General features: G+C 42.5%; 1 non-coding gene and 1 pseudogene across 1 annotated transcript; one reads left to right on the top strand and one right to left on the bottom strand.

Annotated features, from left to right (window-relative positions):
- The first annotated feature begins 31,613 nt into the window (after window positions 1-31,613).
- trnav-uac lies at window positions 31,614-31,683 on the top strand. Its single transcript has one exon. It is a non-coding gene; the product is annotated as a tRNA-Val (tRNA).
- A 32,238-nt stretch (window positions 31,684-63,921) lies between these two features.
- LOC123482710 overlaps window positions 63,922-72,089 on the bottom strand; it is a 13,396-nt pseudogene continuing 5,228 nt past the window's right edge.

Here is a 72,089-nt window from a genome sequence, read left to right as displayed (position 1 = left end):
CTATCCCTTACTCTCTCACATCCACTCTTACCAAAAATCAACAAGTGAACTGCGCTTCCTCTCAATGACACACTATATGACGGCTAGTCGAGTCATTTCTGCCACCCTGCTGCGACCAGTGCGGCCTGTTCGTGGTGGCCACGTGTGTGTGATGTCCCATCCTAATGAGCACTGTGAGGAGGTCCGCACAGCAGGGAGCCGGCAGATGCAGTGTGTGAGGAGGAGAACCTGATCTGGCCCTGTTGGCAGAGGGACTGACACAGCTGTTCAGTGAGTTGACGGCAGAGAGACAGAACACTGATTCTGAGGACCCTAACTAGCTTTAACACAATATAGGTGTAGATTGTGGGGTTTACAATGATACATGAAGTTGGCAAGCTCAAGTATGCTGAAGTGGAAAAGGGAGATCTGTGTGCCAAGCATGTCATCAACATCAACTCCAATCATCACCTATATAAACAGACCCAAGTATACCTCAACTCCCACTAACATCACCAGAACACACATGGAAACTCTTCGAAACCTCCCTAAAGGAGCACAAACGCAAGAAGACCCTACACACACACACACCCCCTCCCTGGGAGATAAGAATCAAATCAACACATTGAAGAAGCCATGCTTTCACACTTGGACAGACAACCTGCTGGATGGCGAGGGTGAGCTGGAAGCTGGCGAGCTCTCTCCATCAGTTCCAGACAGTCAGTTTCCTGTCCAAGCTTTCAACAGTTGGGATCCCGACTCACATACCCAGGGGGGGGTGGAAGAGTTGAGAGAGAGGCAGGCAGTGGATGGCTACTACTGGGGACTTGACTGGATTGTACAGTGTGTACAGATGTAGCGAATGTTCTGGACCGCAGAGTGATTGTTGAACTGTATGTCCTGTTGGGTGGTGCCTGTTGAGGTGACTCACATTATAAAGCAGACCTGAAGAACTGAGCTCAATTTCCTGTAGGGCTGGGCGATATATCGTGTGGGGTGATACAATAAGGACAATTTGGAATAGGAATTTGGTTTACTTTCTGAATTGATTGCCCCCAACCCTGCTAATGATGGAAGTATAGGCTCCTACAGTATAGGCTCCTAATGAGATATAATGGATTTGAATGGGACACCTTTAACAACTAAACTTGTCCAATAGAATGCCGTCTATCGCACTCTATCACTATCATGATAAACATTCAAATGATTATAATATGCGTACTCTGCATATTCTGCCAAAAAACCCTAGTCCTACTCCAGACTCATGTTCTAAAAAGACTTGTATGTTAAAATGTCTTAACCTTCAATGGTCTCACACACGCTCACCTACGCACAATTTCCCAAGAATAAAAGAGAACATAGTAACCATCCCTGAAGACGCTAACCCACCTGCAGAGGTTCTGAATTTAGTTCAGACAGAGACACTTGGGTGCGGGTGGTTACGAGTCGAGAGGCAGCTTCCTTCAGTCATTAACGGAGAGGATAAAATAGCCCATGAATATATTCAGGCTAGGGGTGGTTATTCACATTATTAACAGCTTCTCATACCAGCCAAATGCTACCGCCATAGCATCCTAGGGATCTGCATCGCTGGCCTGCAATGCGGTGTGGCTGTGTGGAGGTATAAAAAGACAACGGGAGAGGAAGGGAGGAGGGAGCGGTGAAGGGGAGAAAGTTCATGCTGTGGTCACAGGGCATTGGGTACATGAAGGGGCATGGAAAGAGAGAGAGAGGCTGTTGGCAGTGGATGTCAGACACCGCGGCATGAGGCTTGTGACAATTGTTAAAAGCATTTGGAAGGACAAGCCTGAGAAAAGACGAAGGCCTAATCTCCTCACACAACAAACACCACTTTGATTTATAAACACATAAGAAGGCTGATCGGAGGTAGATTTTAAGATACCTCCAAACCAGGGTTTCCTTTAGCCGGTAATAGGCCGTTGTTGAAAAGCCAATAAATAAAAATGGTGCCGCCAATTGTCCGGGGAGAGGAATAAAAACTCCCATGGTGCGAAACAATGCTTTTTTAATTGATGGCAAAACAAGTCGATGGAAATACATTTGACTTGTCATTCTTATCTGCCTATAGGTTAATTTGTATAATTTTGTGGAATTAAATTGGTGCGTGTGAACAGTATATTCGTTATTTATCAAACGATACAGCAGACAGATACAGAGCCTGAGTAGAAAATCTGTCAGACAGTGCAAGAGCTGCTACTGCAGAATCTTGTGGTGCTTTCAAGACTGGAAAATACAAGGTCAACTCATGATGTCAGTGACCTACAGGTCAGAGCTCTAGAAAGAGGCCAGAGTTCCTGAGTTGGAATTCCCGAGTTGATGACCGTTCCAAAAATATTTTTGAACTCGGAAGCAGGCTTCATCAAAGCGTGTCACACAACACTTGCAATGAGCTGGAGGCAGTATGCACTTTGGAAAACAAATACTTAATTTTTTGAAACCTGAATGTATTAATACACAAGGCATGTCTTACCTTTGTTTCAAAGTAGCTAGTGGGATCTCCTCTCTTTCTAAATTTCTAACGGATATTTCCATCTTTGTCACATGAAACCGCCGCATGCGCAGTGCCCTTTTGACAATGGTGTTTTCCGCTAACTGCACTATGGAACAAACATTCACACATAGCCTACTGCCTTGTCTGCAACTTGCTGCGCCTATAAATGTGAAGAAATAAAAGTTTATCAACATTCTTAGCTAAACGCTCTGATTGTTGCATCAGAACTCATTGCTTTTTAACATTATTTTTATGAAGCCCAGTCCTATTAGTTGTATGAATTTGGGATCTACCGCCCCCACAACTGTCCTAGAGTCTGTTTGAAATAGGCTATTTTTTTAGGACTAATGGAATAGGTAGCCCAAACTTTTCTACTATAGTAGATTGACATAGGCTAGTGATTTTGCTGTTCGTTACTTTGTCTTGTTGGTTGAGGAAATGTAAATGTGGACAGTTATTCTAACATCTCCAAAGTGCACATCAGAATTCGGTAAAAAGGACTACACGTTGTTGCATCCTCGACTTGCTGGTATGTTCTGTTAATATAAAATGACCATATTCTAAATGTGATTTCTGTAATTCTGGAGCAACGTGGGTGGACGCCCTAATCAGATTACGCCCCCAATGCATACGTGGTCCGGTACATTTATATTAAAATGTTGCGGTCAAATGTCCGCGCCACATTTCCTAAAGGAAACCCTGCTCCAAACTGAGGCAAGCAATGTCTTGTGTGAGCTACATTCCTCAAAAACACACTGACTGATGGTACCCAGTGAGTCAGAAGGCTTGCCACAGCCAGTGTAAAAATATATGGCCCGGACGCCAAGGCCATTCACTTTCCATCCTGATCCAGAGAGAGATTAAATAAAAATGATGAAACCCAGCATTCTCCCAAAGTTAACCCCTCTCACAGCTAGCATGCGGCATCAACAGCCACATTGGACATCGAGCTACATGTGAGGCTATGGATGTACTACAACAAGGTACATGTCAATGCTAGAAAACAACACAATCAGGACTTGCAAGTTTTCGGTAACTCCATATGACAAAAATAGGCTACACTGTTAACCCTTCGAGGTGGTCTTTAACATTTGGCAGAATGTGATCTTATCAGGATCTAGCGTTGAAGCTTTCAATGAGAATTGAGAACATAATGTGCAATCGACATGACACAAAATGTACCAGGCACATGTATGAAAGACCAAACAGAGAGACAGCTTAGTGGCTTCCAGCCCTCGCGATCCAGGCTTTATAGATGGCTGCTATAGGGGAGTGTCTAGACGGGTACAGTCTTTAGCTGAGACATGTTTTACAAAGCAGGATAAATAGTTGGAGGATTTGCATGGCGTTGAAGGTTACAACAATTAAGTGTCATCCGGCGTGACAGGAAAGATCAGCAGTTCTATTTTCACATAATCTGCATTTTGACTAGAAGTTAGGGAATGAAGAGAGTTTTGGGGAGAAAACGTTAGCCTATCAAAGACACAGGTCTTAAATAAGCGACCAAACACCTGAAATGCACCGCGGACTAAATGTGTGAAAAGACAAGGCTGTCTTATGTAACCCAAACCACCCATTCCTTAGATACTGAGGTAAATGTAATTCGGTATTACACGCTCACATGGACAGTGTGAAACTGTTGCTCAATATATACTGAACAAAATAAAACTCGAACATGCAAACAATTCCATTGATTTTACTGAGTTAAAGTTCATAAGTGGGAGGAAATCAGTCAACGAAATGAATTAATAGGGCCTTATCTATGGATTGTCGCGACTGGGAATATAGATATGCATCTGTTGTCACAGATACTTTTTTTTTTTAATGGGCCTTACAATGGGCCTCAGGATTCGTCAGGGTATTTTTTTGCATTCAAATTGCCATCGATAAAATACAATTGTGTTCGTTGTCCGCTGTTTATGCCTGCCCATGCCATAATCCCACCGACACCATGGGGGCACTTTTGTTGCACAATGTCGACATCAGCAAAACCGCGCCCACGCCACACGCCATACATATGGTCTGCGGCTGGGAAGCCGGTTTGACTTACTGCCAAATTCTTAAACCAACGCTGGAGGAGGCTTATGGTAAACAAATGAACATTAAATTATCTGGGCAACAGCTCTGGTGGACATTCCTGCAGTCAGCATGGACACTTGCACGCCCCCCTCAAAACTTGAGACGCCCTGTGGCATTGTGTTGTCTGACAAAACTGCACTTTTTAGACTGGCCTTTCATTGTCCCCGAGCACAAGGTGCAACCTCTGTAATGACTATGTGTCTAATCAGCTTCTTGATATGTCCACACCGGTCGGTGGATGGATTATCTTGGCAAAGGAAAAATGCTCACTAACAAGAATGTAAACAAATTTGTGCATAACATTTGGAGAAAAATAAGCTTTGTGCATATGGAACATTTTTGGGATCTTTTAATTTCAGCTCGATGAAACATGGAACAACACTTTACATGTTGCGTTTATATTTTGTTTAGTGTAGTAACTTCAGTCAACTAAAAACTCCCTGTGTCACGAAAAACAGTAATGGCCTAAAAAGCATCTCCGTGAGAGAGTGTCCATTACCTGTATGGGTTTCAACAGGAAATTGGGGTTAATTTGAGTATTGCTGGGGCCCACTGTTTCGCTCTGCCCTCGTGGCCTAATCTGTCCCAAACAGATTTAATCATGGCTCAGACTGTTGACAGGGGAACAGAGTTTACATACAGGAAGGTCTCTTCTGACATGGGTTGTATTCATTAGGGCACGCAACGGAAAACATTTGCAACAGAAAACGAGCATTGACTGCTTGTTGCTGGACAAGCCCAGGAAGTCCCTCCCCGTTTCAGTCCGCTTCTTATGTTTGCCTAATGAACACAACCAACCAACTCTTCTCTGACACTGATAAACCCGGATAAACCGAACCCTGTTCAGTGTTTAATGTCCCGACCCGTGTGGTGCATTATAAGGATGCTGAAACGATTTGTCATTTGGTTTCCTCTATAGCCAGAGATGTACCCAGCCAAACACATTCAGTACAAATGCATCTGTCAGATGTCCAGATTGAGACAATTTAGTTGTATTTTGCGACCTTGGACTTGGCTGTGCAAGTTATACATTTTTTTTATAGGCCGCACTGGTGGGTGAGCTGCACATTCTATCTGGTCACCTAATAATAATAATAATAATAATAAAAATCATCCCCAATCATCCTATTGTTTGGGTGGATGAAACCATGATTTGTTAAACAGTAAATTGCATTATCCTTCCTATAATAAAAGTGTCTGCCCTGCTGCTGTAGCCTGCCTGTTTCGCTGGGGCTGGCTGCTGTAATAAGCAGCCTCTCACAATCTCGTGTGGCTCCTCGTGATTGTATAACATTTCAAAATGCATATTGCGGGTATTAAAGATATCAGCCTTCTGGAGATATACAGATTATTTCTTAACGATCATTGAGCTCAAAGACACACTGTTTTATAATGAAGATATCTGGATATGGTTTGAAAACGGAGCGCACAAAATTTCCATACACATTGGCCAATCGCAAGTGCACTAGCCACATTGCAAAGTTATTTTTAGGACATTACATTTACTGTTAGATTAATACCTAGGCCTAAATATAATATTAGTGCACATAAAGTGCAAATTCATCTACTGAACAAAAACAATTCTTAACATTCTGACAGTAAAATAACAAAAAGTAATTGTTAACCCAAAATTCATGACAATCACTGCATTAGGTTAGCGCTTCAAAATATTTGGAATCAGAAAAAGTCTGAGGCAAAAACAGTGGCCCCAACACCTGCTCAACTTAATATTGACCAAAATTACACTACGCAAGCACACATTCAGCAATGTATAGATGATAGTCCAAAGCAGAGAAAAAAAAATAGCAAAACTCCCCTACACCCCTTCAAACAAAACAGAGTTGACGATTTTTACGGTCATATAGCAGAACCAACTCGCATACAGAGTGAAGAGAGTGAAGCTCAGAGATAAGACTTGAGAGGTGGCAGTTGGCTAATCGTGGCGACGTCTTGTATCCAACTCCCCCATCTGGTGCGAGCGCAATGATTGGGTGTCTGCCTCACGGCTCAATGACCTGCCTGTGGAGGAGAGGAGAGCTCTGGCATTGGCGCTGTGTGCTAGCTAATTAAAGGAAGAGGGGAGAAAGAGAAGAGGAAGAAAGAGAGGAGAAAGAGCTTCTAAATATATCTATGGTGAAACAAAGCTATCTTAAGTGTGCATTACAATAGAAAGCCGAGAGCACTAGTTATTAGCTCCCCTCTTGTTTCAGCTAATCCAATGTGTTATTATGGTGAGAAAACTTTTTTTTCCACCGCCATAGATGATGAGAGAGGTTGTAGAATAAAAGGTGGGGGACGATGTCATTATATCTAGTAACCCTTCTTGTTCTAGTCTGTAAAACCTCCGCCACTGGGATCATTAAGATACATCACCGCCAACGGTGAAGTGGGAAGGGAGGAGGAAACCAATGGCTATTCAAAAGATAGAGGTTGAATAGCAACCGAATAGCCAGGAATTGGCCACTGACAACAAACGCAAATCCATTTATACTGACGATTTAATTTTTTTTTATAATGTTGATACTTCAGCATAACTTGGATCAGGTAATTCGCACTGAGTTTTTAATAACCTCTGGGCTAGTGGGCCTAAATATCTACTGAGGGTCTGCTGGTGGTGGGTCTATTTAGGCGTTAGTGGTGAGTAATAGGAGGCTTGGCTGGCTCCGGGGACGCTGGAGAGGAGCAGACAGGAGAGTGGGGCAGGAACGGCAGGAGGTGTGGAAGATTAGCACTCCCCACCCTCATCTGCCAACTTTGCACTGGGTCATCGCGATAGGGGAGCGAAAGAGCGAGGGGGGAGACGAGCGGGCAGAAAAGAGGGAAAGGGAGACTTTGTACGCAAAGCTGCACACACACACCACCCACACATATCCTAAAAAAGGTTTGGATACAGCTCTATATACATCTAGGCCTTATCGGTTCAGATAGTTTATACTTTAGCATAATGGACTCATAGCAAGAGTTGCTACGCAGAGAAAGCCATTGGATAACTTCTGGAGCCGTAATGACTATTTTATGCCAATACTAAATTCTACACTTTGTGCTTCAGCACAGTGAAAGCCACAGGTTTGACTGACGAGCCAATTCCTTTCATGAGAGAACATTACTCATCACTACTCGACTTAGATTTAAAGTAAGCATCATCTTTGTTTTCCTTATTTGGTTCCTTTTCTTTTCTGTTTCTGCTCGAATTGGACATGGATTGATTTAGCTAAGGAATGATCTCTTGGTCGGGCGAGAGGAAGGGGGCTTAGTTTATCTCCTTACGCGCTCAATCACACCGATACCGCGTATAGCGCAAAGAAATGGTACACAGCATAATCTGGATATGTGTGCAACAAAATTTCAACATTCACCATTCTGCTACCATTTCTGTCCCGCTATGATAATAGCTTGATGCATACGTCGATAAATCCAACGTATGCACCATACAGAAGAACGCACTGCAACTGCCTTGCAACGCAATGCTGCGAGGCAAACGCAGCGCTCCACGGAAATAGAATGTACTTCTGGTGTACCAAAATGCAATGACGCGAATGGTGTGATCGATGCGTTTCAGTGCTAAGTGCTGGTGCTCTGTGCGTATGCCTGACCCAGCATGCTAAAATGCAGAGACTTCACACAGAGCTTCAATACCCTCTTCGGCTGAAGCGCAGCAGGGCAAAAAAACACAACCAACTGCAAAAAGGGCCGATGTCTTCACCTGCCCAAAAGCTCCAAAGTAACACACATGCAAGGGGTGAGGCTAGCTGACATTGAGGTTAGTAGTCAGAAAAATACAGACAATGAAGTCCTAGGCGCTGGTCAAAAGCAGTGCACCACATAGGGAATAGGGGTGCCATTTGTGACACAACCCTTGTACCACCTATGCATCTAGAGGAAGTGGAATACAGAGTGGAGTGAATGAATACCAAGTTAATGTTCATATTTTAGATCATAGCTCACACTGGCTAGATAGATCGGAGGTTACAGTATTCACAGTTCGTTCAGGGTGTCATGGGCATTGCCAATGCCATGTGTGTAATTTAATGGCAACGTATACAACAGCGTCATACACCAGGCCTAGTCTAAACATTAGGTTTAGGCCTATACCGCAACGCCCAGAGTTGGATATGATGGTTTGACAGGGGTATGGGAAGGATAGGAAGTAGTGAGCTACTCATTTTTTTCTAGCTTTAAAATGAGCACAATCTTCTCCTCTCCCCTGCAACTCTTCCTGGTCCGCATTGTACAAAGATAACATAGTAAACTATGTTCTGTCAATATACTGGTAAAATAATGGTTAATAAACAACTCTAAGGGGGGCCCTATAAAATCTGTGATATATTTTCCAAAATTGTGTTCTCACTTTTGTTTTTCAATCTTAAAATTACAATTCTTCATAGACAAACAAAATGTGATGTTCTGAGGAGTCCATGTTAATGCTTAAATCACATCAGAATACATTTATGGGGGGGTTCTGGAAGAAAAAACAAATTCAGATTTTTTTATAATTCCCCTTTAATAGCGCATCTGCCCCTTAAAATGCGTACATAGCGAGTGAGGAAAGTGGCTGTCTAATGTGCCGGTCTAGTGATGGATCTGACTGCTTCTGCTCATTTCAAAGTTTGCAAACAACAAATAATAGATACAAATTATATACTTATTATGATATACTTCTGCCAGGTAGCCTACTTTGCAGACTAACATTTAATTGATAAGGTTTTGGGGGAAATATTTCTGTCAACCCGGCAAGATTAGCACATCAACTGGCTACACACAGAGTGATAAACGCACACACCGCACACAAGATGGACAGACGGGCAATATTGCTGGAAATTAATTGGCGGTACATTGTGTAAGGTTTGACTTTTTGAGCCAATAGTGGCTAACCAGACGAGGGATACTGTCAATGTTGCGTTGATTAGACAGTAGCTGGGAGCTTACGGTGTCTGATACTTGTGGAGATTTGGTTACGACAATTTGCGCTGGAACTTGTGAAAATTGCATGCACTTTCAGAATTGTTTGGCGAGCTACTGTTAGCTCGCGATCAACCTGTTGGAGACCCCTGTCATATAATATTTTGACAATATTGCAATAATATTTTTGCGCTTAGTTGACTGTACCCACACCAGTTGTTTTATTATTTTGACATTTTATCATTTAGCAGACACTCTTATCCAGAGCGACTTACAGTAGTGAGTGCATACATTTTTGTACTTTTTCATACTGGTCCCCCCGTGGGAATCGAACCACAACCCTGGTGTTGGCAAGTGCCATGCTCACCAACTGAGCCACACGGGAGGACTGTTCTCCATCTTTCAGCACTTATTTCCATGACTGATCAAAACTCGCTTTCTCAGGCGATGTCTCGGCCCGGGCTGCAGCAGACATATGGTGACCAATAGCATTTGGAACATCAAATCGCAATAAAATCTAAGTATCAATCACATTACATATAGAACCGTGAGAATTGGAATACAATCGTATCAGCACCTAGGTATCGCGGATAATATCGTATCGTGAGATCCCTGGCATCGTGGTAAGGCAAATGTATATTTTCAGAGAATAACAAGTACATAATATATATTTGAACAATCGCAATACTTGGCAACGTGTTTATGGTAAAACTGGCATTGCTTAATTGATTACGTGGCTCGAATTTAATCCACAGAAGTGAATAGTGCAATATCGCAAAGTGTTGCTGTACTCATGAGTGAGGCATGATTTTCCATGTCTGAAGCGGCCCTAAGGCCTTTTTGTTAGGCAAGACAGCTGTGCATAGCTGCATCTCACTGTAGTAGGCTGTAGGTCTATATTTTGGTTATTTGGATCTCCATTCGTAGATTTTGTTTGACTGCGCTTTGCTTACTTTTAATGTAACTAGCTTAAATGTAGATTGTGTCATGCTTTTAATCGATCTGATATTTTGTTTACTAGGCCAACTTGGTAACACTGTTTTGTTCTGTTTACATTCATTTGTTTGCATCCGCAAGTTGTGTCGGGATACTAATACAAACTGCTATTCAGTATTTTTGGTTTGCATGCATGAATAACTAGTCTACTACTTTCAGCATTAAGTTTGTATTATTTTAGAAAGACAGCTGTGTGTACGGCTGCATTTACATAGGGCTGTTTGTAGTCTTCTAGCCTATATTCATTACCAAAACGGCCTGTATAGGAAGTGGGGCACTGTCAATCCTGCCGGGGAAGCACAGTGGAGATAGGTTGGCTGAAATCTGTAGCGCCACTTTTGAAAGCACTCGGAGGGATTTGAACTTTGTTTATTGTGGTATAAGCGTGATATAAGCAGAATTCAATATAATTTCAATGCAAGAACCCCCAAAAAGTGTGCCCTCAACGATTTCAACTTCCCTTAGTCACTTTATCCTGGCGCCGGGTTGGAAAGAAGCAGATAAGTAGACCAATGGCTGGGAGTTAGGTTATGCGGCTAGCGCGCACAGCTGTCACGAGCGATATTATGACACCCGACATCACGCTCTGAACTCTGATATTATATGTGTAGGACGCATAGGATGCATTCTGAGTCAATCATAATTTTTATATAAGAAACATGCACCATTATTCATTGTAGGGTGGTGAATGTTAGCTAGCCAGCTAAGATGCTAATGTGGCTAGCTAGCTAAAGTTAATAGCTTTGTGTGTAATACATTTACGCTAATAAACATACATATAATTTGCTTTTATCAACTATAACTGCAACATTATTTCTGAATACGAGGTTGCTTAAATCGCAGCAGCATTCCAAATTTCGCCAGTCAGGAACAAAGTTTGTTATGGCGTGGAGTGCGTGATAACACAGCCCCCATGCAACATGCAACACTCACCACCCCCACGTGCCAAGTTGATGAGAACACGGCAGGTAGCTTAGTGCTGAAGAGCGACACTAGTAAACCGAAAGGTCGCTGGTTCTAACCCCTGAGCCGACTAGGTGAAAAAATATGTTGATGTGCCCTGAGCGAGACACAACCAACTGCTTGTGAAGTCGCCTGGATAAGAAGCGTCTACTAAATGACTAAAATGTAAATGTAATGTAACACAGACTTAAGCAGCCTACAGCAAAAATCCTAAGGAACATCACAGTTTTTGCAGAAGCACTTAAATGTACAGTAGGCAGCAACATCCAGTTGAGAAATGCACTCTTACGCTCACACTTCCTGGCTAAGGTGGTATCACTCTTTCCACAACATTTCCACTTTGGTGGTGAAACAACTTTTTTTTTTTTTTATTGTGATGAGGGCATTTAAACTATAAGGATATCCTCAACACTAACAGAAGTGGATACTATACTGAACAAAAATATAAAACGCAACATGCAACAATTTCAACGTATTTTACTGAGTTACAGTTCATATTAGGAAATCAGTCAATTGAAATAAATAGAATTAGTTCCAATCATGGATTTCACGACTGGGCAGGGGCGCCCGGCCAGGTCCTGCCAATCAGAATGTGGTTTTCCCCACAAAATAGCTTTATTAGACAGAAATACTCGCCAGCCTCTCAGCACTCAGGGTGGCTGGTCTCAGACGATCCCGCGGGTGGCAGAAGCCGGATGGGAGGTCCTGGGCTGGGCATGTTTGCGTCGTGGTTGTGAGGCCAGCTGGACGCACCGCCAAATTATCTAAAACGACGCTGGGAGGCAGCTTAGTGGTAGAGAAATGAACATCAATTATCTGGCAACAGCTCTGTGGATATTTCTGCAGTCAGCATGCCAATTGCACGCCCCCTCAAAACTTCAGAGCATTGTGGTATTGTGATATGTGGACAAAAACTGCACATTTTTAGTGGCCTTTTATTGTCCCCTCCACAAAGTGCACCTCTATAATGATCATGCTGTTTAATCAGCTTCTTAATATGCCACACCTGTCAGATGGATGGATTATTCTTGGCAAAGGAGAAATGCTCACGAACAGGGGATGTGAAACAAATGTGCACAAAATGAGAGAAATACGCTTTTTGTGCATAATGGAACATTTCTGGGGATTATTTATTTGAGCTCATGAAACATGGGGACCAGCACTTTACATGTTGCATTTATATTTTTGTTCAGTATAAATAATTGTCTGCATTGAGGCCCATCTAAATTAACCTTTTTCATATTTTCTTGTGCCCACTCAAATATAGGCTAAGCTCTACAAAAACAATATGCTGAGCCTCAAAGCAGTATTTAGCAACAAACCATATGAACTAGCAGAGTGACCAACTCACAATGAGTAAAACTGCTCTACAGATATTGATGAGTTCCTCCTGACCATGTGTAACAAGCAGTGAAAACAAAACATGGAGCCAAACGTCCCTGGTCTCATTAGAAGTGTATGCTGTACTCAAGCGAGCCCAGGACACCAATCAATGATGAGTCAGCCATTGTTGTTCTCCATTACATAAGGGCTGCTCTCTTTCTTCCGCCGCCACAGTCATAATCGCTAGCTAGCTCATACCCTGTCAGATAGCATTACCCCCAGCTCTGTTTGTCAATGCGGAAGAGGTGTGTGTGGAGGGAAGAGTGATCTTGGAGGGGGGTTAGGGAGTCAACGAGGTGCCGCCTGAGGAAACCGCCATGGCGGCGCCATCTGCGATTGGACCTGACTCGGCAATCGGTGGCTGACAGCTGATATGATGTGATTCTGAAAAGGAGTCTGGAGCAGATCAAACTTGGCATTGTTGGTCGCCGGCGCTTTTCTGTTGAAAGGAGGAGGGAGCCAATCTCCCCTCTTTCTTTGAACTAACAGCATTTGAACTACCAGTATGTATCTCAATCCACTCATCCATCTGTCAAGGAAAAACTTGTAATTGAGATGGTGTTAGCCAACAATGAAGCAAAAGGTTTTATTTATGTAATAGGCTACTAGATACATTATGCAAATAACTGGTGTTTATGGCTATGAATGCATGCTACTAAGTTATAAAGAATCTAACTTTCCTAAAGAACTCCCCAGATTTTACCCAAACTGGTTAACAATGGTCAAATATTAGAGACAAGCAAACCTTTTAGGATGACGACACACGCACGCGCTCTCAGTACACAGTCAGGTGGCTTTATATAGGTCTACTGTTTGTTGAAGGAGGAGAGCTCAGAGCTGCTCCTTGCACGAGGCTGTGTGTTTATTTTCAATAAAAAGCCCAGCCCCTGGCAAAATTCACCTTCTCAGCAAGCATGCTGTGTGCCCCAGACCATGTTTTTGTCCACAGACACAGTGCAGAAATAAGTTATGTTTGGTCGTCATTTGATCCCTGGATCTACCTTGGAAAAAGCTAACATTAGCTGTGACCTTATTTGTACCAGTTAACCTACAAACATAAAGGCGCCAAGGGAGAGAGGTGAGAACCAGCAGAGAAAATTGGTCAGCTGTTCATAACCACACGCCACCTAGTGTAGAGATACTGTAGAGGGTATATCAGATGAAATCTTGCGACTTCGCAGACGGCCGGCCCCCAACAACCTGCCCCCTACCCTATCCCCTCCTCTCTTCTCCAGACCATTTCCAGACTCTCTTACCTCACCTCGCTCATCAACTCATCCTTGACCACTGCTATGTCCCTTCCGTTTCAAGAGAGCGAGAGTTGCACCCTTTCTCAAAAAAACCTACCCGATCCCTCCGATTCAACAACTACAGACCAGTATCCCTTTTTTTTTTTCTCTCCAAAACTCGAGCGTGCCTGCCTATAGCCAACTCTCCTGCTATCTCTCTTAGAATTACCTTCTTGATCCAAACCAGTCAGGTTTCAAGACTGGTCATCAACTGAGACTGCTCTTCTGTGTCACGAGGTTCTCCGCATTGCTAAAGCTAACTCTCTCTCCTCTGCTCTGATCCTTCTAGACCCATCTGGCTGCATTTGATACTGTGAACCATCAGATCCTCCTCTCCACCCTCTCCGAGCTGGGCATCTCTGGACGCGGCTCACTCTTGGATTAGCGGCCCACCTGACAGGTCGCTCCTACCAGGTGGCGTGGCGAGAATCTGTCTCCCGCACCACATGCTCTCACCACTGGTGTCCCCCAGGGCTCAGTTCTAGGTTCTATTCTTTATACACCAAGTCACTTGGCTCGGTCAATCCTCACATGGTCTCTCCTATCATTGCTACCCAGACGACACACAATTAATCTTCCCTTTCCTTTGATAACCAGGTGGCGATGACCGCATCTCTGCATGTCTGGCAGACATATCAGTGTGGATGACGGATCACCACCTCAAGCTTAACTCGGCAAGACGGAGCTGCTCTTCCTCCCGGGGAAGGACTGCCCGCTCCATGATCTCGCCATCACGGTTGGACAACTCCGCTGGGTCCCCCTCCCAGAGTGCAAAGAACCTTGGCGTGATCCTGGACAACACCCTGTCGCTTCCGCTAACATCAAAGCGTGACCGATCTGTAGGTTCATGCTCTACAACATTCAAGTACGACTCTACCTTTACACAGGAAGCGCAAGGTCCTAATCCAGGCACTTGTCATCTCCGGGCTCTGGATTACTGCACTCGCTGTTGGCTGGGCTCCCTGCCTGTGCCATTAAAACCCCCACAACTTATCCAGAACGCTGCAGCCCGCCTGGTGTTTAACCTTCCTGAGTTCTCTCACGCCACCCCCCCTCCTCCCGCACACTCCACTGGCTTCCAGTTGAAGCCTGCATCTGCTACAAGACCAAGTGGTGATTGCTAAGGAGCTGTGAGGGGAACGGCACCTCCGTACTTCAGGCTCTGATCAGTCCCTACACCCAAACGAGGGCATTGCGTTCACCCACCTCTGGCTGCTGGCCGGCCCCTACTCTGCGAAGCACAGTTCCCGCTCAGCCCAGTCAAAACTGTTCGCTGCTCTGGCACCCCAATGGTGGAACAAGCTCCCTCACGACGCGCAGGACAGCCGGGGAGTCACTCACCACCTTCCGGAGACACTTGAAACCCCACCTCTTTAAGGAATACCTGGGATAGGATAAAAGTAATTATTCTACCCTCCCCCTACCCCACCAAAGAAAACAAAAATAAAACTTTTTTTTGGATATATTGTAAAGTCGATGTCCCACTGGCTATCATAAGGTGAATGCACTAATTGTAACGTCGCTCTGGATAAGAGCTTTGCTAAATGACGAAAAGTAAAATGTAATGTATAACATAGAGCCAGGAGGTTTCCCTGACCATGTAACCTGATTAGGAATAACCCAGGCACCAGTGATAGGACACCACAGGGATCTGGCCCCTCAGATGCAGACACAGCAACATGCAACAGGTTGGTATGTTGGTCTAAACCACCATTTAATAACAACAAAACTAGCTAAACAAACAAAAATCTTCCTGGCAATTGCAATATGCGCAATGCAGGAAGATAGCTGACTATGCATTATTTATTTTTAACCCAGAACCTAAAATGATGGATGTGGGTTAGGCTGACCCCATTTAGTTGACTGGTCGATTGTTTGGTTAACCGAGATTTTTAGCTCGCAGCAGTAGCAAACAAAACTAATATCATGGTGTACAAGGCGCTGTCTGAGTGGACTGATTCATTGTGGAGGCCGGGGGGGATGGCACTCCATCACTCAAACATGTGCTACTGAAATTGTATATGGTTATGTTATGAAAAACAATGGTGCAACAAATAAAAACAATATTATTTTATAACAAATGCGCTTTTCTTCCGCATTGGATAGTGGTCGCTATCAGTGGTTCTGAAAAAGCACCAGTGCGCTGTTGAATTAGCACCTTTTCCTAGACTATGTTTCTATGTGCATAAGAGCAAAGTTAACCAGCATATTGGTGTTGGAGAACAATGGCGGCGGAGGCAGCAGCGGCATTAGGAGAAGAGAAAACAGCCCTTGCCTTAATTGTCTAAGAAAGGTGAGGAGAGAAAATGACTAAAATGTAATGTGTGAATGTGAAAACCAACATAATTAGGTCTATAATCAACAGCCTACCTTAAAAGAAGTGCCGAGTTTATAAATCATCCATATTATCTACAGAAATAAGACAGATCCTGCTTCTGCTGTCTGTTTGAGTGTTTGTTTAATAGCATACTGATTCCGTGAGCACAAAGCCTCACGCAACCACATGTCGGATAAACAATTTCACAAATTCCGGCTTATTATCTTTGCTACGCTGTAATAAAGGCTTTACACTTTTACAGCCTCTCTGGTATTATTTATAAATGTATTTAGTGTTGCTTACACTGTTCCATATAGTCCTTTATCCTTGATCTTATTATGATTTGAGATGTAAAAAAATGTAGGGGGTAGATCAGCTTTTAATATTGCAGATATTTGTAACTTCAACAATGTAATTGTTGCATCACCAATCCCCCATGTTTTTTTTCTCTCGCAAAAAAAAAAAAAAAATATGAGTAAAAACAAACAGAATATACTTATTGTAAAATGTATATAGTATGTATAAGCTTGATGTAGAGGCCTAAGCATTGTTGTTCACTAGTTTACTCCAATTTGGGAAGGGGTGGTGGGTTTGGAAAGTAATAAAGGGAAATATATTTTTTTAAAGATACGTATTTGTTTGTGTATATATATATATATATATATATATAGCTAAAAAAATAAAGGGAACACTTAAACAACACATCCTAGATCTGAATGAATGAAATAATATTATTAAATACTTTTTTTCTTTATCATAGTTGAATGTGCTGACAACAAAATCACACAAAAATTATCAATGGAAATCAATGTATCAACCCATGGAGGTTAGATTTGGTCACCTCAAAATTCAAGTGGAAAACCACACCACAGGCTGATCCAACTTTGATGTAATGTCCTTAAAACAAGTCAAAGAGGCTATAGTGTGTGTGTGGCCTCCACGTGCCTGTATGACCTCCCTACAACGCTGGGCACGCTCCTGATGAGGTGGCGGATGGTCTCCTGAGGGATCTCCTCCCAGCCTGACAAAGCATCCGCCAACTCTGTGGTGCAACGTTGCGTTGGTGGATGGAGCGAGACATGATGTCCCAGATGTGCCCAATTGGATTCAGGTCTGGGGAACGAGCGGGCCGGGTCCACAGCATCAATGCCTTCCTCTTGCAGGGAACTGCTGACATCACTCCAGCCACATGAGGTCTAGCATTGTCTTGCATTAGAGGAACCCAGGCCCAACCGCACCAGCATATGGTTCCAAGGGGTCTGGAGGATCTAATCTCTACCTAATGGCAGTCAGGCTACCTTGGCGAGCACATGGAAGGCCTGTGCGCCCCCCCAAAGAAATGCCACCCCACACCATGACTGACCCACCGCCAAACCGGCCGTGCTGGGAGGATGTTGCAGGCAGAGAACGCTCTTCACGGGCGTCACCAGACTCTGTCACATGTGCTCAGTGTGAACTACTTCATGTAAGAGCACAGGGCGCCAGAGTGGCGAATTTGCCAATCTTGGTGTTCTCTGGCAAATGCCAAACGCCCCACACGGGTGTTGGGCTGTAAGGCCAACCCCCACCTGTGGACGTCGGGCCCTCATACCAACCCCATGGAGTCTGTTTCTGACCGCTTGGAGCAGACACATGCACATTTGTGGCCTGCTGGAGGTCATTTTGCAAGGCTCTGCAGTGCTCCTCCTGCTCCTCCTTGCACAAAAACGCAGGTAGCGGTCCTGTGCTGGGTTGTTGCCCTCCTATGGCCTCCTCCACGAGCCTCCTGATGTACTGGCCTGTCTCCTGGTAGCGCCTCCATGCTCTGGACACTACGCTGACAGACACAGCAAACCTTCTTGCCACAGCTCGCATTGATGTGGCCATCCTGGATGAGCTGCACTACCTGGAGCCACTTGTGTGGGTTGTAACTCTTCCCATGCTACCACTAGAGAGTGAAAGCACCGCCAGCATTCAAAAGTGACCAAAACATCAGCTAGGAAGCATAGGAACTGAGAAGTGGTCTGTGGTCACCACCTGCAAAACCAAGCCCTTTATTGGGGGTGTCTTGCTAACTGCCTATAATTTCCACCTGTTGTCTATTCCATTTGCGCAACAGCATGTGAAATGTATTGTCAATCAGTGTTGCTTCCTAAGGATGGACAGTTTGATTTCACAGAAGTGTGATTGACTGGAGTTACATTGTGTTGTTTAAGTGTTTTTATTTTTTTGGAGCAGTGTATATCACTTGATTTTCTTGAATAAGTTTCTCCATTTCGTTTTTTTTTTCTCCTTTAAATGTATTCTGGATTGTTATGATTATTATGATCATCACTTTAATAATAAGTAACGTCATTATCATTGAGTAGGCTTATATAGCAGCCTAGTATAACCACCATCGAGCTATAGGCCTAAGAGCACATCCTGTTTAGTCTTAATACCGTAATTTAGGCCTATATATTCAATACTTATATAGGCTACTGTATCAATCATTTATTGTGTTCATGTCATCACACAGCATACGCATCATTCATGATTTGAAATGCAATCAGCGTACCATTGAATAATGAGAAACAATAAATAGGCCCAAACCGTTCTATTTTGGAAATTGCATTCACAAATGAACGCGACTGATTTTTAGTCTAATAAAGGCTTTACAAAAAAACATTACAACAGACTCTGGTACGTTTATCATATATTTAGTGTTGTTTACATTGTTCCAAACGAAGGGCCAGAAAAAGTATATTGTAACCCAACAGCACCTTTTTGGACACACATAATATGTACGCAGCGCTTGCTCCTTTTTTTTTTTCTGGATTTCCAGTATTTTCCACAACTGGTCAAATTTATTCCACACATCTGACTACCCTTTACCTCCTGAGCAACCAGTAAACATTCCCCCGTTTCGAAAGTGGCATCCATTTTCCTGTCGGGTGTTACGGTGTTCAGAGTTGGTTATAACCAATTTATTAATGTAATTATGATATAGGTCAGGCTTCTATTGGTCACGTGCAGTATCGCAATGCATACATGTGTCACGTAAAGAGAGCAAGGGTTGAGAGAATAGGGAATGTTTTTCCTAAACAAATTAGGGATTTTGGTAAAAGCAACTTTTCAATCAGAAACGGCTGTAATTATGTTGCAGCTTCAACAACATGGACAGCGCAATACACATTGTTGATGTTCTGTGGTGGTCACAGCAGTAGGGAGGGAGAGAGAAACAACGGGTGCTACTCAGTCACTCGGGCTGACTTTTTAATTTTTTTAAAATTTATTTTAAACACAGCAAGTCTGGATGCCAGGAAGACAATCGAATCAATTCCGGCCGACTCCTTAGTCATTTGTGTGTCTTAATTATTTCAAACGGTTTTCTAAAGCATCAGACAAGCTTAGTGCATATACAGTGCCTTCGGAAAGTATTCAGACCCCTTTTTCCTCGTTATTTTGTTACGTTCCAGACCTATTCTAAAATGGATTAAATAGTTTTTTCCCCCTCAATCTACACACAATACCCCATAATGAAAAGCAAAAAGTTTTGGAATTTATTTGCAAATGTATAAAAAAAGAAAAACTGAAATATTACATTTACATAAGTATTCAGACCGTATACTCAGTACTTTTTGAAGCACTTTGGCTTTGATTACATCATCGAGCCTTCGTTATGACGCTACAAGCTTGGTACACCTGTATTTGGAAAGTTTCTCCCATTCTTCTCTGCAGATCCTAACAACCTCGCCAGGGTTGGATGGGGATTGTTGCTGCACATATATTCCGGTCTCTCCAGAGATGTTTGATCAGTCCGGCCTGGCTGGGCCACTCAAGAACATTCCAAGATACCTGTCCCAGCACTCCTGCTTTGTCTTGGCTGTGTGCTTAGGGTCGTTGTCCTGTTGGAAGGTGAACCTTCGCCCCAGTCTGAAGTCTTGAGCGCTCTGGACAGGTTTACTCAAGGATGCTGCATGTACATTGCTCTGGTTCATCTTTCCTCGATCCTGACTAGTCTCAGTCCCTGCCGCTGAACAACATCCCCAGCACGATGCTGCCACCACCATGCTTCACTGTAGGGATGGTGCCAAGCTTCCTTGGCATTCAGGCCAAAAGAGATTCAATCTTACTTTCATCAGACCAGAGAATATTGTTTCTCAAGGTCTGAGAGTCTTTTAGGTGCAAAACCAAGCGGAATGGTCATGTGCCTTTAGCTAAGTTGCTGCTTCCGTCTGGCCACTCTACCATAAAGGCCTTATTGGAGGAGTGCTGCAGAGATGGTTTGTCCTTCCGGAAGGCCCTCCCATCTCCACAGAGGAAATCTAGAGTCTTCCGCCAGAGTGACCAACAGGTTCTTGGTCACCTCCCTGACCAAGCCGACCCTTTTCCTCCAAATTGCTCAGTTTGGCCGGGCGAGCCAGCCCTAGGAAGATTTTTAGGTGGTTCCTAACTTCTTCCATTTAAGAATGATGGAGGCCACTGGGTTTTGGGGGACTTTCAATGCTGCAGAAATGTTTTTGTAACCTTTCCTAGATCTGTGCCTCGCACACAACCCTGTCTCGGAGCTTCTGCTGGAGAATTTGTTTGACCTCAAGGCTTGGTTTTTGCTCTGATCATGTACGGTCAACTGTGGGACCTCATATAGACAGGCCTGTCTGCTTCCCAAATCATGTCCAACCAATTGAATTTACCACAGGTGGACTCCAAATCAAGTTGTAGAAGCATCTCAAGGATGATCAATGGAAACAGGATGCACCTGTCTCACTTTCTAAGTCTCATAGCAAAGGGATCTGAATACTTACGTGAATAAGTTATTTTATTTTTTTGTTATACATTTACAAAGATTAATAAAAACCTGTTTTCCTTATTGGAAGTAAACTGTGTATAGATTGGTGAGGATTTTTATTTAATCCATTTTAGAATAAGGCTGTAACCTAAACAGTGGAAAACGTCAAGGGGTCTAATACTTTGAAGGCACTGGTAGCTGGGATTAGATTAAAAACACATAGAATGTGTCTACAGTTGAAGTTAGAAGTTTATATACACTTAGGTTGGAGTCATTTAAAACCTCGTTTTCAACCACTCCACAAATTTCTTCTTAACAAACTATAGTTTTGGCGAGTGGTTAGGACATCTACTTTGTGCACGGCCACAATGTAATTTTTCCAACAATTGTTTACAGACAGATTATTTCACTTATAATTCACTGTATCACAATTCCAGTGGGTCAGGAAGCTTACATACACTAAGTTGACTGTGCCTTTAAACAGCTTGGAACATTCCAGAAACTGATGTCATGGCTTTAGAAGCTTTGATAAATTATGTCAAATTAGCCTGAGTCACCTGGAGGTGATACTGGGATGTACTTCATGGCCTACCTTCCCTCAGTGCCTCTTTGCTCGACATCATGGGGGAAAATCAAAAGAAATCAGCCAAGACATCAGAGGACACAATTGTAGACCTCCAAAAAGTCTGGTTCATCCTTGGGGAGCAATTTCCAAACGCCCGAAAGGTAGCCATCTGCTCATCTGTACAAACAATAGTACGCAAGTATAAACACTATGGGACCACACAGCAGTCATACACATCAGGAAGGAGACGCGCTGTCCCCAGAGATGAAACGCACTTTAAAAGTAGTGCGAAAATGCAAATCAATCCAGAACAACAAGCAAAAGGACCTTGTGAAGATGCTGGAGGAACTTACGGTAAAAATTATTATATTCACAGTAAAATTAGTCCTATATCGACATAATCTGAAAGGCCGCCTCAGCAAGGAAGAAGCCACTGCTCCAAAACCGCAATATAGAAAGCTAGACTATGGTTTCAACTGCACATGGGGCCAAAGATGGTACTTTTGGAGAGATGTCCTCTGGTCTGATGTAAACAAAAAATAGAAACTGTTTGGCCATAATGACCATCGTTATGTTTGGAGGAAAGGGGATGGGCTTGCAAGCCAAAAGAACACCATCCCAACCGCGAAGCACGGGGTGGCAGCATCATGCTGTGGGGGTGCTTTGCTGCAGGAGGGACTGGTCACCTGGCACAAAACAGATGGCATGATCACGAGGAAGGAAAATTATGTGGATGTATTGAAGCAACATCTCAAGACATCAGTAGAAGTAAAGCTTGGCCGCAAAATGGGTCTTTCCAAATGGACAATGACCCCAAGCATACTTCCAAAGTTGTGGCAAAATGGCTTACACGACAACAAAGCCAAGGTATTGGAGTGGCCATCACAAAGCCCTGACCTCAATCCTATAGAACATTTGTGGGCACTCTCTCCAGAATGGATCAGCGGTCTTCCCGCAATTTTTGTGCATTCATTGTTTTATTGTGTGAATTGTTTACCCTTTGATTTAAGATTATTCCCTAATTTACGTAGATGTGTCAACGAGTATGTGTCTGGTTTTTGTCCTGATAATGTTGAGGGAGTGCAACCCACCTGAGCACGTATAAAAATGTACTTGGTTTGCTGTGTGGAAAAGTAGAAAGTGTTTTTTTAACATCCATTGCAAAATGATAGCCATAAGAAAAACGCCAGCAATCTTCCCTTGATAATCATCAATTTCGGGGAGTGAAAGAGCAATTGCAGTTATAGACCCACTGCTTCATATGGCCTATTGGCTACGTGTATCAATGTGTCCACATATTATTCGAATTCAGATTTTTATGATTAACCGTACGTGACAAATGATTTTGAGAAACGAAAACATTATTGAAATGAAAACTGTTCCACGCAAAATGTGCATATGAAAATCATAACTGGCACGCAGAACGGTAGGATAAATTGTAAGCTTCCCCAAACCTGAAACTACGCGACTTAGAAGTATTTATAAAATAAATTGCCTCCATGTTTCAATGGTCAGATTTTGGCTATAGGTTATTTTTAAGCCAGGCCTCAAGCAATATGAAATAAAACATTCAGGTTTCAAATAATTAAGTATGTTTTGAAAATGCATTTCTGTCTCCAGCTCACACTGTGGTGGTAGGGTGATCGCACTGATAGCCTGTTGTCCCACTTGAATGGGAGGCGATTTCAATTACCAGCTGGAGAAAAATAGCAGTGCTCTTTTTTAATCGTAGCACCAAAACTGTTAACGATTGCTGACAGCATTTAGAATGATTGTGCAATGAATGGGTTTATAAAAGCACGTTTTACTCCAGCAGCAACCAGCTGGAGGAACTGGGCAGGAGAAATTCAGCTCAAAAATAGGTTCTGTATGCTGTGCACGTGTGATAGTTGTGTTGGATAAATAAGATGGGCAAATGACTAGCGAAAATACAGGCCAATTTTAATCTAAATACGAAATGTACCATAAGCACACGACGGTCAAATGTATTTACATCACTGATAGTCCATCAATGAATAAAAAGTATTATTTTGCAATGGGTTTTATTGATCGCTTTCATTATTATTATTTTTGGGGCAAAAACCCGCACTTGATAAGTTATCGGAAACGACGACACACACTAACAGCTGGATCATTGGCCCACATCCCGCCCCCTCATCTCCAGCCTGCTGCTCAGGTGGGAGAAGAGTGCTGGCAGGTACGATAACAGGCACAAGAGGCCCTGGTCCCCGGGTCTGGAGTGGGATTCAACCAGCCCTGCCTGTCCCCGCCCTATCACTTCTCTGGGCCTGAGAGACACTTCCCACACTGGGTCTGGAGGGACTGTGCCCGAGGTAATCAATCAACAGGCTGTTTGGAGCTAAAGCCAATGTGGTGCATCCTGGCTAGCACATGTGGCTAGCTTGTATTAACTACTGATAGGGAGACTGTGTGAAGTCATCAACAGGTATTTTGATTATGAGCTGCGCTGAGTACGAGCGCAGCACTGTTTAGTATCAAATTCAATTTAGTGCTGTTGAAAGTTAGGCCCTGTCCAAGGACTCCACATATTCCCCAGCATGTTGGTACTGGGGGACATTTTTTGCAGCCTAAGTTGTAGGCTGGTTAGCGACGTGTTAGCTAGTAAATCAAAACGCCCAACTTCCCATACAAAACATAAAATTCATTTTAGGGCTTTGTGAGCGAGCAAGCTGAGCCACTTACAGGTGCCACAGTGACAAGTTGGAGGACACACAGGAGACTCAGGCCGCTCTGTTTCTTGACTGTCAGGGGCTTTTTAGAAGAAGTTGACACCAACCAGCAGTACGCCCAGCAGTGGCTGCCTGACAGTCCCTGCTACATCTGTAGAACAGAAAATAATTAGATGAAATTTGAGAGAAAAATAACGTCCCAGTTCTGTCTTCTCGACTTCTCTTGTAAGGTCATTCTCTAGTCACTAGAGCTACGAAGCTAACCAGAAAACACAAAAAGAATAGGCCTATACTCACAGTATGAATGTGCTTGAATGCGGAATGTTACTTTGGAGACTTGTCCATGTCCTCACTCCTTCAGTCATTGCCAAGATAGTTCATTTTTTTATCTAAAAACAGCACCAGAGTCAACACTTCAAGAGCTATATGGCTTCTATGCTTTCACTCTTTCTGATGTAACAAGAAGACACTTAACTGCCTTCAAGATAAGGATACTTTACCCATTCTTTAGTGAAACAAAAGTAAGCCTGGTCAGATGGACCTCTTCTGCATTTTTTAAAGGAGTTCGAAAATTAGTGTTAATGCAGTATGTGCTGCTCTTGCCACCCTCCCCCACTATGTTCACGCCCCCCCACTCATCCAATATAAACGCCACACTATATTGAAAAGGCCCCAATAAGCCCTCTAAAACCCCTCTGAAAACTCCGAGTATCTAACAACTATAGGCATAGAGTTCAGTACACAATGCGAATAAATGCACACAGCATAGATACAATGTATCTGAATACATACACACTATATAAATGTATCTGAATATATGCAGGCTACACATTACAGTGTATGTGAATGTGTGTGACAAGCCAAAAATGATGCTGACTTAACGACAGATCTAGTTCCACTGCAAGAAAGCACATCTCACCCCGCTTTTCTGTCTTCCGCTATCCACTTTGGTTCTCTCATCTGAAAAGACGCCACACCTGTCAAAGTCCGAAGCCTCGATTAAACTGGCATGCTGCTGCAGTGGTTTGTTTCATAGACCTAACTTAGCCCAATACACGCCGCTGTTTCTAAAATTGTATATTCTGTTATTCATTCTTGCCGTCAGTGGACCGCTCTCTCCACTCAGGAGCAAATCCTTTCTAATCATGGTGGGATATTATTTATCTGACATTTTTCTCACCTATGGTTGTTGTGTGTCGCGGTGTGAGTGAGAAACAAATGAGTAAGATATGAACAAGTGTTGGATTCTCACCGCCAAGGGAGAGCAGGGATAAATCTTACTCTTCCAGTGGAAGACTGTCTTTACAGCGCTCTTCCACCTATGTAGACCAGAAAAATCAAACCTAACCTACAAAACAACAACTAAATCTCAGAAGCACATGGCAGGTTAAATCATGTATATTTGTTTGTAATTACAGTTTACGTAATCGCCTTCTATATTGAGTCATTGTATTATATGCAAATTAGGTATTTGATGAGCATTCACTATAGGATTTCAGTATTTGATAATTCATATAATTAATCAAGCTGCTTTAGCTTACATAAACCCAAATGTATCAACAGATTAGCTAGCGCCTAAGCTTAAAACATTTTGATTTAAAATTTAGTAAGAAGAAAAGAAAAACCTCAAAATGACTAGCATTCAAATGCTCCAAGGACACAACAGGAGGCCTAATATGACAACAATCATCAACCAATCAAATGTATTACTAAAGCCCTTTTTTCATCAGCAGATGTCAAAGCAAAGTGCTATAACAGAAACCCAGCCTAAAACCCCAAAAACAGCAAGCAATGCAGATGTGAGAAGCAGTGACTAGGAACAACTCCATAGAAAGACAGAAACCCAGGAAGAAACCTAGTGGAGTGAACCACAGGCTCTGAGGGGGTGGCTATTCCCCTTTGGCTGTGACGGGTGGAGATTATAACAGCACATGGCCATTAAGGCCAGATTTTTCCCCAAGATGTTCAAACGTTCACGGGGACGACCAGCAGGGCCAAATAATAATCACAGCGGTTGTAGAGGTTGGCAACAGGTCAGTACAATCAAGAGTAAATGTCACTTGGCTTTTTATAGCCGGGCATTTAGGAGGCTGAAATAGCAGTGTGCAGTAGATAGAGCGAGTTGAAAGTCAGCAGGTTGGGACAAGGTAGCATCGTCCGGTGAACAGGTCAGGGTTCCATAGAAGCAGGCAGAAGAGTTGAACACCGGATGCTCAAAGCAGGTAGATGGGTACATAATGTACTTTTATACAACGGGTGGGGTCTAACCCTCAATACTGAAGGTTAAAACCGCATTCCAGCCACAGTGACAATCCCAGAGGCTACCAACACGCCAAATCTATGACGCGAAAATGCCTATTTACTCTGTTCCATCTGACTGCGCAACGCTATCTCATCTCAAGCCCAGCCAGGTTCTTTAATAACTTGATCCACTATAAAAAAGCATCTGGACATTCTCGACATTTCTTTTCAGACTAACGCTTAGTTATCAACCGCAGAGATTTGTATAAACCTTTGCTGGTTCTGTCACTCTGACTGTTACAGAATTGTTTTTAATTGGTTAATGCTGTATAGGCTTATGTACACTGCTCAAAAAAAATAAAGGGAACACTTAAACAAAAACATCCTAGATCAAATGAATGAAATAATCTTATTAAATATCTTTTTTCTTTACATAGTTGGAAATGTGCTGACAACACACCCACACAAAAATTATCAGCGGAAATCAAATGTATCAACCCATGGAGGTCTGGATTTGGGTCACCCTCAAAATTAAAGCGGAAAACTACAATACAGGCTGGATCTAACTTTGATGTAATGTCCTTAAAAACAAGTCAAAATGAGGCTCACTAGTGTAGTGTGGCCTCCCTACAACGCCCGGGCATGCTCCTGATGAGGAGGCGGATGGTCTCCTGAGGGATCTCCTCCCAGACCTGGACTAAAGCATCCACCAACTCCTGGACAGTCCGGGTGCAACGCGGGCGCAGGGGATGGAGCGAGACATGATGTCCCAGATGTGGCCCACCTGATTCAGGTCTGGGGAACGGGCGCGGCCGGTGTCCATAGCATCAATGCCTTCCTCTTGCAGGAACTGCTGACACACTCCAGCCACATGAGGTCTAGCATTGTTTTGTATGAGAGGAACCCAGGGCCAACCGCGAAGACCAGCATATGGTCTCACAAGGGGTCTGAGGATCTCATCTCGGCGCCTAATGGCAGTTCGGGCTACTTCCTGAAGCGAGCACATGGAGGGCTGAAGCGCCCCTCAAAGAAATGCCACCCCACACCATGACTGACCCACCGCCAAACCGGCCGTGCGTGGAGGATGTCGCAGGCAGCAGAACGTTCTCCACGAACGCCTCCAGACGCTGGTGTGTCACGCGTGTCAGTGTGAACTGCTTTCACCTGTGAAGAGCACAGGGCACCAGGGGTGAATTTGCCAATCTTCGTGTTCTCTGCAAAGCCAAACGCCCTGCACGGCGTCGGGCCGTAAGCACAACCCCCACCTGAGGACAGCCGGCCCTCATACCACACCCTCATGGAGTCTGTTTCTGACCGTTGAGCAGACACATGCACATTTGTGGCCTGCTGGAGGTATGGTTTGCAGGGCTCTGGCAGTGCTCCTCCTGCTCCTCCTTGCACACAGGCGGAGGCAGCGGTCCTGCTGCTGGGCTGTTGCCCTCCTGGCCCCACGCCCTGGATGTGACTGGCCTGTCTCCCTGGCAGTGCCTCCATGCTCTGGGACACTACGCTGACAGACACAGCATACCTTCTTGCCACAGCTCCCATTGATGTTGCCATCCTGGATGAGCTGCACTACCTGGAGCCACTTTGTGGGTTGTAGACTCCGTCTCATGCTACCACTAGAAATGAATGCACCGCCAGCACATTCAAAAGTGACCAAAACATCAGCCACAGGAAGCGCAGGAACTCAGAATGGTCTGTGGTCACCACCTGAAGAACCACTTTTATTGGGGGGTGTCTTGCTAATTGCCCGTAATTTCCACCTGTTGTCTATTCCATTTGCACAACAGCATGTGATATTTATTGTCAACCAGTATTGCTTCCTAAGTGGACAGTTTGATTTCACAGAAGTGTGATTGACTTGGAGTTACATTGTGTTGTTTAAGTGTTCCAGTTTATTTTTTTTGAGCAGTGTATTTATTTACTTACTTTTTTATGTTCAAATGTATTATTATTCATTATTTTTTCCCCACTCGTGATATCCAAATTGCAGTTACAGTATTGTCCCATCGCTGCAACTCCCAAGGCGGATTTGTGAGAGGCGAGATGGGTCGAGAGCCATGCGTCCTCCAACACGACCGCCTGCCGCACTGCTTCTGGACACAAACTCCTCCCCTAACCCGGACGACGCTGGGCCAATTGTACGCCGCTCATGGGTCTCCTCGTCGCTGTCGGCTTCAACACAGCCCGGGATCAAACACTTGGATCTGTATGCGACGCTCTAGCACTGATCAGTGCCTTAGACCGCTGCGCCACTCAGAGGCCTGGGATTATGCTTTTAAGACGTGTTCTGAGCAGTAGATTTCGGCTAATTTTGACTCAGAAAGTAATATTGACTCAGAAAGGTGACCACTGCTTTACAGTTTCATTTTCACATCCTACTAGCAGGGGGGCCTGTTTAATACATCCTAGTAATGATAGAGTAGGAGTAATGGTTGTACGCAATTTAAATGTCTAGGTGCAAGCATTTTGGGCTTTAAAAAAATAGTTGACATTTGGAGAGGCTCCAAAGTCAGACTGGTTCAGGAGTAGCTCAAGTTAAGGTACTATACTTGTTTCAATGTCAAATGACACTCAGCAGATTTGCAGAAGGACTAGGTGTGCACAAGAGGTCATAGATGACTATTGTATGTCCTCCTGATGCAAATCTGTGTGCAAGGGCATTATGTAGATTGGACAGGCCCTGTCCAGACACTACCTGTAATCCCTATATCTCTAGACACTAAGTAGGATCTAAAAGGATTGGAAAGGCATATGCAATATATACAAGAAGTATACCAAACATTAGTAACACCTTCCTAATGTTGAGTTGCAGGCGCCTTTGTTCACTGCAACGTGAATCTTCATGCATGTCTAGGGGTCACTAATTGAAAGCCTTGACCAGGCAATCAACCAAGACACACAACTGTGATTAAGTGCCAATCTACACTGAACAAAAATATAAACGCAGTGGTCTAAGGCACTGCATCGCAGTGCTAGCTGTGCCACTAGAGATCTTGGTTCGAATCCAGGCTCTGTCGCAGCCGGCCGCGACCGGGAGACTCATGGGCGGCGCACAATTGGCCCAGCGTCGTCCAGGGTAGGGGAGGGAATGGCCGGCAGGGATGTAGCTCAGTTGGTAGAGCATGGCATTTGCAACGCCAGGGTTGTGGGTTCAATTCCCACGGGGGGCCAGTATAAAAAATATATATGTATTCACTAACTGTAAGTCGCTCTGGATAAGAGCTTCTGCTAAATGACGTAAATGTAAATGTGTCTGAGAGTCTTTAGAGGCCTTTTGGCAAACACCAAGCGGCATGTCGGGCGGTAGAGCATGGCGTTTGAACTCTCAGGGTTGTGGGGTTCGATTCCCACAGGGGGCCAGTATAAACAAATAAAATAATGTATGCACTCACTAACTGTAAGTCGCTCTGGATAAGAGCGTCTGCTAAATGACTGAAACGTAAATGTAAAGTGTTGGTCCCATATTTCATGAGCTGAAATAAATGATCCCAGAAATGTACAACACAAAATGTGTTTACATCCCTGTTAGTGAGCATTTCTTCTTTGACAAGATAATCCAGCTACCTGACAGGTGAGGCATATCAAGAAGCTGATTAAACAGCATGATCATTACACAGGTGTAACTTGTGCAGGGGACAATCAAAGGCCACTCTAAAATGTCGTTTTTTCACACAAAGGCACAGATGTCTCAAGTTGAGGGAGTGCGCAATTGGCATGCTGACTGCAGGAATGTCCACCAGAGCTGTTGCCAGATAATTGAATCTTAATTTCTCTACCATAAGCTGCCTCCGTCGTTTTAGAGAATTTGGCGATACGTCCTTTAACTGCCTCACAACCGCAAACCATGTGTATGGCGTTGTGTGGGCGAGCGTTTGCTGATGTCAACGTGGTGGCGGTGGGGTTATGGTAGGGCAGGCATAAGCTATGGACAACGAACACAATTGCATTTTATCTATGGCAATTTGAATGCACAGAGATACTGTGACAAGATCCTGAGGCCCATTGTGATGCATTTTTTTTTTTTGAAGGTATCTGTGACCAACAGATGCATATCTGTATTCCCAGTCATGTGAAATCCATTGATTAGGGCCTAATGAATTTATTTCAATTGACTGGATTCCCTTATATGAACTGTAACTCTGTAAAATCTTTGAAATTGTTGCATGTTGCGTTTATATTTTTGTTCAGTATAGTTGAAGGGTAGGGTGCTTTAGTGTAGGTTAATCTCCTAGCCTATATGATGTTGCATGCATATAGGCCTAGTCACTCATGGATCAAACGCAATTTAAACATTTAACAAAGCATGGAAATTGTGATATATTGTTGTTTCTTAGGCTGCGCATTCACACAAGCAGCCCAATTCTGAGCTTTTTCCACTAATTGGTCTTTTGACCAATCACATCAGATCTTTTTACGTCAGATCTTTTTCAGAGCTGATTTGATTGGTCAAAAATATCAGGATTGGGCTGCCTATCTAAATGCAGCCAAAGAGACAGACCTAGTCGACTCATCTTGAACTGAGATGTTCCGATAAAAGCTACGATAAAAAAAATCGGATTAGGCTAGGCATATCTATCGTAAAACCAGTTTGGACATCAGAGCATTTAGGAATAAAGCTAACAGGGAAACAGAACAGGTGTATTTCCTTCCCATTAAGACAAGATCTTACAACAAATTAATGGGTTGTTCCGCGAAAAGTACATTTTGCATCCGTTTGACATTTTAAGTAGAAATTAGGCACCAATATTGAATTTAAAAGCCTGTTATATTAAATGAAGTGCCCTTTAATATAGACCACATGGAGAATTCAATAAATCAGACTTGCAATCCGTGCACCCCTGCAATCTGCATACACATACTAACACGCGCAATTCAAGTACATATTAATTTGTATTGTAGATATGTGGTAGTAGAATAGTGGCCTGAGGGCACACAATGTAGTCCGTGTAGCTCAGTTGGTAGAGCATGGCGTTTACAACGCCAGGGTTGTGGGTTCGATTCCCACGGGGAACCAGTATGAAAATGTTGGTCACTAACTGTAAGTCGCTCTGGATAAGAGCGTCTGCTAAATGACTAAAATGTAAATGCGTCTGTGAAAAGTGCTATAAAATGTAATGTAATATGTATAATTGTACTGGTGGGTCTAGTCCTGACGCTGATTGCTTAAAACCACGTTCCAGCCTGTGTCTAGTCCACGTTACCACCAAGCTAAATCTATGACGTTAAAATGCCTATTTACTCTGTTCCATCTGACTGCGCAATCCACTGTCTCACCAGCCCAGACAGCCAATTTATTAACTTGATCTCCACTATAAAAAGCATCTAGACATTCTCACATTTCTTTAAGACTAACATTTCGTTTTCAACAGGAGATTTGTATAAACCTTGCTGTCTGTCGCTCCGACATTTGCAACATTGTTTCAATAATGGAATTCAATATCCAGCTGTCCCATAGTAATAGTGTCGGGGACGAGACGGACAAGCAGGTAGCCGGTATTTGAAGTGATATTGGCACGGTTTGCCCACCTTCGTCTTTGTCTCGGGCCTAACAACACCCGTGCCAATATATCCTCAAAACACCGGCTTCTCTGGCATTATCACTTAATTTATATAACTGCCTTAATGTTGCTGGAACCCAGGAAGAGTAGCTGCCAAGTCAGCATAAAATAAATAATGGCGATCCTTAATACAATGCAAATACCCTCTGTAACTTCTAAGAAGATTTTAACCCGCGCTTAACCCCAACATTTCTCCAAGTTTTTACCATCATTGTAAAGCCGTAGTTATTTTGTTGCTTTGACAAAGTCATTTCTGAAGATTACTTATTTAATGTGACTAGTGATTAATTTACATTTGTCCCTTCCATTTTAAGGTCAACCCCTGAAATGAACTCGTTTTAATATGGTGAAACTATTCCCTTTTAAAATATATTTTTTTCAAAAGAAACATTGAACATCTAATAGTCTAATCAAAGTGTAAAATGCAGGTGAGCTGGTTCTACTCTTTTTTGGCCATTTTCCGGTGTTTTGTGGTGGAAAACTGAGCGTGTCGAAAGCAACACATCAACCTGGATACCCATACAGTGAGGGGGAAAAAAGTATTTGATCCCCTGCTGATTTTGCACCGTTTGCCCACTGACAAAAGACATGATCAGTCTATAATTTTAGTGGTAGGTTTATTTGAACAGTGAGAGACAGAATAACAACAAAATAATCCAGAAAAAGCACTGTCAAAAATTTTATAAATTGATTTGCATTTTAATGAGGAAAATAAGTATTTGACCCCTCTGCAAAACATGACTTAGTACTTGGTGGCAAAACCCTTGTTGGCAATCACAGAAGTCAGACGTTTCTTGTAGTTGGCCACCAGGTTTGCACACATCTCAGGAGGGATTTTGTCCCACTCCTCTTTGCAGATCTTCTCCAAGTCATTAAGGTTTCGAGGCTGACGTTTGGCAACTCAAACCTTCAGCTCCCTCCACAGATTTTCTATGGGATTAAGGTCTGGAGACTGGCTAGGCCACTCCAGGACCTTAATGTGCTTCTTCTTGAGCCACTCCTTTGTTACCTTGGCCGTGTGTTTTGGATCATTGACATGCTGGAATACCCATCCACGAATCCCATTTTCAATGCCCTGGCTGAGGAAGGAGGTTCTCACCCAAGATTTGACTGTACATGGCCCCCTCCATCGTCCCTTTGATGCGGTGAAGTTGTCCTGTCCCCTTAGCAGAAAAACACCCCCAAAGCATAATGTTTCCACCTCCATGTTTGACGGTGGGGATGGTGTTCTTGGGGTCAATGGCAGCATTCCTCCTCCTCCAAACACGGCGACTTGAGTTGATTCCAAAGAGCTCGATTTTGGTCTCATCTGACCACAACACTTTCATCCAGTTCTCCTCTGAATCATTCGGATGTTCATTGGCAAACTTCAGACGGGCCTGTATACAGTGGGGAGAACAAGTATTTGATACACTGCGATTTTGCAGGTTTTCCTACTTACAAAGCATGTAGAGGTCTGTAATTTTTTTTTAAAATCCAGAAAATCACATTGTATGATTTTTAAGTAATTAATTTGCATTTTATTGCATGACATAAGTATTTGATACATCAGAAAAGCAGAACTTAATATTTGGTACAGAAACCTTTGTTTGCAATTACAGAGGATCATACGGTTTCTGTAGGTCTTGACCAGGTTTGCACAAACTGCAGCAGGGATTTTGGTCCTCACTCCTCCATACAGACCTTATCCAGATCCTTCATGTTTGGGGGCTGTCGCTGGGCAATACGGACTTTCAGCTCCCTCCAAATATGTTCTATTGGGTTTCGGTCTGGAGACTGGCTAGACCACTCCAGGACCTTGAGATGCTTCTTACGGAGCCACTCCTTAGTTGCCCTGGCTGTGTGTTTCGGGATTCGTTGTCATGCTAGAAGACCCAGCCACGGCCCATTTTCAATGCTCTTCCTGAGGGAAGGAGGTTGTTGGCCAAGATCTTCACGCGATACATGGCCCCATCCATCCTCCCCTCAATACGGTGCAGTCGTCCTGTCCCCTTTGCAGAAAAGCATCCCCAAAGAATGATGTTTCCACCTCCATGTCTTCGCGTTGGGATGGTGTTCTTGGGGTTGTACTCATCCTTCTTCTTCCTCCAAACACGGCGAGTGGAGTTTAGACCAAAAAAGCTCTATTTTTGTCTCATCAGACCACATTACCTTCTCCCATTCCTCCTCTGGATCATCCAGATGGTCATCGGCAAACTTCAGATGGGCCTGGACATGCGCTGGCTTGAGCAGGGGACCTTGCGTGCGCTGCAGGATTTTAATCCATGACGGCGTAGTGTTACTAATGGTTTTCTTTGAGACTGTGGTCCCAGCTCTCTTCAGGGGTCAATGACCAGGTCCTGCTCGTGTAGTTCTGGGCTGATCCCTCACCTTCCTCTGATCGTTGATGCCCCACGAGGTGAGATCTTGCATGGAGCCCCCAGACTGAGGGTGATTGACCGTCATCTTGAACTTCTTCCATTTTCTAATAATTGCGCCACGTTGTTGCCTTCTCACCAAGCTGCTAGCCTATTGTCCTGTAGCCGATCCCAGCCTTGTGCAGGTCTACAATTTTATCCCTGATGTCCTTACACAGCTCTCTGGTCTTGGCCATTGTGGAGAGGTTGGAGTCTGTTTGATTGAGTGTGTGGACAGGATTGTCTTTTATACAGGTCCGATAGTTCAAACAGATGCAGTTAATACAGGTAATGAGTGGAGAACAGGAGGGCTTCTTAAAGAAAAACTAACAGGTCTGTGAGAGCCGAATTCTTACTGGTTGGTAGGTGATCAAATACTTATGTCATGCAATAAAATGCAAATTAATTACTTTAAAATCATACAATGTGATTTTCTGGATTTTTGTTTTAGATCCGTCTCTCACAGTTGAAGTGTACCTATGATAAAAAAAAATTACAGACCTCTAGCATGCTTTGTAAGTAGGAAAACCTGCAAAAATCGGCAGTGTATCAAATACTTGTTCTCCCCCACTGTATGTGCTTTCTTGAGCAGGGGGACCTTGCGGGCGCTGCAGGATTTCAGTCCTTCACCGCGTAGTGTGTTACCAATTGTTTTCTTGGTGACTATGGTCCCAGCTACCTTGAGATCATTGACAAGATCCTCCCGTGTAGTTCTGGGATGATTCCCACATCGTTCTCATGATCATTAGTAACTCCACCAGGTGAGATCTTGCATGGAGCCCCAGGCGAGGAGATTGACAGTTATTTTGTGTTTCTTCCATTTTGCAAATAATCGCACCAACTGTTGTCACCTTCTCACCAAGCTGCTTGGCGAAGTGGTCTTGTAGCCCATTCCAGCCTTGTGTAGGTCTACAATCTTGTCCCTGACATTCTTGGAGAGCTCTTTGGTCTTGGCCATGGTGGAGAGTTTGGAATCTGATTGATTGATTGCTTCTTACAGGTGTCTTTTATACAGGTAACAAACTGAGATTCAGAACACTCCCTTTAAGAGTGTGCTCCTAATCTCAGCTAGTTACCTGTATAAAAGGACACCAGTCAGAAATCTTTCTGATTGAGAGGGGGTCAAATACTAATTTCCCATTAAAATGCAAATCAATTTATAACATTTTTGGCATGCTTTTTCTGGATTTTGTTGTTGTTATTCTGTCTCTCACTGTTCAAATAAACCTACCATTAAATTATAGACTGATCATTTCTTTGTCAGTGGGCAAACTTACAAAATCAGCAGGGATCAAATACTTTTTTCCCTCACTGCAGATAGAGGCTAGAATTGTTTTAACTATTTAAATTGTTTGTGAAGCTTGCATTCAATTGCCACTCCCTGTTGCACACAACACACTTCCATTCCCCCCTGTCACCAGGGATTTATGGCTGATTTAAGATGAAATCGCCAGCCTGTTACAGTCAACCATGTTACTTTATTTGGCACGTAATAGGCACTTACTATAGTCATTTATTTAACCTCTTGAGATGGGAAAACGTTTTTATTAAGTTTAACATGTGCTCTTTTATGACAGAATGCTAAAATGATGTGAAATCAAGTTTCTGGACCAAGTTACACTCCTCAAGTACCTAATTTTTGTATTTACTATTAACATTGTAATTGTTGCCACCAAGACCACCAGTTACGGTTTACAGAGGGAGTGGTTTTGTTGTGGCGTGGCGTGGCTAAAACATGCCATGATATTTTTACAACAATCACCTCAGTGAGCTGCTAACATCTTCAACACCCTTAATAACAACCTTATCCAGGACTGTGTTCATTAGGCACCAAACGGAAGAAAACATACTGAAACAGGGGATGGACTACCTCGATAAGAAACGTTTTGCTAAAGTGTGAACCTACTGAACACGGCCAAGTGCAGGCAGATTACGTAACAAATCACTGCAAACATTTCACATAAACCGTAGCGCTGGGACACAGCTAGTCCATTCACAGCACAGCCCTGCCTACCTGAGCCTGACAAATACTGAGAAACGTAAACAATTTCTGCATTCTGTCAGTCACTTTAACTTGCTACTCAACAGGTTCCTATAATTTGCAACCCTGACAGGATTACTTGGTTCCCCTTTGTGCTGAGCAGAATACGCCTAACTAAGTTGTGATGCACAGTACACACCCTTTCTTTGGTGGGAATACGAACCAAAACAAAACAACTGGACCACTCTTAGGTGATATAACTCAGGTAAGGTTCTGAAATGTACACAATTTCTATGAGAAAATGGAACTAGGAAATTCTACTTCGCCCCCCATCAAATAGACTACAATTGAAAGCAAATGTTCTGTGTCGACTCTCAAAAGGTGTACACAACCTAAATGACCAGGTGTTTTAAAACTTTTCAAATATATTTTATCCTAGGTTCAATTAAAAGAAGCCTCTGTTGTCTGCAGGTAACATGACAGTCCGCTGTGACTTCACTGACAATCAGTAAAACAAAAAACTGTAGTGTGTTCCTGGGATTACATAACAGCTACAGCATACAGTGCAGATCTTGGCCAAAATGCAAAGCACACTAAAGCACTGAAAATGCATTACTTGGAAATTCGGGAAGTTTGTGAGGTGTCATCATGAAAAAAATATTGCATCATAGTACCAGTAATGCACCCAACTTCACTGATTTGAATAGCTAGGCTATTTTCTCAGTAACTATATACAGTAAGTCAAAAAGTTTGGACACACCTACTCATTCCAGGGTTTTTCTTTATTTTTTACTATTTTCTACATTGTAGAATAGTGAAGACATCAAAACTATGAAATAAAACATATGGAATCAAGTAGTAACCAAAAAATGTGTTAAACAAATCAAAATAAATGTTATATTTGAGATTCTTCAGATAGCCACCCTTTGCCTTGACAGCTTTGCACACTCTTGGCATTCTCTCAACCAGCTTCATGAGGTAGTCACCTGGAATGCATTTCAATTAACAGGTGTGCCTTGTTACAAAGTTAATTTATGGAATTTCTTTTCCTTCTTAATGCGTTTGAGCCAATCGGTTTTGTTGTTACAAGGTCAGGGGTGGTATACAGAAGATAGCACTATTTGGTAAAGACCAAGTCCATATTATGGCAAGAACAACTCAAATAAGCAAAGAGAAACAGTCCATCCTTACTTTAAGACATGAAGGTTAGTCAATCCAGAACATTAAGAACTTTGAAAGTTTCAAGTGCAGTCGCAAAAACCATAAAGCACTTTGATGAAACTGCCTCTCATGAGGACCTCCACAAGAAAGAAAGACCCAGAGTTACCTCTTCTGCAGAGGATAAGTTCATTAGGAGTTGAACTGCACCTCAGATTGCAGCCCAAATAAATGCTTCACAGGAGTTCAGTAACAGACATCTCAACATCAACTGTTCAGAGGAGACTGTGTGAAGCAGGCCTTCATGGTCGATTTGATGCAAAAGAAACCACTACTAAAGGACACCAATAATAAGAAGAGACTTGCTTTGGCCAAGAAACACGAGCAATGGACATTAGACCGGTGGAAATCTGTCCTTTGGTCTGATTAGATTTTAGGTTCCAACCGCAGAGTGTCTTTGTGAGACGCAGAGTAGGTGAACGGATGATCTCTGCATGTGTGGTTCCCACCGTGAAGCATGGAGGAGTGGTGTTATAGTGCTTTGCTGGTGACACGGTCTGTGTTCATTAAGGCACACATAACCAGCATGGCTACCACAGCGATACACCATCCCATCTGGTTTTGCGCTTAATGGGACTGTCATTTGTTTGACCCAAAACACACCTCTAGGCTGTGTAAGGGCTATTTGACCAAGAAGGAGAATGATGGAGTACTGCATCATATGACCTGGCTTCCACAATCATCCAACCACAACCCAATTGAGATGGTTTGGGATGAGTTGGACCGCAGAGTGGAAGGAAAAGCAGCCAACAAGTGCTCAGCATATGTGGGAACTCCTTCAAGACTGTTGGAAAAGCATTCCTCATGAAGCTGGTTGAGAGAAGGCCAAGTGTGCAAAGCTGTCATCAAGGCAAAGGATGGCTACTTTGAAGAATCTAAAATATATTTTGATTTGTTTAACACTTTTTGGTTACTACATGATTCCCATGTGTTATTCTCTAATGTAGAAAATAGCAAAAATAAAGGAAAACCATTGAATGAGTAGTTGTCCAAACTGTATGTATGTATGTATGTATGTATGTATGTATGTATGTATGTATGCATGCATGTGTGTGTGTATATATATATATAATGCAATGTTAGATATGTATGAGATGGAGATATTATTTCAGATAGGGCTTTGCTATGCTGTTCATGGACACTATTGCACACTTCAGACAAGGAACAGGCTAGGCCACATGTCACCCTCTAGCAGGTAGCCTTGGCAAGTTCTTGCCTCCATTTGGACTCCTCGCTTCAACCATAAATCCTCATGTTTTGAACAGAAACACGTTTAGCTGACTTCGCAAAATAGAACAATAATGAATAGTTCGACGAATTAGACAATACACAAAAGTGATACAATGTAGCAGTAGTTAGCTAATCTCTTTGATGTCATTGCGCTCCAAGGCACGTGCAAACGAGAGCCAAAAATCGTACACAATGGGGTGATATGGGGTGGTGGGCTTTGTGTGAAGAAATATAAATGGCTGGCTGTCTTTATGTAAATTGTAAATTAAGTTCTATACCAGCTCAATAAATTGTGTATTGCATTTACCTTAGTTGGGACTACTGGGTCAGCATCCTCAGCTTGCCAGACCTCGACCACGCTGGACATTTGACTCAGGGCTTGGTGGGAAAGAGAGGGGCAAGAGGTGTAAACATGAAAGCTTGAGAGGAACACTCACTGTCAAACACAGATAGCTGTCATAGAAATATTGTCTAGAATAAAATGCTTTACCCAATTTTTATAACCGTGGAGTGTGGATTACGCAAACGGTTGTTTGTCAACGTTCGTATAAACGTTGCAAACGCTTGACTGACAAGGCGTGTGTTCAACTGGCCGTGATCTCACTCGCCGAGGGCGAGTGGGATATGCAAAAAATCTATTTTCCAATTCACATGCGTATTAATATACACTTGCCTCACATGTTAAATAGGCCAATAAGCACCCACCAAATTATTATTCATTAACCGGCTAGCTTGCCTTTAGGTTAGCGATGGCTTTGGTAGCTTGTAAACACATAAGCTTTAACGTTTATAAAAGCCGAGCTATACATTTTAACGAACCAATAAATAAATTGGAAACATTTAAAACAGCCAGTCCAAAAGTTCAAAACAATGTCATTTAGCTAGATAACTACTGTTACAATTAAACGAAGTTTTCTTGTAGCTAAATTAAGCTAGCTACTGTAACGCGACACTTAACTGAAATAAGTAACGTTATGGCTTGTATGAACCAACACAGGAAACTGTCCACTGATCAAAAATACTTAATAAAATAGTCTTAACATTTATAAGTGAATAACGTTAGCTGCCTACATGGTCTGCATACATCAACATATTCGATACTATCGGGCAAATTATGCCGAATTTTAATCCATAATACGATGGTTGCCGTAGCATTCCCGTTTTCGTATAGCGACTTGTCTTCACTGTCAACTCAGTAACGTTAGCTGTAACGTTACTGGCAGTTCTCGCCGACATTTTCGCAACAGGTGTTGAATTGTTGAAGCAAATGTACTTCTCCAGACCTTGTAATTGAGCCCCTCCATGCTGTACGCAGGGCAAAAGTAGTGGTAGAATTCCGAGTAGAATATTAATCCACGTTTTTCTGTGACAGTGGGCTGCCTTGTTGGAACTCCCGTACACCCGCCATGCTGCCCTGTTCAGCTAGCGCCTGCCTTGTGCTACGCTTCTGGCTTCTTCTCTTTCTCACGCAAACCCTCCCACCCTGTTCTGTTCCTCAATTCTCTCGCCCTCTTTCTCGCTGTGTATGTGGAGAGTATGCGCCGACTACGGCCAAGCGGTTGCATTCGTCTGCCTGCGTGTGTGTTGGTTGACTCTGGCACAATGAGGCGGACTTGAACGTGACAGAACTAAACCCACCAAATTATTAAACTCATGGGAATATCGCGTGCACAATTCAATAGCGCAAGTAAATCGGACAGAGAACAAAGTTTATGCGAAACATTCTATTTCGTTTTTTCCGCTTGAGGCAAACAACCACCATGCGGCCAAATCTAGGTTGTGATGATGTGCTTGTAGACCCATTGTTTTTAAATTTCCCCCTACTACTGAGGTTAAAAACATTGTGCCTATCAATGAAGTCATGAACAAAGTCAATAGCATCATCAATCCAAAGGTTAAGAGATTTCCATCATGTGGTTTCCATATAAATAATCAAACTGCAATATTCACCAGAATAAAGTCCCTCCAACATCCACACCAATAATCAAACTCAAATTCTTCTGCAGAACCCTTTCACATAAAGCACACATTTCTTACATTTCATCTAATACTAGCTTTATACTTGAATAGAGTTATAAAAAGGACATTGGCTGTGAGATAACTCTAGTAATACCAATTACAGTATTCAAGTTCAACATTGAAACAGGCCATGCTAGGCCAGTGTTGGGTTAGAAAATTGGTTGGTAGACAATTAATTATGGCATACATAAAAGTCAATAGCCTATATATACCAAATTAAGTACACTTTGGAAACTACAGCTCTAGGGTGTGAACTTTAATTTTGTTGTGCAGACTTGGAGTTGGTACATTGGGGTCAATCTCTCTTGAATGAAGTGGACATACTAAAGCAGGATTCACACAAAATACTCTTCTGTGGTGGGTGTGTCATTGTTCAGACGTTCAAGTAGAATGTTTAGACCTTCTAGGTATGTTATGCTTGAAATAATACCCTGTAGTCGGTAGAGGTTCATAAATATACAGACAAAAATAAATGCAACATGCAACAATTTCAATGATTTTTACTGAGTTACAATTTATAAGAAAATAATTCAATTTAAATAAATTCATTAGGCCCTAATCTATGGATTTCACATGACTGGGAGGACATAGGCCACCTTGGGAGACCAGTCCACCACGGCCAGGCTCAGTCCAATCCAGATAGTTTTCCCACACCTTTTTTACAGACAGAAATACTTTTTACAGACAGAAATACTGCAGGTGATAAGCCAGATGTGAAGGTCTTGGGCTGCCGTGGTTACACGTGGTCTACGATTGTGAGGCCAGTTGGACACACTGCCAGTTCTCTAAAACAGCGTTGGAGGCAGCTTAGGGTAGAGAAATGAACATTCAATTCTCTGGCAACAAACATTCCTGCAGTCAGCATGGCAATGGCACACTCCCTCAAAACTTAAGACATCTGTGGCATTGTGTTTTGTGTGACAAAGCTGCACCTTTTTAGAGTGGCCTTTTATTGTCCCCAGCACAAAGGTGCACCTGTTGTAATGATTATGCTGTTTAATCAGCTTCTTGATATACCACACCTGTCAGTTGGATGGATTATCTTGGCAAAGGAGGTGCTCACTATCTTGGGGATGTAAACAAATTTGTGCACCTTGTTGAAATAAGCTTTGTTTATACAGAACATTTCTGTAGCATCTTTATTCTAAGCTCATGAAACTAACACTTTACATGTTGAGTTAATATTTTATTTCAGTATTATTGAGCAAGTATGTCCATACAGGGCAGCAGTAGCATGGCTGGTAGAAGTGTTGTCCCAGTAACCGAAGGTTGCTGATCGAATCTCAGAGCCTGTCGTTCTGCCCCTCATAGGCAAGGCAGTTAAACCCCAACAACAACTGATCCCGGGCGCTGATTATGTGGATTTGATAAACCCCCCTTCACCTCTCTGATTCAGGGGTTTGGTTAAATGCGCAAGACAGATTTCCAGATTAATGCATTCAGTTTTACAACTGACTAGATATCCCACTTTCCTATATACAATAATGCTAATCTTATAATGGAAGAATTAATTATAACATTTTTAAATACATAACAACATACATAAGGATAAAAACAATAAATGGTGCAGTGACAATACATGTACAGTTTGAACAAAGTGAAGGGATGGGTGGATCTGTGTGGATGCTTCTCATACCCCCTAGTAGTATAATGGCATCTGGAGAGTCAACTCCATGAGCACAGAAATTCTACCCATTGTTTGTGCAGTTTACAAAAACAGTCAAATACTTCAGAAAACACAAAAACAATTCTGACCCATCCCATTTCTTCTTACCTTGATTTTCTGAATCACGGCCAAAAATGCTGCCCTTTGTGTTTGAGTTCCCACATTCCATTCTCAACGATTCCCAAGGTGATGTCCCCTGTTTAATTCAAGGCATATCAAATCAGTTAATACCTAGACCTGTGGAAAATACAACAGTTAAGATAAAACATAACAAAACTTTATTACAATGTTACCAATCATTCACCTCTCCCATTCAAAGCGGATCATCCATCATGTTTCCAACAACAAAATCTAAACACCTCAGTCTCGAGCTCTACAGAACCACAAGACCATAGAAGCTACAGGGAGCTATAATTTATGGCTCTTCTAAATTTTGTGAATTCTAAACCTTATCCCCCCTAAAAAAGCCTCCTTGACCGATATTTTCAGTGTCATTTGCTCCTTGCATCGCTCTCACATACCACTGCATTGTCAATCACACACCTTTTTGTCACAACCGACCCTCTCCCTCTCTCTCCTTTGATTTAAACATGAGACAGCTTCATCGTCCTGGTGCCACAGTGATCGTCTTTTGTCAAAATAAATTGAGATAGAAGATAATAAAGAGCAAAAACAACATGAGTGGCTGGTTTCATTTCCATCTCTTAACAATCACTAATCAATTTTTAACATTGCTGGGTGTTTGATGTGTGTGTGTGGAAGGGGGTCGGGAGTGCAGTACACAACTAATTTCCACAACTCTTGACTCCTGGGCTCTTGATTTTCATGCAAACAGGTGTCCCAAAAGTCACCCCCCACATGAACAAAGGTTAGCTCAGCGCCTTCTCAGGTTCCCTACAGCATTGCACCTCGAAAAGTGCGCCAAAATAGTACTGCTATCACTACAAAAAGCATAAGGTGTTTTTGGTGCTGCAATTGTTAGTGTCCTTCCAACATAAAAGTAACATGTTTGGCAGCTTGCATTGCGCTGTGTGCAATACTTCACTCAATTAACAAAAACAATTCACTGTTACAGATAGTGCATTCATCCATTAAATCAAAGTCTTCTATCCAAGCTTTATCCATAATCTCTCACCAAACTTCCTCTTGGCCACGACTTGATGGCAAAAGCGTTTGACAAAAATATGATTAAAAAACTACTTTATTAACACTCATTTTCTCACTGATCTCATCATTACGTAAATTTATTTACTCGCAAATACAGTCAGAATTAGAACAATGATCACCTGCATATTGTTGTATATCTCACTCCGATCGTTCGCATTATCCATTCATCAACGATTACATCATTTAAAGATTTATTTGTTGTGATAAAGTTGATTTTTCCAGAAGGTTAGCAGAGCACTTTCCTCCCTGGGCCCCGCGGGATCATGTTCTTTTACTTCAAGTACTTGTCACTTATCACTAACGGATACATTCACTCTCTAACGTTATTAATACCTGTATTTACAGAGTGGGTGTGGGTGTGAACTGGTGTGTGTGTGTGTGTGTGTGTGCGCGCGCATACCAAAGCTGTGTGTGATCGTGAGAGGGAAAGCCTATACATTGTGTTTCACCCAGTGAGAAAGGCCATAATTAAGGTGATTATCCCTGCAACCTAATAACTGGTATGTAAACTTCACTACCCTGCTCCTCACTAAACACCACCTAGCAGCACCTAATTATCCCTCCCCACCATAATCACCCTATCCTTAAGCCCCTTCCTCCTAGCTCAGTTGATAAGCATGATGCTTTCCGCCAGGGTTGTGGAGTTCGTTTCCCCACCGGAGGCCATATGAAAAGTTATGCACTCTTACTGTAGAGTCTAAAGCACTGCATCTCAATTGTTGAGGAGTCACTACAACCCCCTGATTTCGATTCCAGCTTATCACCCCTATTGACCATGATTGGGAGTCCCATAGGCGGCGCCACATTTAGTGTCCACGGAGTTTGCGGTTAGACATCATTATAATTAAGAATGTGTTCTTAACTACTTGCCTAGTTAAATAAGGTAAAATAAATAAAAAATAAAATAAAAGTACAGCTCTGATAAGAGCGTCTGCTAAATACTAAAATATTGTGCAATTTTCAAGCCTGTACGGTGTATCTAGGGGGGTTACCCACAATGGGGAGTGCTTGGGCTTCAGTTAGTAGGTACTGTGTTTTTCAGAACCTTCAGGTATTTTCTGTGATGCAAACAAAGCTTTGCTCATCTAAATCCCCTTTGAACGGTTTTGTACCTACTTCCCTGCATACTCAAAAAAAAAAGACATGGGAAGACTTTGTTTGTCTGGATTTCTTGTGTGTGTGTGTGTGTGTTGTGTGAGGTTTGTCTTTCAAGTTGACTCACCTTTCCATCTGACACTGCCTCTTTAGCTGTACATTACTTTCCCTGCAACACAAACCCACCATCAACTACACAGTACTGTACTTATGCAACTTTCTGCAATGTTAACAAACCAAACTGATCATTTGAGGTAGTATCACATTACCCAGAGCCTACTCCCTGACTTAACAAACCCTTTCGAATAAATTTGCCATTGAGCAGTGCATTTTAGTCCAGGAGTAATCTGGGTCAGAAATCCAGCCTCTCGATTCGAAAAGAGTCATGCAATTAATTAATATTCTTACATATCCTGACTACAAAACAAAGGTTTTTACACCCTACATACGCAAACACTACAGTGCCAGTTTTAATTGATTTTAGCCCTTTTGGGGAAGTGCGTTTCTTTTTCAATGCTCTGACCAGAGAAAATCCCTCCCCATCTCGACTCCCACCCTCCCTACGCTGTCCAACCATATCCATCACCTCACACACAAACCACTTTCAATTCCAAAGTGAGAGTTACACTGTATGCCCCATCCTTCTCTTTTAATGCCATGGCTCTCGGGGAGTTACAGGTCAATCTCTCAGTCAGTGTAACTCACCTACCTAGCCCTAGCACGGGAGGGGGTGCAGCGCTGGGGCTCCAATTTTTCTTGGCAGGGGGGCACTGGGAGCGCCAGCCAAGGGAGCTGCCATTAGCTTGCCAAACCACATTGTTCGCTAAGCCAATAACACCTCCATCTCCAGGAAAAAATTGCCCTCAAAGGAGCTGTTCCTGGATCAGATTTTCGACACCAGTGATGATATGCTAGTTTACTAGATAAAATCTTTTATCACAGGCAGGGTTAACTTTGATTTTACCCTTTTGCTTAGCACATGCAACAGTCATTTGAAATAAATAAAATCTAATTTCCTATCTGTGGCCTTTTTTTTTGTTTATCCCGCAAGTCACAGGCCTTTGTCCCCAAAGAACTCAATACGCTCCATCGAAAGCAGCTATACCTTTCGCTCTCTTAAACTACATTCACTATTGTCCAAACCCCATTAACCAAAAATAATAGTAACTATGTCCGTCAATACTTACACGGTTTAATCACAAAGGCAATTTGGGAAATGTAAAATAGTAACAATAAGTGAGTCCTCTCTATGTAAGAGAGATAAAAAACAAAACAAAAACTGAACATGGGAACAAACTTGACATGTCAGAGCGCACTTTGAATTACAAATACCATTTCCCCTTTTGCTTGCTCAACTGGATTTCACTGGCAACTCAAATTTATAAGAAAAAGTTATGCGTCAAATAAATAAATCATAAATGTCAATGTTTAAAGTAAGCATAAATGTTTAACGTAATAAGCATAAGTAAGGTTTATGTCCACACAAATTACTAACAGATTTATGCTGTCTAAAAACATTTCTTAAATATATTAACTAAAGACAGGCCACTTTATCTCGAACTCTATTCTTTACAAAGCACCACACTATCATAGCACTTACCATAAAACCAAACCGCTTGTCAGTCTTAACTCCTAAATCCTGAATTTATACCAAAGATTAAACATCCTTAGCAGACTTACAGTATATCCATAGCCCTGTGTGTGTAAATGTTATCCCTAGCAATAATCTTCGGTGCTTTACAAGGGAGTTCTGTTTACCGATTCTTATTTCTCTGATGCTGCTAAAAGGATGGCAAGTTAAGACAACAGCGTGTAGATCAATTAAAACTGCTGAAGCTAGTCAGCTTTAAAACTGAATTCATTAAAAATGACTAGCATGTTGACTGATAGTTTTTAAAATAATCTGCTCTGAGTTTCACCTACACTACAAAATATACACAAATTTCAAATATTTTAATTTGCAGTTCATATAAAATCAGTCATTAATAAATAAATTAGGCCCTAACTATATTTACTGCCTGGGAATACAGATATAAAAAAAAAAAAAGTAGGGGCTTGGATCAGAAAACCAGTCAGTATCTGGGTGTACCACCTTTTCCTCATGCATCCCCAACATCTCTCTACCGCATAGAGTTCATCAGGCGTTGATTGTGCCTATGAAGTTGTCCCATCTTTCTTGTTTGGATATTGTCGGGGATTGAACTCCTGTCTACCACGTCGATCCAGAGCATCCCAAACATTCTCAATGGGTGACATGTCTGGGGAGTATACAGGCCATGGAATACTGACATTTTCAGCTTCCAGGAATTGTGTACAGATCCTTGCAACATGGGGCATTATCATGCTGAAACTGAGGTGATGGCAGTGGATTATTGCACATCAATGTCTCAGGATCTTGTCTGCCATCTACGTCGTTGAGGCGCTCATTCTCCCGTGCCAGTACTTCCCTTCCAACTGCAGTCAGTCAAGATGTGAGGACCGAGCATGCAGATGAGCTTCGGCATTTCTGACACTTATGCAATATCTCTTTGGTTGTGCGGAAACCCCGTTTAATCAGCTTTGGGTGGCTGGTCTCAGCATCCCCCAGGTGCTCCGCGTACTGAGGTACTGGGCTGGCGTGTTACTGTATGCGACTTTGAGGCCGGTTGGACGTCTCCAAATTCTCTAAACTGAGTTGAGGCATTATTAAATTACCATAAAATTATCTGGCACACAGCTCCTGGTGACATTCATGCAGTCAGCATGACAATTGCACACACTCCCTCAAAACTTGAGACATCTGTGCATTGTGTTGTGTACAAACTCATTTTTAGAGTGCCTTTTATTGTCCCCAGCACACGGGGCACCTGTGTAATAAATCATGCTGTTTAATCAGCTTCTTGATATACCACACCTGTCGGTGGATGGAATCTCTTGCAGAGAAATGCTCACTAACAGGATTAAAGAAATGTGCACCAAATGAGAAGTTTTTTTGTGTGTATGGAAAAATGTCTCAAGCTCATAAACATGACCAACACTTTTGTTGTTTCTATTTTTTTTCATTATAATAAAAATAATGTTGCCTTTACATGTAACAGTTTATTTTTAAACCCTATTGGGTCAATTGAAAACCACATGCTGATGATCTAAAGTCTCCCACTCAGGCAGTTACAATGTGTGTACAGAACTAGCGTCTTTTTGCCATCATTTTCAAATTATGTGAATGTCCGCCCACTCCTCACAAGCCCCTCATGCTTTTTTGCAAATCTGGCCGCCTCAAGTTAAAATAACTTCGCTACAGCCATCACATTATAAAGCCCTCTCTCTTCCTGGTCTGGCCAAAATCCCTACTCGTCCCTAGCCTAAACAGAACTGTCACAGACACATGGCAGAGACATCTATTAACAGCAGTAAAGACATTCTGGTTGAATCAGAAACATAGGTAGTACATGGAGATGGAGGGGTCTGAATATCTATACCAAACCCTCAGATGGCGTCATATAATTATAGACATCTTGTCAATGTCTACAGCAGTGCGCACCTTAAGGGTCGTGAGTCCCAACACTGACATGCACACCCCAGAGGATCCACTCCGTCCAGTTTGGGGCTGTTGTCCTTCATTGGCTGAGATCATAGGCCTGATGTCCACTATAATAAAGTGATTGTCAGTCTACAAAAAAAGCTCTCTGGGCTAGAGAAACTCGGATGAACATTTTAGCTCCAGTTTAACCAAATCTGGGAGGAAAGCAGACCTGGTGATCATAAACATGGGTGGTACGACACACCTCTTCTCTCCAGGTCTGTCACCTGATTCAAGGCAAGATAGACTGTGCAGATATGTTTTCCAAGTGATTGATTGCGCTTCTGATCTGTGAGTTCCAATCCATAACTCAAAATTACTAAATTTAATTCTTCTCAAAATCTACAGGGCACTCCATGCTAGTAGCTAACTCAAAGCAGACTCACCTGTAGGAACCAAGCCAAGCAATTTATGGCTCAGCTGCATTTCTTAAAATGTATTGAAGTGCTGATAATGTTTTGTTTTCCTAATGGTTTTATGATTTCTTATCATGTCATTTAATACTCTATTGCTTTTAATGTTTGATTGTACCCCTTGACTAATCCTTCAATGTTAAAAACTAAATACATTCAATTTAACACATACAGTGGGGAAAAAAGTATTTAGTCAGCCACCAATTGTGCAGGTTCTCCCACTTAAAAAAGATGAGAGTTAATTTTCTATTACCTCAATATGACCACCATAAAAATATCTGAAAATCCTTGTGGATTTTTTATGAATTTCTTTGCAAATTATGGTGGAAAATAAGTATTGGTCAATAACAAAATTTTCTCAATACTTTGTTATATACCTTTGTTACAATTACACAGTTCAAAGCGTTTTCTGTAAGTCTTCACGAGGTTTTCCCACACTGTTGCTGTATTTTGCCCATTCCTCCCTGCAGATCTCCTCTAGACAGTGATGTTTGGGGGCTGTCTGCACACGGACTTTCAACTCCCTCCAAAGATTTTCTATGGGGTTCTGCTAGCCACTCCAGTGAAGTGCTTCTTACGACTCCTTGGTTGCCCGGGCGGTGTGTTTGGGATCATTGTCATGCTAAAACTATGTAGGCTTTGTTACTTTGGTCCCCCACTCTCTGCAGGTCATTCACTAGGTCCCCCCGTGTGGTTCTGGATTTTTGCTCACCGTTCTTGTATCATTTTTACCCCACGGGTAATCTTTGAGCCCCAGATCGGGGGGGAGATTATCAGTGGTCTTGTACTGTCTTCCATTTCCTAATAATTGCTCCCACAGTTGATTTCTTCAACCAAGCTGCTTACCTATTGCAATTCAGTCTTCCCAGCCCTGGTGCAGTCTACAAAATTTTGTTTCTGTTGTCCTTTACAGCTCTCTTTGGTCTTGTCCATAGTGGAGTTTGGAGTGTGACTGTTTGAGGGTTGTGGACAGGTGTCTTTTATACTGATAACAAGTTCAAACAGGTCCATTAATACAATACGAGTGAGGACGGACCTCTTAAAAATAAGTTACAGGTCTGTAGAGCCAAAATCTTGCTTGTTTTAGGTACCAAAACTTATTTTCCCCATAATTTGCAAATAAATTCATTAAAATCCTACAGTGTGAGTTTTCTGGATTTTTTTTCTTCTCAATTTGTCTGTCATAGTTGGGCGTATACCTATGATGAAAATTACAGCCTCTCATCTTTTTAAGTGGGAGAACTTGCACAATTGGTGGCTACTAAATACTTTTTTCCCCCCACTGTAGTTGTATCAAGATCTCTTGATAGCAAATCTAATAGCTGGTGCTGAAGCTACTCAAGATTTAAAGCAGAAATTCAAGTAAAAAATTGACATGAGCTTGTTGACTGATACGGCTTTTCAAGTAGATTCTTTCAGCTAATAAAATAAACTTTGCTACTTTCCTTTGCTAGGGGGGAGAGATCTATTGTTTTTTTTTGTGGTACTTTTGAAAAAATAAAACCTCCCAAAAGATTAATCAAAAATTTGTCACACCTCAGTAATTGTTTGTTCAGCAACAAAAACTTTAAGTAGTGTACATTCTGAAATGGTTTAAAAAATAAATAAATAATATTCATTTGCTGCTTTTTTTTATTGATCTCCACCTCAAGTTGAAAATAACTGTGTTACACTATCACACTATATAAAACTTTCTCTTCCTGTACACCGGAAGTCCTTAACAGTCCTAACTGCAAGTTCTTCCACATTCAGAGAAAACATATTATAGAGCATAAAACATTTGGTTATCATGACATAGGTTACATGGAGATGTCAGGTATCTATGACAACAAAGACAGCCTTGACAGTGGTGAGGCAGAGGAGATAAATAACATCTACAGCAACATCTTGTCAATACCTACAGCCGTGCAGGCAGCCTCAATGCCTTGACCCCCACACTGAGACAGAGGGAAACACCCCCAGGAGCCAACCAGTAGAACAGGATCTCGTTTTGAGATCTCACTAAAAGCTCTGCAGTGTGTCTGGGGTTGCTGTGTATTCTTCTACTGCTGATCACAGGCATGCATGTCCACTTTAATGAATGATTCTTGGGCGAGTGTTTTTTAAAACCCACTGCTTTGCTGAGAAACAGTTCCGGGCTCTGTGCTAGAGCAATATTCTCTACATGGATGGAGATATTTCAGCTCCAGTTTTTACTACCTCTCATTATTTTTTTTTACTAAATTCTGGAGGAGTCCCCTCTGGGTTCACCTGGTGATCCCCAGCAGGGGTGTTTTATCCATGAATTCATTACAAGGGATTCTGGATGGTCTGACTCATAAGAAGGGACCCCTGCAATGGTGGGCGCATCCCACTACCACAGGTACTGGGCGCAAGAGGAGCCTAACAGCTATCAGCAATAAAAGGACTGTGTGGAGGCGAAGGACTTTTATTTCTGACCCAGCGGAAGCTGCATAATACACATGCAGTTTCCGCCTCTGGATCTGTGAGGTACATATCAATACTAAACTCCAAACCCATCAGTGCTAAGAGGCTCAAACTGCTAAGTCACGCAGGCTCACATTAGGAGCCAAGATTTCTTATGAATGTAAATTTAGGTTTGAAATACCCCACTTACTTTTACACATCCATTGAGACACTGTATTGCTGAATTTAAAGTATATGTTCAATGTCTGAGTTTTCAAAACATACCTAACTACTGTGGTACTTAGTGCCTTCAGAAATTATTCATACCCCTTCCTTTTCCACATTTTGTTGTGTTCCTGAATTAAAAGATTTAAAAGATTTTGTAGAAGCACCTTTGGCGTCGATTCACAGCTTTGAGTCATCTTGGGTATGTCTATCAGCTTTGCACATCTGGATTTGTATTTTCTCCCATTCTTCCTTGCAGATTTTCTCACGCTCTGTTAAGTTAGATGGGGAGCGCGGTAACAACAATCAAGTCTTTCCACAGATTTTAAATGGATTCAAGTCTGGACTTTGTCTGGGCCGCTCAAACTTTCCATTCTTGTTCTCAACCATTCCAGCATTGCTTTGCTGTATGCTTGGTGTCATTGTCCTGTTGGAGTAAATCTTCGCCCCATCTGGTTGTTTGCACTCTGAAGCAGGTTCTCATCAAGGACCTCCTGTATTTGAGCTCTATTCATTGTTCCATCTATCCTTACCATCTCTTCCCTTCCGCTAAAAGCATCCCCATAAATGATGCTCCACCACCATGCTTCACGTAGGGATGTGTTAGGCGGTTGATCTGTGCCTTTTTCTCCAGACATAGCCATTAAGGCCAAAACAGTTCCATTTTTGTCTCATCAGACCACAGATCTCAGTCTTTCATGTGCCTTTTTGCAAACTCCAAGCATGCTGTCATGTCCTTTTTCTCAGGAGTGATTTCTGTTTGGCCACTCTCCCATCAAGCCCAGATTGGTGAAGTGCTGTAGAGACTGTTGTCCTTTCTGCAGGTTCTCCCATCTCAGCCAAAGAACTCTGTAGTTCTGTCAGAGTGGTCATTGAGTTCTTCACCTCCCTGACCAAGGTCCTTCTTGCCCAGTTGCTCAGTTTGGTCGAAGAGCCAGCTGTGGGCAAGTTGTAGTTCCATATTTTTCATTTTCCCAATGATGAAAACACTGTGCTCTTGGAGACTTTCAACACTCTAGAAATTGTTTATACCCTTCCCCAGATATATGCCTCACCACAATTATCTTGGAGATTTACAGACAGTTCCTTGGACTTCATGTATAGTTTCTGTTCTACATGCACTGTCAACTGTGACCTTCTATAGACAGGTGTGTTTCTTTCTAAATCATGTCCAAACAATTGATTGTCCACAGTGTACTCCATCAAGTTGTAGTGACATCTCAAAGATAATAAAAGAAATGGGATGCACCTGAGCTCAATTTGGAGTGTCATAGCAAAGGGGGTGTGAATAGTTATGTAAATGAGAGATTTCTGTATTTAATTTTCAATATATTTTCTAACATTTCTAAAAACATGTTTTCACTTTGTCATTATGGGATATTGTGTATAGATGGGAGAGAAATCTATTTAATCCATTTGAATTCAGGCTGTAAGAAAAATGTGGAATAAGTCAAGGGGTATAATACTTTCTGAGCACTGTAACAGCAATAACACAACTGATTATTTCACATGAGAGTTGTTTCTGTCCATCACTTTGATTTTTTACCTCATTCTTCGTTCTTTGGCTTAAGTAGTTCGCCATGATTGCTACAGTTAACATTAGCTAGCTAACTGCTGGAAACTGTTACTTCTCCATTACACTGGTGGTTTCCTCAATCAGCGTCAGCAGTCAAGGAAGTCAGCTATTGCAAGCTGCAAAACCAGGTTGTCTCCCCATTGGGATTATAACAAAACTACTGATCATTAAAATATTTAGGCACATTTGTGAATAAAAATGGTCGCACTGTAGAGCCCTGAAAGTGAGTCCGGCATATTGGATCATTAATTCTTTTAAGAATGAGTTTCTATTTTAACATTGCTTCAATGCATTATAACTCTGCTCAACCCGAGTTTGCTATCGAAAGTCAAAATACCATTGCAGAGAAGTGTTACACTTAGCCGACGACCACACTATACCTTTTTCAAAGAGCCGGCGTTTATTTTGCCATTGTTTTCAAAAGGTCAAAGCTATTTTTTGCAGAGCAGGGCTTCACCTCAGCCACAGCCACTCACAAAGTATGTTTCTTCCTATCACAGCATCCTGTTTACTGAGGGAGATGGTAATGGTCGTCGTAAATACTACTGTCCCAGCTTTTGTATTGTTAGTATTACTCACTGTTGAGCTACTACATTTCGCTACCCAGCGATACTCTGCAAAATATGTGTACTCAATCAATAAAATTCGATATGATTTAGCAACCCATTCATACACCCCATTTTGGGGTTTTTGTAACTTTACATAAGTAGTGGAGAGTGTCTATATCTATACACCACTGACAGTGGTGAGGCAGAGGAAAATATTATGGATCTCACAGAGCGATGTGGAAATGGTTGGGCGCTCCCCACTGACCTCAAGGTACTGGGCGCAAGGGGAGCCTAACGGTTATCAAGGCAAGGATGAGGACTGTGCAGAGAGATGACCTATTTTTTGGAGAGTTGGCATGATACACAATGCAGTGAATCTGTAAAATACCTACCCATAACTCAAACTCAAATAAGCTTCTCCAAATACGAGATATCAGTGCTAGGGGCTAATTGTTAACTCAAAGCAGACTCTCACCTGTAGAGCCAACACAGCAAAAGTATAGCTCACTGCATAATATTTACAGTACAGAATAATGTTTATGTTTCTTTCCTTGATGTTGTTATTATTTCTTATCTTTCCTTGAGGTTTAATATCTATTTCTTTTAATGTTTTAATTTATTTGACTGGAGTCCTTCAATTAAAAAATGTTATTATTTAATTCAGTTAAACTCAGTTGTATCAAGTGTGAAAATTCTCGATTGCAAGTCTAATATAGGTTCTTAATACCTTATGCCCCACCTTCTGCTAGACCAGAACCTGACTCTCTAGAGACCTGATCTTAACACACTCAGGCTGAATCCACACCCCCGTTTGAACCTAGAGCACAACACAGTGTCCTATAACCTCCCAGAACCACAAGCAGCTTTGGAAATACAATTAGCGTTTCATGGGGACTACATATTATCTGAAAATGTGTGCAGGGCTGACGCCCAGCCTTGTGAGCCCCTCCGGCAAGAAAGCTGCGGGGGGGATGATGGTGGTGAAAGAGAGAAGGGCAAGCATTAGGGGTGGGGGTGGAGTCCTCCTTGGCATCCGCCTCGCCGCCTGGGGTATCCGGTTCGCACTGCCGCAACGTGTCCCAATCAATCAGTTCCTGGAGGACATGTGGGTACCTGGGAGCACCAGAATAGGGGCGGTCCCGCTCATTCTGTCTCCCGCCATCCATCAATCCATCTGGAGTGCCGTGCGTGTGTGGATATATCTTATTCAACTTTCACTCCTCATCATTCCTTAGCAAACCACCGGGTGAGGTTTACATTTCACGTGGACTCGTCTTTCAGCGCTCAGGGGACAGGCTGTGTGGGCTAGGGTGGGGAGGAGCGGAGGGGGCATCCACTTTCACCCGGGAGCCACGGTGGGCGGGCCACAATTGAAACCAACTTCCAAACATTCACACCCCTCTAGATTTTTCCCACATTGTGTTGTGTTATTGCCTGAACATTTTCGATTTGTCGTCACTGGCCTACACACACACACACACACATGTTTTATACATTTTTACAAACTAATTTAAAATGAAAAGCTGAAATTCGAGTCAATAAGTATTCAACCCCTTTGTTATAGAGCCCCACAGTGGAGGTGTCAATCCTTTTTTCCACCATTCATTTTTCCCATGGGGATTTTAGAAATACTTCAAATAAGTGCTGTGTTTGGTGTAGGCTTACCCTGGCTACATTTTGATAACCATCTAAATCTCTCTCAGACAAGGTGACTTTGATTAATATATTTGCCTCTATTTCCTCTCAATTTGAGACAAGTAGACATCATGCAACACCACAAATCCTTGCAAGCTCCTGCACGTCATCTCTAGCTGACACCTTTGCTAACAGGTATTGTGTCAGTGGAGGCTGCTGAGGGCAAGCTCATAACAATGGCTGAATGAGTCATTAATCCATCAACCATGAAACCATGTCCCCTCAGCAACCTCCACTGTATTGTGTTCATTTAAAACTTGCACAAGACCATTAACAAAATTGTTATGTGCACCAGCTGGCTGTTGTGTTCTACATTTTCAATCTCTACCTAGCTCAGGCCTCTATACCCACCTGCTTCAATATGTCCACTATCATCCCTGCACGCAAGAAAGGAAAGTAACAACTGAATACTACCACCTCTTTCCCTTCAGTCATCATGAGGTGCTTCGGGAGGCTAGTCAAGACCATATCCTTCCTTCCTCCACACACTCAACCATCTCCAATTCCTCCCTCCAAGGTGCTTCAACAAATACTGAGTAAAATATAAATACTTATTAAATGTAATATCATTTTTTTATTTTAATACTTTCAAAATGTCTAAAACCCTGTTTTTGCTTTGTCATTATGGGGTATTTGTGTAGATTGATGAGGTGGAAAGAGCGATTAATCAATTTTAAAATAAGGCTGTAATGTAACAAAAGTCAAGGGGTCTGAATACTTTCCGAATGCACTGTATATAACATTCTTTTTACAAAATTTCATATAATAATTTAAATTAAAAACTAAGTTTTGAATCCAGCTTGTGTATTACATTTTTACATTTTATCATTTACAGAGCTCTTATCCAGAGCACTTACAGTAAGTGAGTGCATACATTTTTCTCTGGCCCACCGTGGGACTCGAACCCACCCCTGGCGTTGCAAGCGCCATGCTCTACCACTGGCTGCAGAGGCTTCAACTTCATAAACCAGCTCCATGGATCGGTACATCGAAAATCTCTTCCAGCTATTTTGCAATCTATTTGGCATAGCTGTAAATGTTTTGGTCCTTAAATGAAACTGTATACTTTTATATTTATCACAATTTTCTTTAGCCAATTTCTGTCTTTAATGCAGGGCCGACAACAAGTTCCTTACTTTCTCCCCCTTCCACTTGCCTCTTCCATTTTTACGGTAATGCTGCAATTAGTTGGTTTAATTTTGTAGCGGCGTTTCCATATATTTTTTTAAGCTGATGTGTGACCTACTTTTCTTCCAAAATTTCTTTTTTTTATAAATTGTATATTTGTGTTAGTAGCCTACCAAACTTGCTAACTCCTGTACTCAGCACTCTATTGTCCCTCTAATCACTTCGAAAATCTAATAGAACATTTCTATGGCTATGCAACTGCGGAAGAAAACAGAGTGATGTATCCTCCTCTTTTTAGTAAGTCCATCAGCTTTCTGTAGGCTTACATTATTTATCTCTAACTTTCCTAATATTAACGCATTGCTTATCTTTACAACAGGAGTAAGTACAGCCTACCTGGCTGGCATGAAAATTAATCACGGGAAAACTCCTACATTCGCATTTAAGTGCATAATACTCCTTTTTTCCCGTTGTCCCTGTTTTAGACAGGTGCATGATAATGGTCCATTCTAAATCGAAACATTTCACACATAGTACCTGTCAAAGGTTTGGCCACACCTACTCATTCAAGGATTTTTCTTTATTTTTTACTATTTTTTTCCATTGTAGAATAATAATGAAGACATCGAAACTATGAAATAACATATTTGGAATCATGTATAACCAAAAAAAGTGTTAAATAAATCAAAATATATTTTATATTTGAGATTCTTAAAAAAGCCACCCTTTGCCTTGATACGCTTTCACACTCTTGGCATTCTCTCAAACAGCTTCACCTAGAATGCTTTTTCCAACAGTCTTGAAGGGAGTTCCCAAATATGCTGAAACTTGTTGGCTGCTTTTCCTTCGTCTGCCATCCACTCATCCCAAACCATCTCAATTGGGTTGAGGATGGGGGGGTAGTGGAGGCCAGGTCATGCACACTCCATCACTCTCCTTCTTGGTAAAATACCCTTAAACAGCCTGGAGGTGTGTTGGGTCATTGTCCTGTTGAAAAACAAATACAGTCCCTCTAACCCAAACCAGATGGGATGCTATCGCTGCAGAATGCTGTGGTACCCATGCTGGTTAAGTGTGCCTTAAATTCTAAATAAATCACAGGCAGTGTCACCAGCAAACACCCCCCACACCATAACACCTCCTCCTCCATGCTTTACGGTGGGAACTACACATGTGGAGATCATCCGTTCCCGTCTCCAAAACACTGCTCCAATTTGACTCCAACCAAGACACATTTCCGTCTATGTCCATTGCTTGTATTTCTTGGCCCAAGCAGGTCTGTTCTTCTTATTGATGTCCTTTAGTAGTGGTTTCTTTGCAGCAATTCAACCATGAAGGCCTGATTCCACATCCCCTTGAACAGTTGATGTTGAGATGTGTCTGTTACTTGACTATGTGAAGCATTTATTTGGGCTGCAAATTCAGAGGCTGGTAACTAATAACTTATCCTCCCAACAGAGGTAACTCTGGGTCTTCCATTCCTTTGGCGGTCCTCATGAGAGCCAGTTTCATCATACGCTTGATGGCTTTTTGCGACTGCACTTAATAAACTTTCAAAGTTCTTGACATTTTCCGTATTACTACTTCATGTCTTAAAGTAATATGACTATCATTTCTCTTTCTTTTGGCTGTTCTTCCATAATATGGCCTTGGTCTTTTACCAAATAGGGCTATCTTCCACGCCAGTCTGAGGTCCTCAGCGCTCTGACAGGTTTTCATGTACCTTGCTCCGTTCATCTTTCCCTGATTCTGATTAGTCTCCCAGTCCCTGCCGCTGAAAAACCATCCCCACAGATAATGCTCCACCACTGCTTCACCGTAGATTGCCGGTTTCTCCAACTCCCTTGTCATTCGCCATAGAGTTCAATCTTTGTTTCATCAGACCAGATAATCTTGTTTCTCATGGTCTGAGGTCTTTAGGTGCCTTTTGGCAAACTCCAAGGGTGTTGTCATGTACCTTTTACTGAGAAGTGGCTTCCGTCTGGCAACTCTACCATAAAGGCCTGATTGGTGGAGTGCTGCAGAGATGGTTGTCCTTCTGGAGCTCTGTCAGAGTGACCATCGGGTTCTTTGTCCCTCCCTGACTAAGGCCCTTCTCCCCAGATTGCTCTTTGGCCCGGCGCCAGCTCTAGGAAAGTCTTTGTGGTTCCAAACTTCTTCCATTCTTCCATTTAAGAATGATGGAGGCCACTGTGTTCTTGGGACCTTCAATGCTCACATTTTTTGTTACCCTTCCCCAGATCTGTGCCTTGACCAATCCTGTCTCGGAGCTCTATGACTATTCCTTCACCTCATGGCTTGGTTTTTGCTCTGTCAACTGTGGAAAAATCATGTCCAATCAATTATTTACCAAGGTGGAATCCAATCAATTGTAAAACCTCAAATATCAATGAAACGGATCATCTAGCTCAATTTCGAGTCTCATAGCAAAGGATCTAATGTATGCAAATAAATATTTCTGTTTTTTATTTTTCATACATTTGCAAACAGTTATTTTCCCTTGGTCATTATGGGGTAATGTGTGCAGATTGATGAGGATTTTTGTATTTATTTAATCCATTTTAGAATAAGGCTGTAACGTAACAAAATTAGGGGGGGGTCTGAATACTTTCCGAATGCACTAACTCCAGACTTTTCCAACACAAAAACATACCCCACCTTCCATCACAATACACCCACCGTACCCACATACTGTGCCTTCTATTCCTCTGTTTTTATCCCTACCATGTTTTCCTTATTTTCTTTTATACTTTTGTGTTCCAGTTCCTTTATTTTCTTCTAATGCTGTCTTTTATCTATTTATAAATCCTATATTTTTAGGACACCATGATAGTCTTGGTGTCTCGGAAAGTTGGTTATCAGCGTACAGTTGAGCACTACAAACTACATGTTTCCCTTTAAGTCTATTTGCCTTGAAGAATGGGTACAGAACTTTGCCCGTTCTGCAATTTCCTTCGGGAAATGATCCTTCATTCCTATTTTCGTTACCAGCGAGTCTATTGCCAGGCATTTAACCATTGTTTTATCTCTAAAGAATCCAAATTTGGCAGCGATTGGGCGCTCTATCGCTGTCCAATGGTTACCGTTCAATTTGATTTTGTTGACAGTACTCGCCTGGATCTGTAGCGCTTTAAGGAGAATTATTTTACCCGCTTTCAGGCTCTTCACCCTCATTTTCTTTTATACCAGTAAGTACTAGATTTACTTCTGGATCTAGTCTGTATTCCAAATAAGGCTCCTCTCAAAACATTCTCTTTTTTAATTAATTAACGTCCTTTAATATAACTTTTAGCTTGTTTGTTTTTTTGTCCATTTCGCAGCTTTTTCATCACTCATTTTGGGGCTCGCCTTTAGCTCCTTTATTTCTTTACTGACAAGTTAAAATACCCTAATTTATCATTTATTGATTTTCGGTCGGTTTCCACACCAGGTGGTGAAAAGCATAAATCATCAGTGTCTGTCGAGGGTCTTAGTTTGTTTTCAAGCTTTGAGTTTGGTTCTCCATTTTTTCCCTGGTTCCCCTTACATGTTTTGCTATGCTTTCTTAATATTATCCATACTTCTCTAGCCTATATGTTTTTTGGAGTTACAACATTCCCTATAACATTATTTATCCTGCTGCTACCATGAGTTAATCCAGATACTTTTACCTTTGCCTCGGTTCGGCGTCTTGTCCAGACCATCATGGCATTTGTAGTTCTTTATGATATCCACATTGGCAGCTGATTAGCATTTCATTTTTGGGAGGTATACCTAATATATTGATAAAAGTCACCTTGTCCTAGAGATTTACCCGTTATCAAAAATGTCACACCATCGTAAGCCTACGAAACACAGCCCTTATTTTAAAGTGCTTCTAAAATCCCCTATGGGAAAAACAAATGGTAGAAAAGCGATTGAACCATTTCTTTGTTTACCGCTGTTTTATGGTATTTGATGCCTCCACTTGGGCTCTCCGCAAGCCTAAATAAGTTCGGTGCTTAAATGTCACATAATAAGTTGGATGACTCACTGTGTGTGCAATAATAGTGTTTTATTTTTTTTTATGACTACCTAATCTCTGTACCCCACACATACAATTATCTGTAAGGTCCCTCAGTCAAGCAGTGAATTTCAACACAATTAAACCACAAAGACGGGAGGTTTTCCAATGCCTCGGAAAAAGGGGCACCTATTGGTAAGTCTAAAAATAAAAGAAGCAGACGTTGAATATCCCTTTGAGCATGGTGAAGTTTCTAATTACACTTTGGATGGTGTATCAATACCCCCAATCACTACAAAGATACTGGTGTCCTTCCTAACTCAGTTGCGGAGAGAAGGAAACCTCTCAGGGATTTCACCATGAGGCCAATTGTGACTAAAATAGTTACAAAGTTTAATGGCTGTGATAGGAGAAAACTGAGATGATCACAACATTGTACTTACTCCACAATACTAACCTAATTGACAGAGTGAAAAGAAGGAAGACTACAGAATAAAAAATATTCTTAAACATGTATCCTGTTTGAAACAGGGCACTAAATAATACTGCAAAAAATGTGGCAAAGCAATTCACTTTTTGTCCTGAATACAAAGTGTTATGTTTGGGGCAAATCAATACAACACATTACTGTGTACCACTCTCCATATTTTCAAGCATAGTGGTGGCTGCATCATTTTATGGGTATCCGTGTAATCTTTAAGGACAGAGTTTTTCAGGTTATAAAATAAATGGAATGGATTACACACAAAATCCTTGAGGAAAACCTGGTTCAGTCTGCTTTCCACCAGACACTGGGAGATGAATTCACCTTTCAGCAGGACAGTAACCTTAAACACAAGCCAAAGCTACACTGGGTCTTACCAAAGACAGTACCGTCCCAGTGGCAAGTTACAGTTTAGAAGCTTAAATCTACCTGAAAATCTATGGCAAACCTGAAAATGGTTGTCTAGCAATGATCAACCATCAATTTGACAGAGCTTGAATAATTTTTTAAAGAATAAATGGGCATATGGTCCACAATCCGGTGTGGAAAGCTCTTAGGGACTTAGCCAGAAATAATTACAGCTGTAATCGTTGCCAAAGGGTGATTCTAACATGTATTGACTCAGGGGGATAAATACTTATCTAATGAAGATATATTATATGAGTTTTATTTTTCATATTTATTTTTACAAATGTTTGAATTCTTCTTTCACTTTGACAAAGTATTTTGTGTAGATCGTTGGCGAAATCCATTTGAATCCCACTTTGTAACAACAAAATGTGGAAAATCAAGGGTTCAATCAATCAAATTATTTATAAAGACCTTTTACATCAGCAGATGTCATAAAAGTGCTTATACAGAAACCTACCAAAAACCCCAAAGAGCAAGCAATGCAGATGTAGAAGCATGGTGGCTAGAAAAAACTCCCTAGAAAGGCAGGGAACCTAGGAAGAAATAGAGAGGAACCGACTCTGGGGGTTGCCATCCTCTTCTGGCTGTGCTGGGTGGCGATTATAAGAGTATATGGTCATTAAGGCCAGATCGTTGAGGGGTGTGAATACTTTCTGAAGGCACTCATGCTAAAAATGTTTATTATATTCTACTGTTATTGTTGTTGCATTGTCGAAAACTGCAAGTAAGCATTTCGATTGGATGGTGTATCCCATGTGTATCCCTTCATACGACTAATAAACCGTAAAACACACACCTGCTAGGGTCTTGCGAGCAATTTCACAGGCAAAATGGAGAAACTCCTTCAACCCATAAAAGGACAGACTAAAAACTTCCCTGTCGCGGGAGCCACACAGCTGTTGTAGCGGTTTAGCCGTGTGTGTAGCATCATTGGGAAATGGGCTCTGTTTCTAAGGGGACTCTGTAATTGACATGAGAGGCCAGCTGTTTCCCCAAGATTCTGGGCCGAGTCTATGTGTTAAGTCACTCTGACGTAATGGTTTCTTCAGTACCTAGCGGCCGTGGAGTGCAGTGTCGGGGCTATTAAGGCGACAGCACTGTACATGTGCTTGACAACTCAATAGCGGGGCCTCGAAGCATTGAGGGACAGGAGAGAGCACAAGATAAATCAAATCACACATTTAATCACATGGAGTCCCAAAGTCGCTTGGTCTAAAAACACAGGCACTCGTGCAAATACACACACACAAACTAAAACCAAAAACACACTCTCGCAAAGATACAAAACCGGAAAACACACACACACACACACACATAAACTAAAGCCACTACAACGATTCCTTTCTAGACTCCTAATAGCAGATCGCTTGTTGTTCCTATACCAGTTGAGAGGTGTGTAAAAATAAACAGTCTATAAAATCAGGATAAAAAGGCAACCGTTATAAGCTGTTAATCCCGACCGGTTAAATTTCGTGCGGCCCAAAAGGTCATAATGTTGTGTACGCAATAACAACCTGGGCTTAGTCAGAGTTCCTGCTTTAAGACTGGGTTAAACTGAGCAGAGTCGTGAAACCAGAGAAGTTGAGGAGGGGAAGGCACTAAACTAGAACAGCTGGGAACGTAGATTTGGAAAAGGGATAGAGGCGGACCTTCCATTTCAAAGCCATGTTCAGTAGCGGTGGACCGGTGGGTGTTTAAAAAATGCTGTTTGGAATGCTTTCGATGACTACATTCTCTGTGCATCAGTTCTTTGCCTTTTTCGTGCTTCACGCAACTGCAAGATTACACATCTGATGGCGTCGCCATTTTGGATGAGCCATGACTAATCATGAGGAGTGTCCGTTCTATGGATTCTATTTAAATGTGATGGACTGATCCATGTCCGATTTATCGATTCTTTTCTGGAGCAGATCCAGGTTTTCCAGACTCAAGCCTGGACTCGTACTACTTGTATGGGGCTGCTTGATTGCTTTCTTTATCTTGGACCTGTCCACCCTCTCCTCAATCTCTGGCTTTTAATAAGAAGGCCTGATGACAGCTGTGGAGCGGGCCATCTTCCAGATGGGCACCTGATGTTTCATTGGATTCCCTCCTTTTATTAATTTACCCAAACTGAATTTTATGGAGGTTTCACAATGGCGAAAGGTTCGATGATAACAAAATGGGGGCAAGGTTCAAATTCCAGGTAAAATGAGCTTGTGGTTGAAGCAGGACTTGATGTTGATATACCTATAAAATCCTAAATAGCCTCTTTCTCGAGAACCAGGGTACATAAAGTTAATGTCTGACATTTGGAGAACATCTGGGTGTATTTCAAGTGTATCCCAATGATTCCCCTAACCCTTTCTACCCGAAGTGTGCACTTGTTCACTTCCCTTCATGAAATGACTGGTAGAAGAAAATGGTAAACTCCCTCTACTCATTCCTACACCAATCCAATGCTTGTAAATTTGTGGTGAGTAGTGAGCAGTGCACACTTCAGGAAAAAGGTCAGATTATTGGGGCGCGCCTCCATGTTTTGAGAGGCTGGTTACAGGGTACTCACTCATCTCCTCGATCACTTCAGGGTCACACTCCCTGTACTTCTCCAGCTTTGCCTTCAGATGACTCCTCTTCTCCCTCAGAGCCTGCAGCTCATTTAGAAGAGAGGCCCGCTCCTCCTTGATAGGTGGACACACACACACAGGTGAAAACCCAAAGACATACACACACACATAAACACATGTATGCACAAACACACACATTACGTACACACAAACATATGAACAAGTATACACACACCAAGTGTGCAAACACATAAGGGCAGGGAATTGCCAGGGATCTCACGATCCGATATTATCGCCATACTTAGGTGCCGATATGATATGTATTGCAATTCTCACGATTCTATGTGTATTGCGATTCGATACTGTGATTTTATTGTGATTCGACGTTCCAAACATATTGCTCACCATATGTCTGCTGCAGAGAGACAAAGGAAATAAAAGTGAGGGAAATAAAAGTGCTGAAAACTAAATTGGCTCCCTATTTAAAAAGAAGATCGAAAAAAGCTATGAAGGAAGGAGTTTTGGTGCAGGTTCAGCCAACTACCCAAAAAACAATATTGTGATATTGTCAAAACGATCAGTCAAAAATAACATCCCAAAATCGAACTATTGATTCTCCCCATTTACGTTTTCCACATTGTTACGTTACACCCTTATTCTAAAATTGATTAAATAAATAAAGATCCTAAGCAATCTACACACAAAACCCCATAATGACAATGTGAAAACAGGTTTCTATCAATTTTATTTACATAACTATTCAGCCCCTTTACTATGAGACTCGAAATTGAACTCAGGTGCATCCTGTTTCCATTGATCATCCTTAAGATGTTTCTACAACATGATTGGAGTCCACCTGTGGTAAATTCAATTGATTGGACATGATCTGTCAACAGTGGGACCTGTCCATATAAGGTCCCACAGTTGACTGTGCATGTCAGAGCAAAACCAAGCCATGAGGTCGAAGGAATTGTCCATAGAGCTCAGAGACAGGATTGTTCGAGGCACGATCTGGGGAAGGGTACTAAAACATTTCTACAGCATTGAAGGTCCCCAAGAACACAGTGGCCTCAATCATTCTTAAATGGAAGAGGTTTGGTAGCTTAGTGGTTAAGAGCGTTGTGCCAGTAACCGAAAGGTCGCTGGTTCTAATCCCCGAGCCGACTAGGTGAAACATCTGTCGATGTGCCCTTGAGCAAGGCACTTAATCCTATAACCCCACTTGCTCCTGTAAGTCGCTCTGGATAAGAGCGTCTGCTAAATGACTAAAATGTTAAATGTTTGGAACCACCAAGACTCTTCCTACAGCTGGCCGCCCGGCCAAACTGAGAATCGGGGAGAAAGGCCTTGGTCAGGGTGGTGACCAAGAACCTGATGGTCACTGCCAGAGCTCCACTGTGGAGATTGGAGAACCTTCCAGAAGGACAACCATCTCTGCAGCACTCCACCAATCAGGCCTTTATGGTAGAGTGGCCAGACGGAAGCCACTCCTCAGTAAAAAGGCACATGACATGCCGCTTGGTGTTTGCCAAAAGGCCTCTAAAGACTCTCAGACCATGCGAAACATTTACATTTACGTCATTTAGCAGACGCGCTTATCCAGAGCGACTTACAGTTAGTGAATACATATTTTTTTTATACTGCCCCTGGGTTGAACCCACAACCTGGCGTTGCAAACGCCATGCTCTATCAACGGAGCTACATCCCTGCCGCCATTCCCTCCCCTACCCTGGACGACGCTGGGCCAATTGTGCGCCGCCCATGAGTCTCCCGGTCGCGGCTGGCTGCGACAGAGCCTGGATTCGAACCAGGATCTCTAGTGGCACAGTTAGCACTGCGATGCAGTGCCTTAGACCACTGCGCCACTCAAGAAACAAGATTCTCTGGTCTGATGAAACCAAGATTAAACTATTTGGCCTGAATGCCAAGTGTCACGTCTAGAGGAAACCTGCCACCATCCCTACGGTGAAACATTGTGGTGGCAGCATCATGCTGTGGGGATGTTTTTTTAGCGGTAGGGACTGGGAGACTAGTCAGGATTGAGGCAAAGATTAACAGAGCAAAGTACAGAGAGTCCTTGATGAAAACCTGCTCAGGACCTCAGACTGGGCGAAGGTTCACCTTCCAACAGGACAATGACCCTATGCACACAGCCAAGACAACGCAGGGTGGCTTCGGGACCAAGCCTCTGAATGTCCTTGAGTGGCCCTGCCAAAGCCCGGACTTGAACCCAATCGAACATCTCTGGAGAGACCTGAAAATAGCTGTGCAGCAACGCTCCCCATCTAACCTGACAAGAGATTGAGAGGATCTGCAGAGAGTAATGGGAGAAACTCCCCAAATACAGGTGTGCCAAGCTTGTACCGTCATACCCAAGAAGTACTAGTCTCCCGAGTGGCGCAGTGGTCTAAGGCACTGCATCGCAGTGCTAGCTGTGGTGCCACTAGAGATCCTGGTTCGAATCCAGGCTCTGGTGTAGCCCGGCCGCCGCAACCGGGAGACCAATGGGGCGAGGCGCACAATTGGCCCAGCGTCGTCCCAGGGTAGGGGAGGGAATGGCCGGCAGGGAGGTAGCTCAGTTGGTAGAGCATGGCGTTTGCAACGCCAGGGTTGTGGGTTCGATTCCCATGGGGTATGAAAATTAAAAAGAATAATGTATGCACTAACTGTAAGTCGCTCTGGATAAAAGCGTCTGCTAAATGACGTAAATGTAAATGTAAGAAGACTCGAGGCTGTAATCGTTGCCAAAGGTGCCAAAGTACTGAGTAAAGGGTCTGAATACATTTGCAAACATGTCTAAAAACCAGTTTTTGCTTTGTCATTATGGGGTATTGGGTGTAGATTGATGAGGGATTTCAAAAAATAAAATAAATAAAAATTCAGAATAAGGCTGTAACGTAACAAAGTGTGGAAAAAGTCAAGGGGTCTGAATACTTTCAGAATGCACTGTATATGCAGCAAAACATTCTAGTCCTTATATCTTACAACAATACAAAAACTATTTTTCTAAATTATTGCAGATGAAAACAAATCACTCATCATTAACAAATTCGTAAGTCTTGCTGTGAGACAGAATCTCAATTTCAGTGATAAATTGAAGGGATGATAAATGGCTCTGCTTTCCTTTTAAGGTTGGCATGTGGGCGTAAATGTACTTACTGTATCTTGACGTCCTACTTTTGCTTTGTCGACAGCCTGCTGCAGAGACATCTTCCTTTGTTTCGCCTCGGTATGCTATGGCGAGAAAAGGTAACACAATTGAACACCACATTTACATTTTCACATCAATGTTGTGTTTTGTGTGCTTCAACTTGACACATGTAACTATGCATCACGCACATAAATATCATCAACTAAATAATCATGCACATATCATCATAACTAGATATCATGCACATACATTATCAAATTCTTAATCGTGTGTTCATGAAACAGCTGCCATTACAGTCATTAGGCTTGGGCGATATATATAAATGTAAATGTAAATATAATGTATATCGGAGTATTTGAAATACCATCGGTATGATTTTCAATACCTGCAGGGGTGTGTGCTACACCACTGCTTATAACAATCAGTTAAGTATAATTATAAGAAAGCTAAGATGTGTCAAATAAATTATATCCAGCTCAGGGCCCCAGCTATGCATTTGTTTTGCTAACTTGCTAGCTAAGCGGCTAGATGTCAAGATCAAGCTTCTTGGTTACAACAGTGACATTCAATCCCCTCCTGGATCAAAATACCTGTTGCCTATATTTGTTTTGTGCGTCAAAATAAATAGTGCCCTCGTGTGCACTTCCGGTAATACCGTACACACCGGTATGAAAATCTGGACACTCCCCAAGCCTGTCATCCCCATGGTAACAGAAGGCAAGAGTCAGGCAGCTATAATATTTCTCAACACTCAATCAAAAGTCATGGCAAAGAACAATGAGACAAAATTATTCTGCACTGGTTAGTATTCTTACACATTGGCATTGGCTGTGTCCACCTATGGGTCCTGGTAAAAAAGAGTACACTACACAGGGAATAGGGGTGTCATTTGGGGCACGTTAATTTACATCTCTCTATACATCATAACTCGCATTAAACAGTTTGTATTCAAAAGTTCAGACAGTGATAAAACAATAACTCAAATACAATTTTAATAAAACTTTATTGACTATAAAACAAAGAACAGTCCCCTTCCTTGTCCTCTGTTTATGGAATGAGAAACGGGAGGGTTCCCATATAAATATGTCACTGACAACGGACCACATATTCACGCCACTGTGTTTAATTTCCAACTCTGCGGCGGCCGCATTAGTGGCACCACTGGCGACCAGAAGCTGTTTATTCGCCGCCCAGTACACGCCTTCACACCGTCTGGTATGTGGCATGGGGCTGGGAACTTGGTCATCACGGAGGAAATGCTAACGAGAGGACCACCAACTGTTCAAGTGACACTGCCGCCTGCGACAAGCCACACCACCACCACCTTCAGCGCTGCTACTGATAGCGAGTCTGCCGAGTCTGCAATGAGACTATTAGGTCTTTGATGTAGGCTAGTTTGGTTCTGAACCTTGAGCTTCCTCTTGTGATCATGACCAAATTAGATACGGAGTTGACAATGTACTCCTTACGGATTTGTTATTTTTGTTGGGGATAGAGAAACAGACAGGAAAGATGGGAGAGAAGATTGTGCCAGAAGGGTGTGGGCTGGATTTCGAACACACGCCCGACAAGGTAGGCTATGTGTGTGCTCTGAAGACAGCGGTCTTAACCGCTTCCCTCAAACTCAACTCTGGACCTCAAAGCCAGTCTAGGTATATTTTAATTTAGCCTTCACAGTCATAATTGTATTATTTTGAAGATATGTAAAGTGCCATTTGATGAACAAAATTAAATACTGATCACACAACATGGACAGTTCGAGTTTTGTGCAAACATTACACTCTGTTTCCTAAGTCTTATCGCCTGTTTGAGTGTAGTAGTAATTCCTTTACCTCCCACTTACAGTAAAGCATATACTTTACTGCAAACAAGTGTGCCTGCTTGGTGTGCTAGCTACAGAAACCAGAGTACAGTTAACCACAGCTCTGAGAACAGATAACGCATTTGGGACAGGAAATGGACCAGTCTGTCTGTGGGCTTGAGACTACGCTGACATGGGGCTGCATCCCAAATGGAACCCTATTCTCTATGTAGAGAAATACTTTGACCAGGGCCCAAAATGCTACCTCTTCCCTATGTTGTACACTACTTTTGACCAGGGCACATAGGGTTATTTAGTTAAGTATAGCCAATAGGGCCCTGGTCAAAAGAAGTGCACTATATAGACAATAGGGTGCCATTTGGGACACATCCTAGGTACATGAGGTCTATAGGCATGCGATGTTCTGTAATAAGAAGCATATGAGTCGCCGGCGTGAACTCGATAAAGAGCCCAGCAAGCTGTTCAAATTGGAGGGGAGGCGGGCCAGTAGACCTGCAGCATTAGCTTAAGGTCAGGTGGGGGGTGACTGTGTACTTTGCCCTATTGAAAACCAAAATACTCCCTCCCCTGCAGTGTCAGAGAAGACAGATCACACAATTGAGGGGGCAGTCCCACTCACATATTTTGTATTTATTGGATAGGATAAATAGAGGAAAGACAGAGGATAGAGAGTTGCTGTAGCAGTGGGTCGGATTCTAACCCATGCTGCAGTGTATGCTCTGGAGGCAGTGGCTTAGACCACCCTAGGCCACAATCCCCCTGTTATAATCACCTCTTTCCAGCTCCTCCACCCTGCGCTTGCGGGCGTGCAGGGCCTTGCTGGGGAAGGCCCATAGTAGTTGGAGGTGCCCACTCTCTCACAGTCCACCATGTTGTCATCCACCAGACTCTGGAGAACCTCCTTCACTGACATGGGTGCTGCAGGCAGGAGGAGGAACAAGGGCTCTCAGTTAATCTTTCCTGGGTTAGTCCGTCCTCTCTCCTCACCTCCTTCTCAAAACCCATTGGTGAAAAAGGAGTCAGAGTGGAGGGACCTTGACCATCTCCTCCAATACGGTTGAAAGGATGTGAGGAATCACGAAAGGTGAATTGATGTAGAGCCCAGGGTGTGTTAGTCCCTAGTTCCCTAGAAGTGCACTTTACTTTAAGAGCACCTTATGTCTGATATGAGTTTGGGGTGGCAGTAAGTGTCTTGGGTGGGACGTGTTACTGCACCTCAGTTCCCTCCCTCACCTGGTCATTAGTGGTTGACCAAAACTGTGATCTTGTAACCTCATTGTCATTGCTAGGGTAATATAGTGTGTCAGGTGCACCATTTGACCTGTACTAATGATCAATTCACACTCCATAGGAAAACACTGATTTGTTTCAAATCATCATATTACAAGTAAAGCACATTCACTATCCAGGCTCATATAGGTTCAATCTTCCAACTCTGTGGTCCAGATGTGCCGAGAGCAGAATCATCTCATCCCAAATGCATCCTATTCTCTATATAGTGTACTACTTCAACCAAAGCGCTAATGGCCCTGGTCTATACACTATATGAATAAGGTGCCATTTGAGACATTTCAACCTAGCCCACCATCTGCCGTAATTGCTTTACATTTATTACACGATAGGAAGCGTTATTTAATTTGCAAGTCCGGGGCTCTTCTGTGTATTCCCTCCCTCTCTTAACCGATCCCAAATCGCCGGTGATAGAGGGCTTGTGGGGTTGCCCCTAAAACTGATTTTGTGTCAGTTTAGCATTTTCTCCACAATGTTGAGGATAGGTTGGGGGGGGGAAGCTGGTCCTAGATCTGTACTAAACTTTACCCCGAGCATAAAATAACGTTCTTACATCTGGCGAAGCGGCTGGTGAAATGCATAGTCCCACATCATCACTGTTCTGTTCCTCTGCCGTAGCACTAATAAAGTTGATCTGGTGTGTTTTGGAGGCGAGCTGTGTTAAAGGGAAAGTTCAGTATTTTACAACTTAAAGTTAGATGCTCCACATCCTGAAAGTAGTCTATGGCCAGAGCAACTTAATCCATTGTTCTGTTTTCTCTAAACAGCCACTACAAATTTGAGCTATATATAGTCTACTGTGTATATGTAAACCTAACTTCCTTTAAGTACTGGGAGGATGTTGGGCAGCGGGAGAATCAACTAATGGGCCCTGTTCAAGCAAACTCTGGAACAGGATTTCAGGGCCTCTCATTTATCAAACATGCTTAAATTTCTCGCTAGTCTGGCACATCTGGACTGGCTAGTTTCTAGTCTCTCTGTCTTGCTTGTTTGCCTCTGCCTTTCTCCCTCTTCCATCCTTTCGCTCCTCCCTATTTCTCTCCTGGGGCCTTTAAAAATATATAATTCCCTCCTTTCCCTCACTGATATAACATTGATTGGTGGATCGTTAATCCTTGGTTTTATCCAATGACTTGAAATGAATGATTAGGCTACATCAGGAAAAGGATGGAGGCATATTCAACGTATTCAAGAGGGCCCTGATCTCACTCTCTCCCACTAGTTCCCTTTCTCCCCCTTTCATTCTCTCCCTCCATCCCTCTCTGCTGTGTGTGTAAACTGCTGTTTATATGCACACAGTCCCCTCAGACCCCCCTCCTCCCACCCCCCTCTCCTCCTGCCCCATAATACATCCCGATGCCAGAGCAGGGCCTTTAAAACTCATGTGATTCTAATCAGTCGCGAGCAGCCCGATCAATTTCCCCAAATTAATGTAACATCCACTGTAAAAAGAAAAAAAATAAATCCCTTTTGGGTGCGTACCAAAACAGCACGGCTCGATGGGGCCGCACTTACGTTACTTTTCACATCGTTTTTTTCTCTGTACACACACAACACCATTAAAGGGTTCATTGTGTGTTCAATCTAATGCAGTTTTTAGCAATACTCAAACTTGCCGTTTCATCTGTATCATTGCTATTAGAAGTTAGTGCCTTCTGGCAGTAGTGTCATCCCCTCCATCCTACAGCCTAAATATGGGATGAGTCATAGTATTAGGGCTAGACTCGGTTGCCAAGGCGATTATGTCGGGACTATTTTACCATTATGTTGTTATGGGTGCATCGGGGGCACCTTTCGGTGTTGACACAGACCCCCGTTCATGGGAAGAAAATGACCCGGAACTACTTCAAGCAT

The sequence above is a fragment of the Coregonus clupeaformis genome, chromosome 36 (assembly GCF_020615455.1).
Source record: "Coregonus clupeaformis isolate EN_2021a chromosome 36, ASM2061545v1, whole genome shotgun sequence".
NCBI lineage: Eukaryota > Metazoa > Chordata > Actinopteri > Salmoniformes > Salmonidae > Coregonus > Coregonus clupeaformis.
Note: the sequence above shows the minus strand (reverse complement) of the source record. Positions and strands in the feature narration are given on the sequence as shown.